The 72,089-nt window shown below is 34.7% G+C and overlaps 4 protein-coding genes and 1 long non-coding RNA gene across 5 annotated transcripts; 1 reads left to right on the forward strand and 4 right to left on the reverse strand.

Moving 5' to 3' along the window:
* Window positions 1-2,471: 2,471 nt before the first annotated feature.
* LOC136798935 (isopenicillin N synthase-like) lies at window positions 2,472-7,047 on the reverse strand. Its single transcript, XM_067055615.1, has 5 exons — window positions 6,753-7,047; window positions 6,115-6,397; window positions 5,142-5,296; window positions 4,057-4,200; window positions 2,472-3,388 (listed from the first exon to the last, which is right to left on the reverse strand). The coding sequence occupies exons 1-5, from the start codon at window positions 7,003-7,005 to the stop codon at window positions 3,009-3,011; spliced, it is 1,215 nt and encodes a 404-aa protein (XP_066911716.1). The 5' UTR covers window positions 7,006-7,047; the 3' UTR covers window positions 2,472-3,008.
* A 6,469-nt stretch (window positions 7,048-13,516) lies between these two features.
* On the forward strand, window positions 13,517-30,451 carry LOC136798936 (uncharacterized). Its single transcript, XM_067055616.1, has 18 exons — window positions 13,517-13,603; window positions 14,164-14,235; window positions 14,633-14,754; window positions 15,383-15,429; window positions 15,950-15,985; window positions 16,993-17,154; window positions 17,318-17,389; window positions 18,204-18,263; window positions 18,970-19,031; window positions 20,553-20,691; window positions 20,958-21,089; window positions 21,453-21,596; window positions 22,238-22,372; window positions 23,253-23,387; window positions 23,928-24,194; window positions 27,971-28,267; window positions 28,916-29,080; window positions 30,022-30,451. Exons 1-18 carry the CDS (start codon window positions 13,547-13,549, stop codon window positions 30,024-30,026), a joined length of 2,109 nt encoding a protein of 702 aa, XP_066911717.1. The 5' UTR covers window positions 13,517-13,546; the 3' UTR covers window positions 30,027-30,451.
* Window positions 30,452-53,683: 23,232 nt separating this feature from the next.
* On the reverse strand, window positions 53,684-55,854 carry LOC136798866 (solute carrier family 35 member G1-like). The gene is made up of 2 exons (XM_067055535.1): window positions 55,825-55,854; window positions 53,684-55,364 (listed from the first exon to the last, which is right to left on the reverse strand). Exon 2 carries the CDS (start codon window positions 55,011-55,013, stop codon window positions 53,874-53,876), a length of 1,140 nt encoding a protein of 379 aa, XP_066911636.1. The 5' UTR covers window positions 55,014-55,364; window positions 55,825-55,854; the 3' UTR covers window positions 53,684-53,873.
* Window positions 55,855-58,468: 2,614 nt separating this feature from the next.
* Window positions 58,469-60,808, reverse strand: LOC136798938 (prolargin-like). Its single transcript, XM_067055617.1, has 2 exons — window positions 60,741-60,808; window positions 58,469-60,141 (listed from the first exon to the last, which is right to left on the reverse strand). Exon 2 carries the CDS (start codon window positions 60,025-60,027, stop codon window positions 58,636-58,638), a length of 1,392 nt encoding a protein of 463 aa, XP_066911718.1. The 5' UTR covers window positions 60,028-60,141; window positions 60,741-60,808; the 3' UTR covers window positions 58,469-58,635.
* Window positions 60,809-68,168: 7,360 nt separating this feature from the next.
* Window positions 68,169-69,086, reverse strand: LOC136798939 (uncharacterized). Its single transcript, XR_010845460.1, has 3 exons — window positions 69,033-69,086; window positions 68,768-68,813; window positions 68,169-68,424 (listed from the first exon to the last, which is right to left on the reverse strand). It is a non-coding gene; the product is annotated as an uncharacterized lncRNA (long non-coding RNA).
* Window positions 69,087-72,089: the final 3,003 nt, after the last annotated feature.

A 72,089-nucleotide genomic window follows, 5' to 3' on the forward strand; every position in this document is an offset into this window, starting at 1 on the left:
TGGGACTGTGACTTCGAGGAGAACGAGTACGCAAGTAGCAAACGTGTGTGGATGGGAGCTTCTTGGATTGGTTGTCATCAGTCAGCAATGTTTATTGTTTTGAAGAAATTCAGCAGTAGAGTAGCCAACAGCAATCATAGAGTGTAAGGTAAGGACCAGAAGTACAAACATCCATCGAGAGTTCTTGATTTATTTAATTAACTATCCGGACTTTTCTTTGACACTTGAAAACATGGTCTTGGAAGCTTAACTTGCAGATGAAGAGATGAGCTCAGGGCGAACACATCCTTGGAATAAATATACGGGAACTCAGCTAACCGGCAGCCGAGGAATACCTAATCCTAACCTTTTCCGTAACCCGATGTAACTCAGTCGACTGGGAATTAACCTTAGCTAAAGATTAGCTCCAATTACATTCTCTGGGATAAGGTTATCAGGTTTAACTTGTATATACCCATAGAAAAAAGCAGTGATCTGTTACCCAATGAATGTGAGCATATTAACATATTGAACATTCCCTGCAAAAAGTATCCTGCATATAGTCATGGAATCTCAGCTGTGTCATAATGTCATAAATATTGCAATTGTACTAGAGATTTACCAGCGTATCAAGCCAACAAAATTTAAAAGATTCCAGTGTTAAAACATGTCATGAATGTTTATAACCATACATAATCAAAAAATCTTTCAATCACAACAATCATATGAAAAAGCAAAAAGTGAAAGTATAATCCATATATGAGTTTGTTTGTTTTTGTGAATAAATCAACGTCCCAAGCAAGCCAGAAACAATGTATGAATAAAGTATCTCAGATATATAATGCCAAGACAGTTTAACTCTGTGTTTATAAACATTTAAAAGCATTAAAAAACTTCTCTTCTCAGTTTAGCAAAAAAGTTGGAGAAGTCCTCGCCACGTTTTTCTGTTTTTGTGTTTATAATTTTTTTCTCATCCATAACTCCGAGAAACTCAAATATTGCGATGAGAATAGAAGAAAAAATAAGCCGTGTCCATTCATTTTATCTTCCCTCTTTTTCGAGGGAACGTTGCCTGAGATTAGATTGAAGCCAAATCCCGTATTGCACCACTTGGAACTAGTCTGTCTTTCCAATCCACTCTCCCGCGGCAATTTCTATTTTTTATAAGAACTCTTTATTATTATAAGCACTATTTCCGCGTTCCTGTGTCCTAGGAAAGACAGACGCTTGCTAGTCTAGATTCCAGTCCAATATCTATGCGTGAAACTATGAGAGCCTCCTCGTCGCTACGCTCCTGCGGGGGCAATGAAATATTAATCACCGTAGAGTTTTGGTCTTTTATTTTTACACCCGCTGGTTTTAAAAATCCCACCGTGTCTGTGAGAAGGGGGTGTGAATATCGACGCATTTTTCTTAGATCCACACTCTCAACTCTTGTTGTCTCAACAGAATAGTTTTTTCTTGGCTGATTTATAAGCTATTATAAATTTTATGCAATTCTTTCTAATATCTAGTCTCGTTAATAATTACAAAACTATAAATATTTAAGAAATAATAAAAGATTATACACCTTTACTTTTACTTTTAACACGAGACAGAACTTGTTACTGTAAGTATAAATCCTGCACTGCGAAGACAGCTTTCTACTCAGCGCGCATTCAGCAAATACAAAAGTTACCATGCAATCATGAAGATTGTACCTACCCAGCTGGCACACAACATTGTTTTAACGTTCATATAACGTTATATGGATATGGATGTTGTGAACGTTAGATAAACGTTGAAACAACGTTGTGTGCCAGCTGGGTACATCAATCAGTAAAGTGGCCAAAATGGGCTCTGAGTACAAGATTGTACCATCTTCACATCTTTTAAACTGGTAATGTGATTGAAACATTTGCAATAAAATTCTTATAGTCTTTCTCCACAGGTTAAATTTCAGAGAAAGCTAACTAAACTTTGGCACTCTTACGTTCTAAATAAACGGCCCACTCGCTAGTTAATTGTTCAAAAATTCTTTAACCCCCTGGACCTTATTAGGACCCCCCTGTTTATTAATTTTTAAGAATATTTTCAGCTGTCAAAGAGAATGTCCCTTTTTTTGCTCTAAATAGCCTGATTTTCACCTATATTTACCTCATTTTGGGTTTTCAGAAGTACAATTGCCAACACCCCCGGTAATTAAAGTTAATATAAGTCGAAATTATTGGTTCCTACAAATAAGCGTCCATGTTTTAACCCTATTCGGCCTATGGGTGGGGGGGGGTCTTTCTGTTCGGAGGTCAAACTATTGGTAATAGCTCCTGAAATAATAGAGCTTTTGACGTGAAATTTTCTGTAAATTCCTAACTTTTATTTAGCTTCAAAATAAAAAAAGATTTGACACTTAAAAAATTTCACACCTTGAGCATGATGACATTTCTGACAATAAGGTGTCACAAAAATTGACACTTTTCCAATAAAACTTTATTTCTAATGTCAGATACATCGTTTAAACCGTAATTTATTGAATATTTAGGATAAAATAAGCATTTTCAACTCAGGCAACTTTTTTCTAAAGCCTTTGTTAGAATACAATAGCTATTTATAAGAACAAAGGAAATTTTCGGTTTTTGCTCACTTTGGGCTGAGTGACGTCATCAAAAAAAATTTTGGTCAAAAATTACCTTACGTGAAAAGGATCTTGTGTTCCAAATTTTATCCAAAAAGACCCACTAGATCAAAAGTTAAGGGGTGGTACAGGAAAAGCCCCCCTAGTTCTGAACCGCCCCTAAAAGCCTAAGTTGAATAGGGCTAAAGGAAATAATCAATTATTAATGTATATACAATTAATTGCGAGTTTATCTATAGGAGGATAACGAGGGGGATGGTAAGGACGGGACGGCTCTATATCACCTTTGCTCATTTTTTGATGTTTTTACTATCGTCCAGCAAAGTGGATGGCGATTCTTGCGACACATTAACTCTGTTTTATACCGTCTCCTTTGATTTCTCTCTAATACATAAGCTCGCTGCTAGGTAAAACAATATTAGTCAATATATCCCCAATCAATAGACGCATATTCTGCAAACATTCTCGTTCGATTTGTCATATACCGACCAAATGTTGTAAACTCTCCGACACTTTTTAACTTATTACCGAAAATAGTTTTCGATAGATCTCCATCGTAACGTGGTTCTAAAAAGAATGGGACTGAGTACCGAGAGATTCCAATATCTACGACTCGATGATTCGTTGCCACTAGACGATTTTCAACCATATCTGCTAAGAGGTTACCAATGTTAATCACCAAATGATCTTTTCTTGCAGGAACGTCTATCCATTTTGAGTAACCATTAGGTTTGATTTGTAAACCAGCATTTTCGAAGGTTGCAAGGATGGTTAAGATTCCAGTATCAAAATGTTCACCTAAAATTTTGATGGAATAGAAAAAAGTTTAAATTTCAACATCTAAGATTCCCAAATTCTCAATTTGCACTCAGTTGACTCTCAATAACCCACCTGTTCAACCCAAACAAGCTTAAACATGAGTAATTAATGTCTCTTAAAGGTTTTGTTTTTAAATAAGAGTGAGAATGTTTGCTTATTCACATTGAATTGACACATATGTGATGCAAGATTAGTCAGAAAGAGGAAAAGAAAAACATTTTTTTGCTTATGTAAGCATAATATAACAATAGCAAGACACTGTCCTGATATGAAGTATGTGTCTGATATGAAACGGAAGCACTTATGTAAAAATAAAACCTTTAATCTCATGCCCTTTAAGTATTTTTGAATACATGTTTTTTTACAAAGATCAAACTTTATAAGAGCACAAGGCTTCAATAACCAAAATATCTAGGGCAAATTAAGAACATTTTATGACTTCATAAACCATAAAACACCTTATTTAGGAAATTGCACAAAAACACAGAATCGTGAAAATAAACAATATTTCAAGCTTAAAACTCAAAAAGTTCAGGACATCCAAAAGTTTCAAAAATTTCGGAAGTTCTTACAAAAAAGATGTGTAAGCTTTGGATCATGCAGCTTTAAACTGAAAAAAAAATCCATTTACTTATTTGACCACTCACCGGTGACAATAGCTTGATCTCCATCCCAAGCTTCTTTTGGAATCGAGGCTGGATCACCAAGTCGAGATGGATAGTGAATCAAACGATGCGTAGAAAGATGTTTTGGTCCAAACAATAAACCATCGAAAAAGTTTCTTTCGAACCCTAAAATAGCAGAAGATGAAGAAAAATCCGATAAGAAAAATCATTTTTTACCTACCCAGCTGGCACAGAACGTTGTTTCAACGTTCATAACGTTCATCTAGTGTTATATGGACGTTTTAGACGTTGAAACAACGTTGTATGTCAGTTGGTCGGCTCTTACAGTCGATGAATCTACTTATTTTCCCAAATCCCTGAGATTACGTGCTATAGAAATCCTACAAAAACAAACAAGCCCATCAAGTATAACACGGCTAGCATTAAAGCATATAAGTCCGTTATTTCCTTCTTCAATTTTTATTTCATTTTCCAATTTATACACCTTTTTGACCGTAGCCACTAATTGCCAGGCGGGCATTTTTTTGTCTGCTTTATCCCACTAAAACCGTCCCAGTCCTTTTTTCACACCTATGGACAATAGAAAAATGTGTAAAAGCAGGATTGGATCGAGTTTAGGGAGATAATCATATAATTAAGTGGCACGCACCTGACCGTGCGACGGGTCGAAAATGTGTATTATCGTAGTGCAATGAATTATATTTTTAAAGGTGTATAGCATCGCTAACGGATGTTGTTAACTGGTAAACAAAGCAATAAATTATTATAAGTTTAGGAGTTTCTTATAGGCCTTATTTGAAGTAATACCGAGTTTATGTCTGTGACGGAGATGCGGTAAGGTTCTAAATTGACTAGATCTTGACTAACTGAGGACAATGGTAAACCAGCATGCATTTAAGGCCGGTCTTTTTTTCGAACGTGCGCTACATTTTTATGACGTAATCTATTTTCCAAGCAAAAAGGATTGAAGCCAAAAGGGCGATCTTAGCGCGGAAGTGGAGACCGGCCTTTTGAGCTATGGATTATTCCGAATTGCGCTAGTCACCTTACCGTCCTCAAAGCTGCAATTACATAAACTCGCTATTAGAATTTGTTTGTTGGTAAACCTAAAGTATTTGCAAGCATCCTCATAATAGTCAGACAGCCATTTTCATAGATTTTATAATTCTTTTGCATGAATATTCGAAATCCATCATCCATTTTCTGATCTTCAGTAATGGGCCATGGGTTCTTCTCTTCCAAAATGTTACGACAATATAATCTACAAGAGAAGAAAATATTGATGGCATTTAACTACTCTTAGGTTCCAAATAAACGGAGGGGGTGGGCTGGAAATTTTTCAAAACTTTAATAAACGGGGAAATTGTAATTACGAAAACCCCAAAATAAGGTAAATATAGGCTAACATCGGGATATTTAGAGTAGAATAAAGGACCCTTTCTTTTTGAAAGCTGAAAAAATTCTTTAAAATTAATAAACGGGGGGGGGGATTTCCTAATAAGGATTGGAGGGTTGGAAAGTATTCGAAAAATTAACAAGCGGGGGGGGGGCGTTGATTTTGGAACCTGAGACTACTTTTAATCACATTGTTGTTCCCGGTAATTTAAATCTTTTCGATAAAAATAATCTTTTTGATGATGAAAGCTACCTAAATTATTGCAATCAATTTTCCATTTTCCTCTGTTGGAAAAAAAACGCAAACATGTGATGCGGGTATATGAAACTTTTTTTGTCTTTCTTAAGCATGTTGTTTAACCCTTGGCAATCTTCAGTATATTTTTTATATCTAGGAGAATTTGAACCTTTTGTGCTGAGACAGGGGTGTGATCGAAAGAAAGGGGTCTATGTAACAAATTCTGCATTACTAAAAATAGACAAAAAGAACGACAAATTTCATAAAGAACGACAAATTTTGTCGTCTACAACCCCGACCGAAATCGACTGAAACACCCCTACGGATTCATTCCTCCTTGTTTAACACGGGAATTAACTACATGTAGTTTAACAGAGCGACAATTTATGCATGCGTGTTACAAAGGCAGGATTTGCAAGACGAACCTACTAAAAGACATCACTTACTTTCCATCCTTCTTAGTTGTGTTTACAAGATCTTCCAAAGTGGCTTTTCTTCTTAATGGCTCCTCCATATCGAAAAGACCTGTTTCTAAAGCTTCCTTATGAGAATGACCTCCAGGAATACTTGGATATAAGCCTCTATACGTGTTCGCATTGTCAGGTTGCCATGTACTTTTGGTCACTGTTTTTTTTACATCGGGTGGCAAATTGAAAAACCATTTTGTCCAGTATAACAGTTCGTCCGGATTGAAATCCTTTAGTTCGACAACATATGCGAATCCAACACCTAAGGAAGTCAAAACTGGAAAGTCAAAATTGGAAAATATCAACACCCCTTTTGTTGACAAAAAGAAAATGGTGAAAATAGGAGTTGAAAATTAGCTGTATTCACCATTGCTCCAGTCTAATGGTAGAAGTGGAGGTAGAAAGGGGGCACCAAAAGACGAGAAGTGTCAAATGTTTCAGTAGATATTGCTTATTTTGCACTCCTTTGCCGGATTTTGCAAGCTTTTTTAGTGAAAAATAGAACGAATCTAAAAATTCCGTGCTCACTACCGTCGCTTAATTGTTCCATCACGATATTGCATCGTCCATTTAACCGACGCAAACTTGGTCTTAGTGTACCGAAAACTGATCTTTACCTTTAAAAGCATCGTATAGTATTTTGGAGACTTCTTGAAAGCCTTCTTCATTCTCCTCGGCTCTTGTTAAATTTATCTTTGCAAGTTCGAAAATATCTTCTTCCCGTAGCTTGTTAATCCAAGTCGGGTCCTTGAAAAAACTTTTTAAATGTTCTTCGTAAAGCTGAACGCTGATTTTTTTAATATGCACTCTGTTTTGAAAAACTATACAACTTAAAGCAACTATGAAAAAACTCTTAAGAAAAGTGTCCATGTTCTTATTTGACACATACAAGTCTTGTCTACCATTCTCCAAACTGCAATAAATGTCAGTTATATGTCTCTGAAATGGAATATAATCGATTGAGGTTTGAGTTTGTTATGTTAAAGATTTATGAGTACCAATTTTTTATAAGAATTTCGAAAACAGAAGATTATAGTTTGAAATTCAAACCTTTGAGATATTGGCAATAATTTGACCGGCGCAGGCAAGCAAAGGTAACCTTACTGTAAAAAAAACAGCAAAAAATAACATGTTTGGCCTTTTCAAAGTCTTGTCTATTAGAATATAAACTTTTCCTACAAAAAGTAATCAAATGATTTGTGATTATGCAATATGAGGTTCAGCTGTAACCTGAGATGAGTCAGCTTATCGGAAGTATCAGCTTATAGTAGAGGGCATTTTGTAAAATTGCTCGATTGTTTCGGTCAAAGCACTTGTTATACATTTTTGGAAAGCTATGGGATAGGAGAATCAAAATAAACTTAGATTCCAATTTTTATCGGGCACTTTGGTGTGATTTTCGGACAAATATGACGGTCTCAGGCATGAAAATTTTCATGAAAATTTTAGCTTGAAAGAACGGAGACCTGTTGTATATTTTAAGAAAGCTCTCAAAAATTAAGATTAGAGATATATTGCAAGTATAGGTGATTTCTGTATCCAACTCAAGATATTAACCCTTAAAAACAGTGTTGTTCAGACAGAAAAAGCTGTTTTGTCCAGTTTTTGCGCTTTTTGAAGCTCAATATCTCGAGTTAGCTACTGCAGTCAAACTACACTGTAAGGGTTAGAAATGTTTTTTAAATGCACTGTAGTGTAAGGGTCAAGGGTCCGATTTTGAAAAAGTTTTTGGCGGCTCATGCCGTCGTTTAGAAACCGAGTCGCAAAAGTCTTCATTTTCTTCTTCATCAAATTTTTTCAATGCAATCTTTAAATTTTCAGATTCAGGAACAGTTTGTCTAACAGAAAATGTATAACATGTCATAGTTTTGTTGGTTACATCAGTCAGAAAATACATTTTAAACACGGAAATTATGAAAAATTCACTATGGTCAGAGCCCTTAAATCATATTCTATGCTTGGAACAAATGAAATCTGACGTTTTGTCTTTGAATTACGTAATCTTACGCGTTCGAAAAGCAGACAATGCCAGGGTATTATCTAGCCGTCTAGCATCAGTAAGCATAAAAAAGCTGATAATACGCAGGGAACGAGGTTGGGCTGAGTTATTCAAATTTTAATTTTCTGAAGAAAAAAATGCAGATCGACTTTCCTGTTAAGATATCTGTTCTTATACCAACTGAAAGTATTTTCAATCCTACTGATCCTAGAACAGATCAGAAATATTACTTTCTTTGAAGTTATCTGTTCTTATTCATTTGCATGCCAGCTAGTTAAATTTCAAGCTGGAAACATTCAGAGATTTTTAAAAAAAGCTAATCACTTCAGAACAGATGACACTTTCTTCTTTGAGTTGGGATCTTTTTCTATTCATACGACGAAATGTAGAAAATAAATTAAGGTTTCTTTAAAATTCCTGATCAAAAAATGGAAATATCTCGATTTGCACGTTAATTACATGTCATGAGGAATAGCGCACCGCGCTGAACCTAAAAATAGATTTTATTTTTGACATAATCATTACTCTCGATGTGTTTGTACGAGTTCCAATCCCATCAACCTTTGCGCTAATCTCTTTTGCACGTTTATTGCATCGTTTGACAAAAGATATATAACAGCTTGCACGTATCTTTAATTGAGCTGCGTTGAATTGTGGGATTGCAACTCGTACAAATGTCAAAAAAAGTGAAAAGTAATAATTATGACGTATGTGTTGCGGAGCGCTATTGATGATATCAAAGATTTTGGAGCTAAAATCAAATCGTGTTATTTATGACCATTTCATCAGCCATTTTCACTCGCCGATTTTTTCACATTCACCAATTTCCTTCATCCGACTCTATCTCAGATTCTATGTCTATGAGTTGGTTGATAAAGTATTGCTTGATTCATCAGACTTCTTGAAAAAGTAGAGAAGGTCGTTTGTTACGTCGGTTCCCGGGGGGGGGGGGGCAGCTGGGCAAAAGAACCGACGGGTATGTGCGGGTCCTAAGGGTACCTTTTCCAATATGTTTAAAATGCACTATAAGGGTCGGAAAAACTAGAGATGCACTGTAAGGGTAGAAATTTCAGAAAAGTCTTGAAAAATCTAGATATTTTGACCAAAAGTGCTAGAATTTTGACCATTTTTTGCACGAAAGGGATCGAAAATTAGGGGGGAAATGCACTCTAAGGGTATGATTTTCACTGATTTTTGCTGCACTGTAAGGGTGCAATTTTAAAAGCCAATTTTTGGCCCGCACATACTGTCAGTCCGCAAACCCAGTGCCGGGCGTCACAGATAGAAAGAAAGGAAATTTTTATATTATTCAATATTATGCATTGAGATTTATTTATTAAGAAAAAAACTTTCAATAATAATAGCTCGTTTTGATTGTCTTGTTCTAAATTTTCTAAATGTAGCAAAAAATGTGTGGTAAAAATTCGGGCTGACGTCCCCATCATTTTCCAAAAAAAATTTTCGCTGTCGTCAGCTCAGCAGCATCATAAATCAGCAACAAAATACAAAACTTCAAAAATTCTTTTTTTCAAAATGATCCTTTTAATGATGGCTACGTGCCATGCGTGGAGTATCAGTCGCTGTTTGGAGATTAGGAATTCCTAGAAGAAGACGGGCGAATTAAAATTTACTAGCTTAGCACTTTCCTGATCAAGTAGGACGCTCTTTGATCGAGAGGCGTCCAACGGGAAAGCAAAAACCTTGGAAAAACAGGTTTGGAGCTACACCGTTTCTCGATTGACGGACGATAGTTTAAGTTTTTGGCTCGGTTAAATAGTACTAGACTGTTACCTTGTACAGAGAGGTACCTCCTCATCAGTAATCACTGATCACATGGTACATATAAACAACAATGTCAATTGAATACCTATATTCTAGTGACTATAATGCAAACAAGAAGGAGGGTGAGGTCATCTTCCAAATTTTAGAGGATGTTTTTTGAAGAGCTTTATTTGATTTTTGTATTTGTCTATAAAGAAATGAAAGGATACAAGAGCAGCCACCGGCTAGGAAGTATGAAATATCTGTTCTTGAGGTCCCTTTCTCCTAGAAAAAACTATCTGTTTTGTATCCTGGGCTCTCCTGGATTATATCATCTGTTCTGGGGAAAAATGGGACTCCTGGAAAATGTATATCTGTTCTATAGAAGTATTATGCTCTTGGAAAAATATAACAGCTATTCTCTAAGAAGTTAAAATGCTCCTAGAAAATGAGACGTTTTAAGAAAATTATGAAGCTGCCTGGAAAAAAAATCTGGCATCTGGTTGTGTTTTTCACAATGTAGGCCAATGTAGCTCCTGGATTTTTTGAACAGATTGTCCGCTGGAAAATTGTATGTGTTTTTCCTTAAAATGTGCTCCTGGATTTTAAGAACAGATGTCTTTAAGGCGACCCCTGGATTTTACCTGGGTGTTTTTAGGAAAGTCTCTCCTAGATTTATCCATAAAATTTACTCTCCTGGAAAAAAAGAACAGTTATTTAAAAAAAATCTGCCGGCGGCTGCTCTTGAGGATATCATCCATTAAATCATCAAATGATTGGTTTTTTTTTTACTTGTCATGCTATCTAAACTGTACCTATCCAGACCTATTACCTCTCAGCAGCCGGCGGAGAGTCTTATCTTCTAGCAGATTACATGTTATGAACTTCAATTTTCTTATACAAATGAACATATGAGTTCTGATCTCTAGGAAACCTTTATCGCACTATTTTGTTTCCCTAGTTACTGTGAAGTCGTGTAACCCAGTCTGTCAGTGCCAGTGGAGGCTAACATGCATAGCCCTCAAATGAATGACCTGCTGGTCAGTAAAATACAAAGTTAAATGTAGTTAAATCAAAACAAAATGGTATAGAGCAGAGCTGCAAAAGCGGAGCTGCATAGTTTTTTATTTGTTTTGATATTTTGCTGCATTGATTGGTCATTGCATTGGTCAGTCATTTGATGGCTATGCAAGTTAGCCTCCATTGATGCAAGTTACCCGGCTTCACGGTATACTTGTAAGATATTTGTTTTTTTTTCCACAAAAGATGTGTTCTGCTGAAGCTTTCTAGGGTTACCTAAACGACTAGCTGGTGCCGTGGTATAGTGGTCATCAACTTCGATTCCTACACAGGTGATAGAGGTTCGATTCCCACTCACGACAGTTCACTTGGCAAGTGAACGAACCTTCGCCCGGGTCAACCCATGCCATATGATGTGTGAGGGGAATTGGGTATATAGTCAGTCCAACATGTCCAAGGTGCTGACGGGACACTAACTTAGTGCCTATAGTTGCGAAAATAGGCTTCTCAGCCTCCTGTAACTCAACCACATTGAAATAGAAATAGCTGGGAGACCCTTCTACTATGTTCCATGTGGTTTCGATAGAAATAACAGAGTAGCCGGGTATTTTTGTAGATGCCAAATCTGTCTGCAGAATTCTAGTGGCTGTGTGTTAAACAATTGTTGAAACCAGGTGATATTATTGTTTTGATTGGAAGTGCGCAAACCTGATTGGCTAACCTTATCAATGGCTTTTTTGGCACAAAATTCAAACCAAATATAAACAAATTCAAACTGGGTCATAAATACCATATATACTCTCATTATGAGTAGCTTTTGATGGGATAGACCTTTTTTCAAAGAGGACGTCCTGTTGAATAATTATGTAGTCCAGCCATAAAAACAATGATAGAGCCATGCATAATTACTGTATCATACATATTGTAATAATTATGCATGGTTTTATCATTGTTTTTCTGCTGGACTACATAATTATTCAACAGGGTGGCCTCTTTGAAAAAAGGTCTATTTTTGCTTATGTGTTGTAAGTTTGAATAGAGAGTATGGATCTCCAGACTACTAAACAACAAGAACACAGTAGATGACCTTGATTATACCCCTGTCACCTGTCTCATCATAACACATCATTATTTCTAGTTAATTAATTTTCGAAGTTCTGATCAGCAACAGATCAAAATTTCTAGCTAAAATATGCTCTCAGCAGAACACATCGGAAAAGAAGGTCGCCTTGCCGGCTGCTATCGCTAATCAATTGTCAAAGAGCACAGACAGTTGGCCAGTGAAAATACTAAAAATTGAGCGAAAAGCTATGTTTAACCGCCATTTTAGGGCCTGGCCTTAAGTGTCACATGGAAATTTTAACTGAAAGTTTAAGATGACCATAAAGACTTCAGAAATATACAAAAATATCAATGTGACACTTTGTGGTCAAGCCAGCTAATTGCTCTCAAAATCTATTCAAAATTAGAAATGTTGTGATTTCAGGCAATGATTTCTAGCCATGGGGTCAGAAAAATTTTCTCAAAATGCCACTTTTTCAAAGTACCAATGGATTTCTTCCAGGAAAATATGTTTTGAAACAAATCTTAAGCTTGATCATGTCTAAAATTGCTCTTGAAGTCAAAGATTTATCAAAAGTGCACTTTTTTGGGAGAATTGGCCCAAATTTTAAAGGCCCATATCTTGGGAACAAAAAAAGATTTTTCAAAACTATTTTCACAGGATGTTATTTTCATGTATATATTTGAGCAAAATATCCAAAAATTGGCAAAATCTGAGGATATCACTTCCTCGACCTGCCTGATTCTGTCTGATTTTTACAGAAAATGGCTCTTAATGCACTTAATGTAGTGAGTAAAATATTCTCTTGGCCTCATATAATTATAAAACAAAAGGCAATTATCATAGTTTTTTCTTTTTCTAAACCTACTCCCTCTTATGACTCTTATTATAAGAACACACAATAATGTCTAAAGAACTATTTCAGGGCTCTGGAATATATAAAAAAGGGGTCAATCTCTATTTATTCTGTCCTACAGTGTCCTATTGTATGATTTGCATAATATTGAAAGGTGCCAAAATACTCCTTGTAATTGGTTTGGGAAGCTTATATAGTCAATAGTTTGGTTCAAAAGGGTCGTTTTGTCAATAAAATGTCAAGACCATGTCAAAGGGTTCTCGGCCACCTATTCCAGCAAGCAGGGGTCTACTTTTGGAGTATTTCAACTTTTTAGATTTATCGATTCTTATAAATAAAACTGCCATAAATAAATAAGCTATTGTGCAAAGGAAATATTTTTTTCTTCTACAAAGAAGTGTCTCAAAAAATGTAGTCTGTAAACTTTTTAGAATCTAGTTAAGAATGTTGAATTTAAAAATTGATACCAATGTTCCATATTTTACATTGTTTTTGATCAGCATACATTTTCTTATATGTATAAATTGGCTTTTAATCACCATTGTTTGAACCATATAGCTTTATGTCTGCCGTTATGAAATACATATTAGTAAAAATTGGCACAGTGAAATAATATCCAAAATTATATCTGAGATAATGTTATTATTATTATTATTATAACTCAATAAATATTTACAGAGACCAAAATCAAATTTTCGAAAAAGAAGACAAGATGAACAGATTGTTCAGTGGCAATTACAAAATAAATCTAGTAAAACCACCACCAGCTGTAAGAGTGTTATTTTCAAATACAGTATTAAAAATTATGTATGCTACTAGAAATATACACCTTTTCGACCGTAATCGCGTGGTCAGGCGCATGCCACTTAATTATTTAATCATCCCTCTAAACTCGATCCATTCCTTTTTTGACACATTTTTCTATTGTATATAGACGCGAAAGAAGGACTGGGACGGTTTTAGGGGGGTAAAACAGACAAAAAAATACCTGCACGGCAATTGGCAGCTACGGTCAAAAGGGTATATTCCTACTTAGGCAGGTTTCATCTATTTTTCGATGATCGTGATGTCTCAAAGCTCATACAGTCATAGATTCAAAGAACCTGGATGTTGTTGTTGTTGTTGTTGTGCAATTTTACTGTGCACTCACTTTATAACTCCTTGATAATAGGTTTTCTGGTTTACTTACAAAGAAACTTGGCCTTTCAACGCCTTAGGTTGAACTGAATAAATATGATATTGAACTATACTAAATTATAAGGGTCAGTAAATATTAAGAATAATATATAAGGAAACACAAAGAACCTTATTTTATTCTCTGGTTTTTAGGCAATGAGAATTCGCTATGAATCAGAAGTTGTAAAAGGTGACCATAAAAGTGAATTTCCTATGAAATTGGAGGTATGTGTGTTTATACAGCTATCTTCTTTCAGGATATTGAATGGTAGAGCAGATGTATGAATTTCCTTATTGGGATTCATCATAGCACTGTGTAATGCACCCTGGCTAGGCAGATCTAATTGTCAAGCATCTCACGCCATAAAACTAATTGTGGCGCAGACTTAAAGAAGAAGTGAAACTCCCTAAAAAATGTATTTTATATCAACTACTTTTTTTGCCAGCTTTTAAAAGAATGCTCTAATTTCTAAGCACTTTACACTTTTTAGCTTGAGATGAGTACCTTATTAATATTTTTTCCTATGTATCTTCTTCAAACGAGATCAACAATGTCCGTTACAGAAGGTCTTACAAAGTATTTTTCACCGAGAGCAAGAAAATTCGTCTGGTTTTCTTATAGATTAAAGATCGTAACTTTCCTGTTTTGGTAATTGTTCAAACAAAGAATGAACTGTTTACAACAATGGTTAACAAGAAGAGAGGGATACACTGTCAGACTTTCAAAGAAGATGATCCTCTTTAGTAAGAATTGTTCTACTATGTATTTCTGTTTATAATACCATGCCATGCCATCTTGCTAAACTGTTGCTGCATATCTTAATAACCCATTAAGTGCCACTGATCTGTAACTGAAAATAGGTTGAATGCAAAAAATTTGGGATGAAAAATCGAGCTCAAAATTTAAGTTTTCTTTTATAAACCCATTAAGTGCCACCACTTCATAGGTTCAAATTTTAAAAATATTTTTTGATTTTTAAACTCCCAAACTATAAGTAAGGCTTATTATTTAAGAAAATCATCAAAGTGGAACTCACCGACTCTGGTTTTGTGTGATTTTCACTAATCAGAAATATAATGTCTTCTCGATAAGTCAATTTATTTATGTAGTGTAATCCCCCCTACTGTTTTTAAGTTATTGTAAAATGAGGCCTCACAAATAAAATAAATCCTTCAAGGAGGAATGTATTCTTATTCTGTTGAGGGGAAGTGCACTTGACAAATTGAATCGAAGAAAACAAAAAGGGCGCAAAGAATACTGCAGACTTAAAAGATTGTTAGCAGTCATGCTTGATACAAAAATTATTGTATTGGGGAGGGGATCTCGGATATATACGTACAATAATATAGCATAGTTGATATTCTCTTCTAGCTGGAATACCTGCCTTGTTAAAAAAAGCAAAGATGCTGAAAAAGAAGGTGAATATTCTGATAATTTTTGAATATACTCTTAGGTTCCAAATAAACAAGGGGTTGGAGGTTGGGAAATTTTCGAGACTTTAATAAACAGGGGGGGGGACCTAATTGCCGGGGTTTATTTATTGCTATTTAGAGCAAAATAAGGGGCCTCCTCTTTTGATAGCTGAAAATATTCTTAAAAATTAATAAACGGGGGGGGGTCCTAATAAGGTCCGTTGGGGTTGGAAAATTTTCAAAAAATTAACAGGGGGGAGGAGCGTTTATTTGGAACCTGAAAGTACATGATAGTGGAAGCATTAAGAAATGATATAATAGGGGTTATTTCCCCATAATGCTATCATGCTTGACTGAACATAACTGTTTGCACTATTTTTTCCTTGTTTTCATTTATTGAAAAGAATTATAATTTCTATTTTTGTTTTAAATCATTAGTAATCATTGTTAAGTTATAATCATTTTGTTGTTACTTGATTGGTTGATTTGGTTTTTATTTTATTTTTCTAATTAATTTGGTTTTTAGGAACACAAAAAAAGTCAACAGAGGAATCAAAAACAGGTAATATTTTTCTCTCTTTGAACGTGATTTCTCGAGGTTCTATAAATTTTACAAGAACGAATTCTTGTACATTGAAAAGAAGAAGGATAAACTTAAATTTTGAAGGGTCCTTTCATTAAATTTGTTTTATTAGAATAAAAGTTATACTCCATTGAATAAAAAATTTACTTTCAAAAAGTGCTTGAAAATCGTTGAAGAACGGCCATCAAACTTTAATTTTAAAATTTGCAGTCGTAATAACTTTCGCACGGATAAGAGCATTTCTTTGTAGTACATAAATTTTGAAACGTAAGCCTAGAAATGGTTTAAAATCCTCATCAAAATCATTTCCATTTGTTTTTGCCCAGTTTATCTTCAGACTTTTCTCCAACCCCATATTTGATTGGTTTTTATGAGTCTCTTAACCATATTTTTTGGCATTTTCTGACAAATTTTCTTCCTTTTTTAATTGAAATTCAACTTTCTTTTATAAAAACAAAGGTAACTTTGACAGCTTATTATAATTTTTAATGACTAAAACAACAATACTAATGTATCAAGGCTGATTTTGAATGTTTTCGAGCACTTTTTGAAAGTAACTTTTTTATTCAATGGCATAGAATGCAGAGGGAACCAGCTCCCAGCTCCCAGCTTTTTTCAGGGGGAGGGTAAGGCTAAGGAAAATAGCCCCCCCTGGCTAAATTTTGATAAGGTAGTCCCCACCTTCACAAAGCAAAATATTGAAGAAATTTTTAATGCAAATTGTCAATAAATAGATATCACTTTTGATCTAATGAACCAAATTTAAAAAAATGACTGCTCAAAATTCAAGTTAGTCATTCTTCTTTTCAATAGAAAAGGAATTCTTCTTTAAAAATTTTTAGATCTCAAGAAAATTCGCGTGAAAGAAAGAAACTTTTTTGTGGCACTTTTTGAGACAGGGAAAGTGACAGGTACAATATACTTTTTTCTACTTCACATTACAACATTCCCAGTTCAACTCATAACCTTATGCTTTATATTTTCAGAGAAAAACAATGACCTCCGGATATACAACGCAGAAGTTGATGTACAAGTGTTTAAGCTAAGCGATGAACTTTTAGACACTGATATTACCAAACTGATGGAAAAACTTAACGATTTCGAAAAAATTGGACAATGGCAAACCAGAATCAGAAATCAAAAATATGGTTAGTTTTAAAGGAATACTCAAGCTATTTTTTGCTTTTTTATAATAATTTTTAAAATACAAGTTTAACTTTAAAAAAAGCTGAATGCTTACAGAAAATTAAAGTAGACCTGATTTCTAATAATGATGAATTAAAATAATAACATTTGGAACTTTTGATTTAGATATCAAGCTCCAGTCAAATGATAGCTCAAAACGGAGTGGTGATATCGTCGAGTTGAAAATGAGCGGAGAAAGTATGCTTGATTCTTTCAGGTCCCTAATAAACGGGGTGGGCTTTTTGCAAACATTTTCAAATTGTACTAAAGAAGAGCAAAAATTTTTGTGCAGTTTTTATTGACCAGAGGGTTGGAAATTGTACTTTAGAAAAAAAAATGAATAACTTTTCTTTAGACCCCTTAAATCAGGACAAATTTCTAAAAATATGCTCAATACAGTGTAGAATTAACAAAAACAATTGTCTATCGAATCTCCTGCAGCTTTCAAGCAAATGGATTTTTAGAGCTTTACAAACTATTTTATCGAAGTTTGAAAATCAAATTTTTGATGCCACCAACGGATTCAGCGCAAAAAAAAATAGATAAAGGAAATGGGGTTACTTGTTTTAAGTTTCGGCTACCTGGCGCCAAGAAATTGCATTTTTAAGGCCAAAAATCGACGGTGGGGATGACATCCAGCATTTTGCTGGGAGCATTTTCAGAAAAAATCAACCTCAAAGCTGGATAACCCTGAACCATAAGTAGTATCTAAAAATAGTATGAATTGTGTTTTTACTAACTTTCGATGTCTAGACCTCGAGATTATTTTATTGCTTCTATTGCTGAGTCAGCAGTTTCTTAGCATATTTAGCCAACTTAAAATAAATCTAGTGATCTAGATACCTAAACTTAACAAACCATACCTTTTTTGGATTCTACTAGCTCAGAGAATGATTTTTTTCTGAAAATGCTCCCATCAAAATGCTGAAGTCATCGGAAAACGTTTAAAAAAAGGAATTTCTTTAATATTCAAAATAATCAAGTAACTAATGACTGTCTTTTACACTTTCAGGTATAAAAAATCGAACTGAGAATTTACAATTGGTGTTCTCTTATAACCAAAAAGAATTACGTAAGATTATGATTTACCGTCCTTCCCACAGTTGACTCTAAAACTAATTCAAACTCGAAATGAGAAATCTAATTTGTTTCAATTTATAAATATTCATGTTATAGAACAGCATAGTACCAAATTACCAACAGTATAAAAGACCATAGACCATTGTATTAGCTAGGCTGAACGCATCCCCTTTGCTATATTTTGATAAAGGGGATGAATATCGTGTATGAAATTCCTGTTCGAGAGTTACCTGTATCTTCGTGTTTTTGAGTTTTAGAAACTTGATTAGCTTGATTAGTAAGTCTTATATTTATGAGAGATCTTCAAGTTTTATTTATTTAATTTGAATGGTTAAAGGCTAATGCAATTATTGGATTTTTTAACCTTTTTAAGAAAATTGAAACAGGTTTTACCACAAATTTGGGGGTAACTCTCAGACAAGAATTTCATACACAATTAGCATTCCCGTCAAAAGCATATTAGAGAGGATGCGTGCAGCCTAAATATTACCGTTAAAGAAGGTGAAATTAGCAAGCCCAGCTGGCACACAACGTTGTTTAAACGTTAATAGAACGTTATATGGACGTTGTGAACGTTAGATAAACGTTGAAACAACGTTGTGTGCCTCCTGGGAGATCTACTTATTAAACGTTTTTGTTTTTGCTGATAAAAGCACATTCGTTCATCTTATCAAAATATTATTGCTTATTTTTTGCAGGCACATTGAGAAGTGGCGAAATTATAGATGATTCCACGTTCAAACCAGATACAAAATTCAATGTAAGTAGTTGGTCATAGCACCCACAATCAGGGACAAAAGGTTGTAGACTTTTCAAAAATACATGAAAAATTTCAAAATAAGCTTTTGAAAACCAGTGAAAACCCATTTTTACAGAGGCCAATCTTGTTTTTTTTCGATTTGGAGAGTTGGATGACAAGTCTAGAAGCCAAATCCACTCAACATTGAAGGAAATTAGTTTTTGCAAAGTCTTCAGGCCTTTTTTTTGTCTGAGATTGAAGATTGAAGGTTCAATGAGTTTTGCACTTCATCTTTTTCGAGAAGACATCTAATTAGACCATATTCGAGATGGTTTAATCAATTATAAACAACTTTTCAGAGCTCTCTGGTGCACCCACCACCCACCACGGTGGCTGAAGTTCACCCATTTTCAGTCATTTGGAAGTCTAAAATTCACAAGGACTAAAGCCACAAGGACTGCTGGCAAGCCTGTAGGTGTCTTCTGCCAAATAATCGCCTTGTGGTTCATTTGGGGAATTTTCCAAATGCTAAAAGGGCTTTTTTTGGCACTATTGATTAATTTTTTGAAAAGTTTACAGACCTTTTGTCCATGATTGCATGAGCCTGACAACATTTTGCAGATTTGGAATGTTGATTATTTCGAAAGAAGAATTTATATCTCGACCTCTACATAAATCGAATTAACGTAAGAAATGGTTTACATAAAAAATAAAATTCATCAAATTTTTATTTACAAGAATTTTTCCTGTAATATCAGTCTTGTATTTAAAAACTATAAGTCATTATCAAATAAGGTGGTTAATTACATTTGAAAATATAAAGAAAACAAAAAAATGGGCAAGCCAAGGCAGAAATTAACTTCAAATTATAAAAGTTCTAATATGATGCGTCAGGGTCTGACCCCATCTAATTTCCACCCCCTCTAATTTTTGTATACAATTTCTCCTTAATCGCATTAATCATTCTGGAAATATTGAGCAAGATGAGAAACATACTTTTCTACACGTGTTTTTTTAAGAAACTAGTTTTACCAATCAGCCTCAATGTTTCTTAAGAAATCGGCATTTCGGAGCCTTAAATGTTTTTTACATGTTTCTAAACTTTTTGACATAATCAGTATAAAGCATTTGTTTTTATTGGAAGGTTCTTAAAAAAAACGAATTAAAAAATGTTATTTTCTCATTCTCAGCCTCAGCATGTTTCTTAGATGTTTCTTAATTTTTAGGCATTCTAGGCCTCATGTTTCTTAAAAGTGTGTTTCTTAAAAAAAACGTGTACTTGCTATTTATTTTACAGTTGACTCACACTAATTCGAACTGGAGCGAGGAAATGTTATTTGTTCGAATCACAGAGATATTCTAACTATAGAAAGAGTTCTCTTTGACTAGGGACTGGAAACAAGTTCGAGTTGTAGAAAGGTTCAAATGATAGAAGTTCAAATAAGCGAGAATTTTATATCGTGGAAAAAGAATCAAAAGAAATCACTTTTACACTTATACCACAATGCTTAGAATAAATGCCTTGTTTTCTTTTCTTTTCAGAGTCTGACTTTTAAAATGCCTGCATTCAACAATATAGAGGAAGTGGATGTTCATCTACAACTGGTTGAATTCGATCAGAATGGCAACGAATTGAAAAATATTTATCCCAATTCTCTGAAATTGAAATATCTCCCTTCAGGTAAGCATATATGAATGCATGAAAGAACATTTGAGAATTGGGAAAAGATTTCTCTATAAAACTTTTATGTCTTTCAGGAAAAATTGAGTCTAAAAAAAGTTGACATTTTAAATGTACCATGAAGATGAATTTTTGAATACGTATTAGCTCAATCCAGCTAGAGTAGAATATAGATATATTTTCTTGTTTTAATCTATTTATTTGTATTCAAAGAAGTTTTGACTTTGATATTTAGGCATATTAAAATTATTTTTTATTCATCATAGCTCCCTTCAGAGTTTCAGAGAAACAAGAGGGGGAAGAGAGTGAAGATGTACCCGGAACATCAACTTCGACTCAACCAGGAAAATGTCAAAGTAAAGATCAGGAAATCCGCCTATTGAATAATGATAGTGTCTGTAAGTCTTTAGCGAGTTTTTGTCATTCTCAACAGACAAAAAACGTTCATCTAGCTTCCATAACATTACACACTTTTTTATACCAACAAATTTACGAGAACACGAAACTGAAAACTGAACAAAAAGTAAGAACAAATTAAAGAACAATCTGGGTCTCAGATTTCAGAACTTCAGGACTGTTTTTAACAAATTTTAAGTAAAGAAACTAAGCGTGTTAAGAACATCTCAAAGGCCTTTAATGGCCTTTCTTTGAGATGTTGTATCTTAAAATTTACTTGAGAGATCAAGGCGAAATTTTCAGGATTTTATTTTCTTTCCCAAATTTCAGAAACCCTGAAGACTGATTTACTCTTAATTTTTCAGCCAAAGACGGAAACAAAGCCAATGATGAAGATGATAATACTTTTGTGTTACGTGAAATGGTAAATCAAGACAATTCTTTGTCAGAGATGCCCCATTTACCCACTGAAGTCTTCCGTAATAGCGAAGTTACGACTCAATCTAAAGGCAAGTTTAAAGGTTTTATTTTTGCATAACTGTTTCCGTTTTTTTTTAGGTCGCTTGATTTCTTTAGTCAAAGCACTTGTTATACATTTTTGGAAAGCTAAGGGGTAGGGGAATCAAAATAACTTGGGTGCCAATTTTTTTCGGACACATGGGTGTGTTTTTCGGACAACTATGACGGTCTCAGTTAAAAATCATAGCGTCAAAAATTAATGAAAATTTTAGCTTGAGAAAATGGAGACCTGTTGTATATTTTTAGAAAGCTTTAAGAAAAATAACATTTGAGATATATTGCAAGTATAGGTGATTTCTGTACCTAACTCGGGATATTAACCCTTAAAAATAGTGTTTTTTCAGCCAGAAACAGCTGTTTTGTTCAGTTTTTGCGCCTGTTTGCGCTTTTAGAAGCTCTTGCTCCACATCCGTGTCAATCCAATGTGAAAAAGCTTGTAAATTAAAATTGATGAGTAAGCAAACGATATCACTCTTATTTAAAAACAAAACCTTTAACTCCTTACGAGCTTATCACATGTGAATGGAATTATATCGATTTCCTTTTTTTAATTTATTTATTTGTATTCAAAGAAGTGATTTGTTTTGGCTTTGATATTAGGCATCCTAAAATATTTTTTTATTCATCATAGCTCCCTCCACAGTTTCAGAGAAACAAGAGGGGGAAGAGAGTGAAGATGTACCCGGAACATCAACTTCGACTCAACGAGAAAAATGTCAAAGTCAAGATCTGGAAATCCAGCTAGCGAATGAAAATGCTGTCAGTAGTAAGTCTTTAGCGAGTTTATGTCATTCTCAACTGAAAAAAACGTCCATCTAGCGTCCATAACATTACACACTTTTTTATAAGAACAATTTCATAAGAACACGAGGTTGAAAGCTGGCCAAAACCTGAGAACAAATTAAGAACAATCGGAGTCTCTGTTACATTACCACGTATCTAATTATCTCGCTACAACTCAATCTAAAGGCATGTTCTATTTCTTACGAGCTTGTCACATGTGAATGGAATTATTTCATTTTCTTGATTTTTTGCTTCAAACACATGGGTTTCGATTTGGCTCTATGTTTTGATTCCGTGTAAGAAGCAGCAGAAAAAGATATCTTGTAAACAAACACTCTCATCTTATTCGAATAAACGCCCCGGGCGTTTATTAAATTTTTTGGATTTTAGGAGGGGCGTTTAAAAGAGGGGGCGTTTAAAAGAGGGTGTTAATTCAAAGGAATACGTACTTGATATTTTTTTCTTGCAAATTACACAGAATAAAATCAAAAAAAAATTGACAACCCGTGTATTGGCTTCGCTAAAATTATTTATGATGTTTTTTTGTCTCTCAAGGTCTTCGGTCTTTTAAAGTCTGTCTCAATATAATCTGGAAAGGAGAAAAAGGGCTTTTAACTTATAAATACCATGAATATGAATATGAAAATGAATACCAGGTGTTTCAAAAAAAAGTGCACAAGTTTGAATTAAGATTGTGAGAAAACTAATTATGTTATAAATCTGAACTAAGGTACGTATTGGCTCATGCGACATCTAGAATGTAGATGCATTTCCTTTTTTTAAGTTATTTATTTGTATTCAAAGAAGTGATTTGTTTTGACTTTGATATTAGGCATCCTAAAATCATTTTTTATTCATCATAGCTCCCTCCACAGTTTCAGAGAAACAAGAGGTCAAAGAGAGTGAAGATGTACCTGGAACATCAACTTCGACTCAACAAGAAAAATGTCGAAGTCAAGATCTGGAAATCCAGCTATCGAATGATGATGCTGTCTGTAGTAAGTCTTTAGCGAGTTTTTGTCATTCTCAACTGAAAAAAAACGTCCATCTAGCGTCTTAACATTACACAATGTAATGTAAAATAACAAGAACAATTTCATAAGAACACGAGGCTGAAAGCTGACCAAAACCTGAGAACAAATTAAGAACAATATGAGTCTCTGTTACATTACGACGTATCTAATCATCTCGCTGCAACTTTTGCAAATTTTGAGCTATCATGCTTTAAATTTGCTTGACGTGTTCCAAAATTACGCAGAAAAGTAGAAAAAATTCTATTTCGAAAAGGCGTCAATTTTGAGAAAAAAAGTGTGAAGCACCCGGAAGAATAACATTAAAATGACGGTTTTATGATTGTTGAAAAGATAATACGGAGTGGGTTATGAAACAGATAAAGTTTGGAGTATGAAGATGGAAAATGAAGACGACAAATATCAATTATCCTTTAATCGTCTTCTGTGTTGTTTTAGAGCCTCAAAATGGCAATGAAACTTTTACAACAAGCGGTTGATCTTCAAACTATCATTTTTTTTCACTAGTCAATCAAATTATAGATGAGAAGGCTTTAAACCAGCGTAAGATGGACGAACTCTTGGCCGTTTTCCAAAAGCTCTATGACAGAAATGAAAAATTGGATAAAAAGCTGGATTCAGTGTCAGTGAAATATTTGTTACCGAAGCAAAAAATGTCTACTGACCTCAAGTATGGCTTAACGGAATCACAAAGCAAAGTCACGCTGCAAGCCCTATCAAATGAATGTGAGATGGATAACAAGACAGCCACAGATATTGTTACAGGGGAACAAGGTACTCTTCAAGCATTGAATTTTGCTAAGCTAGGTATACACTAGGCTACGTCATATCTTCATATTTCTCGTTTTGAATATTGAATTTCTCACTTTACATTGCATACGCACTGAGGTTTCAATGAAACAATAGAGAGTTTCGAAAGCTAAGTCAATTAGCTGTGTTTTAAATTTCTTTCAAATTATACCTCTATTGATAAACATCTTTTGCTAAAAACTTCCGTTACGTTTAGGCGAATCCTGGGGGGGGGTCACTAGTGGCCGCCTATAGTTATGAAAGCAGCAGGCTCACTGCAAGTGTGTGCCGGCCAACAGGCAGGTAGTGAAGCTGCTGTACATGCTATGAATGAAATTTTTAGTGAAGAAGACAACGACGCCATCCTTCTTGTAGACGCCTCTAACGCTTTTAACACCCTGAAACGAGATGCTTTTCTGCACAACATTAAATTTCTCTGCCCAGCAATCTCAACATACATACTAAACTGTTACAGTAAAAATTCTAGACTCTTTGTCACTGGAGGCTCCGAACTGTCATCAAGTGAAGGAACCACCCAAGGCGATCCAATGGCTATGCCTGCATATGCCCTAGGGTTGGTACCTTTGCTAGATTTATTGAAAGAGGACCCGCAATCGAGGAACGTCAAAGAAGCTGCATTTGCAGATGATCTTGCTGGTGGTGGTAAGCTTGCTAACCTATTGAAATGGTGGTCAGAAATAAACAGACTCGGACCCTACCTTGGTTATCACCCTAAGGCTAGCAAATCTTGGCTGATTGTAAAAGAGAACAAGTACCTTGAAGCATTAGAACTTTTTGAGGGAACCAACATCAATATAACAGCAAATGGTCGGAAATACCTTGGTGGCACTTTAGGAACTGAACATTTCAAATCTGATTACCTTAAGTCTAAAGTATCAGATTGGGTCAAGGAGATTATCGATCTATCAGATATTGCCAAGTCACAGCCTCAGTGTGCCTACAGTGCTTTTGTAGGTGGGTTCATTCACAAATTCACCTATCATATTCGAGTCTTGGATGACATCTCCGATCTACTGAAGCCCCTAGACGACGCAATAGACCAGCATCTTATACCAGCCTTGACAGAGGGACATCACTGCAACCAGATGGAAAGGAAGCTCCTCAGTCTACCGGTGAAGTCGGGGGGTTTGGGTATACCCATCCTATCTGAGATCTCCGATATCGAGCATAGCAACTCAAGAAGAGTCAGCCACCAGCTCAAAACTGACATAGTCAACCAACAAAAGGAGCTCAACTGCAACCCACTAAACGCAACCACCAAATACAAAGTAACACGCGAGAAAGAAGCAAGACAGAAAACACTGTTACAGGACATCAGATCCCAGATGAACCAGGACGAGCTTAGAGCAAACGATCTAGCCCAAGCCCAAGGAGCGTCAAACTGGCTGACAGCATTACCCCTCAAAAATGAGAACTTTGTATTATCGAAGAGAGAGTTTTTTGACGCAATTATAGTACGTTACAGATGGCAATTGAAACACTTGCCTACTCACTGTGCATGTGGTAAAGTTTACACTGTCGAGCATGTCTTATCCTGTGCCAAAGGGGGTTTTGTCTACCAGAGGCATAACGAACTCAGGGACACTATCGCTAAGCTGATCAGTGATGTCAAGAAAGACGTCACAATAGAACCACAACTCGAGCCACTTACAGGGGAGGACCTGCCAACCGGGACAATCACCGAACCCGGAGCAAGAGCTGATATAAGCGCTATGGGGTTCTGGACTAGAGGCCAGAGAGCATTTTTTGATGTCAGGGTATTCAATGCCTACGCTCAACGGTATTCTAGGAAGAGCCTCAAAAGCGCTTTCGAAGCAAATGAAAGAGAGAAGAAAACCCACTATAACCATCGAATCATAAACGTGGAACAAGGATCCTTCACACCCCTAATCTTCACAACCAACGGGGGAACCGCTAGAGAAGCTTCAAATTTCATCAAATCTTTAGCTATCCTGATTTCCGACAAGAGGGATGAACTGTTTAATCAGACTTTAAACTGGATAAGAACAAAACTTGCTTTTGCTCTGATTAGATCCACAGTCTTATGTTTACGTGGGTCTCGTGTGCTCAAAAAGCAGAAAACTGAAAACTTGGATGATATTATTATTACTGAAGCTACTGCTTATATAAACTAGTTTTTTTCTTTTACTATTTTCTAACCCTTTGTTTTTTCTATGTTTTAATATTTCAACCTGTACTTATACATATAATGTATGTTACGTTTTTAGACCCAGTCAACTGAGGCTCTGGGAAATATAAATAAAAAAAAAAAAAGTGGCCGCCTATAGTAGTGCCTATAAACCAAGAGTAATGTCTAAAAGCCTGGAGCTGTCTATCATGTAGACTATTAAGTATACACCCTGAAAAAAAGGTTTATCGTGAATTTGTTTTTCGTGGATAATTCTGTTTGGAATTAGAAATCCATTGTTGTATTTGCCATGGCCCCCCCCCCACTTTTTTGCAAAGCAAAATAAAAAATTTCTCTTCACCTAATTACTTTTTTCTTTTCTGTGCGAGTGCCAATAAAAACGTTAGAACCTTTCTAAAAGAGGACAGATGGACACTTAAATAATAGTAGGGGGAAATTTGTAAAATCGCTCGATTTTTTTACTTAAAGCACTTGTTATACATTTTTGGAAAGCTAAGGGGTAGGGGAATCAAAATAACTTGGGTGCCAATTTTTTTTCGGACACTTTGGTTTGATTTTCAGACAAATACGACGGTCTCAGGCCAAAATCATAGGATGAAAACTTAATGAAAATTTTAGCTGGAGAAAACGGAGACCTGTTGTATATTTTTGGAAAGCTCTCAAAAAATTAAGATTAGTGATATATTGCGAGTATAAGTGATTTCAGTACCTAACTCGAGATATTGAGCTTCCGAAAGCGCAAAAACTGGACAAACAGCTGTTTCTGGCTGAAAAACACTGAAAAACACTGTTTTTAAGGATTAATATCTCGAGTTAGGTAAAGAAATCACCTATACTCGCAATATATCACTAATCTTGATTTTTTGAGAGCTTTCCAAAAATAAACAACAGGTCTCCGTTTTCTCAAGCTAAAATTTTCATTAATTTTTCACCCTACGATTTTTGCCTGAGACCGTCGTATTTGTCCGAAAATCACACCAAAGTGTCCGAAAAAAAATTGGCACCCAAATTATTTTGATTCCCCTACCCCTTAGCTTTCCAAAAATGTATAACAAGTGCTTTGACTAAAAAAGTCGAGCGACCTAAAAAAAACGAACAAATTTCCCCCTACTATAAGTCTAATTATACTCTTTTGTTTTAAACAAACAAACTTACAGTTTTCTTTCAGAAAATCAGAACAAAAAGGAAGCTGTTTTAGCCAAATAAGATAGGTCAAAATCGAAAAATTTCCAGCCCTTCTGCGCAAACCATGGTTGCGCCTCCTTAGTCACTATATTTTTGTTGGCCCCCTCACTTTCAAAATCGTGGCGCGGGCCCTGTTTTATCTATCAAATTATATAGTAAATAAAAAATAGTAAATGGTATGAATTATTCAAGTTTTCGATAGTGTTTGTGTTTGTATATTTTAACTAACTGCAGAGTCTTGAAAGAAAAAGATTATTTATTTTATTGGCTTTAATAAGCTTATCTTCCCATGCCTCGATGTACAAAGAGAAAAGACGGACTCGTAGTATACTAGAGATTTTGTCAAAGAGTGAAACTTTTTAGGACACTAGAATGTAAACTAACAGAAAGAACTTTGAATTTTCAGTTATGTCATCTTCTGAAACAAACCTTCAGTGTTTCTCTGGTAAAGAAGATCTCGCAAATCATGTTGAAATGAACGAGAACCAAGATCTCCATAATCAGGGTGGAGTACAAGTGGACCCAATTTCAAAGCTTGGTTTTGAATCTGGGGTCCAATCTGATGACTGCTCTACGCTTCAACCATCAAACATGGCGCTATTGTCTTCAACTGCTCCAACCGGCTTGCCAACTGTTATAAACTCATCTTCGCCTTCGTTGAACCACAAGAATGATCCATCGAAAAGTCCTCAAACCCGTCAAGGTTAGTCATTTGTATGTGTGTTGGAAAATACTATTCTTATCTTTATCCGATTAACTTTGATTTGTTTTTATTTGAAACATAGTCGTGAGGGAGTTTTCGGATGAGTACCAAACGTTTGCAATTGAAATCCAGCATCAATTCAAAATTCTTACCTTATTGGTACATATTTTCGCGTGTTACAAATTTTTGCGGGTACTTAATTTCGCGAGTTTTTTGGTCAATTTTCGCGAAATTTAATACTGTCTGAATTTTTCAAATTTACAAAATCGCGAAATTAAATACGCGCGAAAAAATTTTTCTTAGTATTTTGTTAGTATTTTTACATAAAAAACGTTGTGTTTCAAGCAAAACAGTCTTTTTCTTGCTTTATATTCCCACTTTCTGAAAATACCTAGTTTAGTGAATCGCGAAATTTAATACACGCGAAACACGTTTTTTCGAAAAAATTTCGCGATTCGCGAAAATTTGTAACACAGAAAATATATACCAATAAGGTATTCTTCTTTCTTGGGCAATCTGTGAGGTCATAATCGAAGTTCTTTTCTTTCTTTTTTTTTCATATATGAAGAATTCGAAATATTTTCATCACCAAAGTATATTTTTCGAAGTGAGGACTAAGAATTTTCGTTACAAATCTCTTTTTTCTAGCTATTAAGAGGCATTCACAGGAAGAAGGTGGCCCTGAAATCAAACGAAAAAATATTACGGGACCTGTATTTGTAAGAGTTGGTAAAACTAAAAGGAACATGGAAGAGAATACAAAACCTGAGAAGGAACTCGTTGATCAAGGTGTTGCCTATTTATCCTTACTGGGTTAGTATGTTTCTTTTCTCACTTTTCATTTTCTATTTGATGTAAAAGTACTGTAAAAGTACTACCGCCGTCTCTGTCCAGTCAGTAGACAAGAATTCCTTTCCAGCTCTACGTGATGGCAGTTGAGTCCTCGGGCTCCACATGGACCCGTAGCTCAATGGTAGAGCAAATGCCCGCGAATTGCATGGTTTTTAGTCCGAGTCTCGCCGGATCCGTTGGTTTTACAACGGTTCTGGTGGCTAGTCAGAAGACAACACGAGAGTGACTGTACTCACTTCATTATTATAAAAGTGTGGTGAAAATTATTAAGAGAACCGACCTTCATATACCCTGGACACATTTTCCCGATCTTGGCCAAGCAGAATCTTTGATTGGAGTTTTTTGAAAGTGCGGTACCCTGATATCCTGATTTGCAGTCATCTTCAGTTGATTAAGATCTCGTAAACAAATCAAAAGCGGACAGTTATCGTCGCATTAAAAAACACCGATACATACACTCGCCACTAACACAGTCTCACCGTGCTTTAATGGTTTGACGAAAGTAAAACCTGATTAAATGTGGAACTGATAAACTGACTAAAAGTCACGTCATAAGTCCAAATGCTAGGTTTTTATTAATTACCATGTTCAGTTCGGTTCAGTAGTTCTTTATTACAAATTGCTAGTGTTAAAAACTAAATCGAGGGCACACTGATGAACTGACTAGTCCAAATGCTAGGTTTTTAATAATCACCATGTTCAGTTCGGTTCAGTAGTTCTTTATTACAAATTGCTAGTGTTAAAAACTAAATCTTATCTATACATTTAAAACCATTGAGGACACTCTCACTGCCATCTAATTCATGATATCCATGACGTAACGTTTTCTACGGAAAGACCCCGGTTTTAGTCAGTAGTGCCAAATTTAAACTAACTTCTTAAAGTATAATTTAGATTTTCAGAGTGACCCACCTAACGATTGACTTAAACAACTTCATGATGCTTACACTAAAGATGAGTTTTATGACGGAAACTGGTTTTTTGTACGGGTTCAATCGTCTTTGTTACTGCTAGTTTGTTGGAGCACCTTGATTACCTCTCCGAAAGAATTAACACCATAATTATTTAATTGATTTAAATTTTTGTTTTAGATTTATTTGTTTTTATTTTAATATTGCCTTGTTACTGTTGCTGTTTTTTTTTTGCACGATGTATCATTCATAGATTTTTTCACTTTCCTACTCTTTTTATTAAAATTTTAAGAATTTTATTTTGTTTATAATCCAGCAGAATTTGTATTTTGTATTGTGACACACACTTTTACCATAATCACGGCTTTTATATACCATTTTAGACTTTCATTTTAAATGCTAAAAATACTGATCTATTCACTAGGTTTTTTATTCCCTTTTTTCATATACTTTTGATTTCAAATTATTTTTTTGAAAATCCATTCATTTAAGAAAAAGTGAAAATTCTAACCAAATCTAGGAAAACGAAACAACCTGTCAACACAACAAATTCAATAAATTCCAATTTTACTAAGTTTCACTGGTTATTTTTATAAGAAATCTCTCTTTAAGAATCACGAGTTTCTAAATCCCAAGATTTTGTTTAAGATTTGTCACTCACAAATACACGCTTTTTTACAAGAATAGACTTTATAAGAATGTCCATGATGAAAATGGCCAAAAAATTTAGAATAATGCTAAAAATATCACCATCATAGAATTTTGCTACTCAAGCAAAGAATGCCATTTTTAGAGCATTTTCTACTATAAATTGTCAATTACCCCCAAGTAAGGCTCCTAATCTAAGAATGCTGTAAGAATCTTTTAGGATGATTTTCCCAAAAAAGTTAAGAATATCCATGATGAAATGGATTTACACCCATTTACACACAAGTGTGTAGCTTAAATGTCTAGCAATTTTTGATAAACAAGGTTCTACTCTTCTAAAAGATATTTCTATGATTCGTCAAGTTTTATCTAATCCTTTTGACAACCTTTTTAAATTATCTTTTTTCTTAGAATCAAATCACTAAAAGAGGATTGGGAATAAATTTCTCTTGAAAATTGTTCAATCTTGAAAATTTAAGGATCATTGAAGATAATCCAATGGTCAGATCAAGAAAAAGAATCACTGACCTTTATATACCCTGGAACAAGTTTCTCAATCCCGGCAAAGCAAAATCTTTGATCGGAGTTTTTTGAAAAGTGGTACCCTAATGGTGGCACTACTCAATAGTGTAAATGCATCGAGAGCGCTAGGTCTACTTTCCCTCAAATATTTTTGTTGATGTAGCGCCAATATATAAAGGTCAGTGAAAAGAATGAACTATCACTATCATTTTATTCCTACTTTATCCCACATGCGATTCTCATAAATTGAACATTATAATGTTTTTGAAATTTTATTTATCTAGAATATTTTTAATTTTCACGAGGTACTTTATTTTCAAAGTAAATTATTTTTTGTTCTTTAATTTTTGGTACTCTGATTTCAAAAACCTCATAAAAATTATAAGTTGTTCCACCTACAAACTACATGAATTAGAATGGATGGATTAAGTAAGAAAACACTTCCCGCGCACTTATTTTACGAGTTGGTTGTAATTAAAACTCGTTAAGTTGTAATTAATAAGTCATTTTCATTGGTCATTTCGTATATCATGTGGTACATTTTAAATGATAAAATTGCGCTTTTCAAAGGAGTTTTCATTTTACAATTCCGGACCATCTAAAAATAACGTCAAAATAAAAAAAGGATAAATTTTGCCATCCCTTTCCTCCACCATACTACAAGTGACCGTTCTCCCAATATTCTGATTGCTCTTTGTATATTGCGCTAGATAAACTACATATGGTTAAAAAAACGAACAATTACGCATGCGTTTTAAGGCAAATAAACAAACTATTTTTCTTTATAAGAACCAGTAAATTTTTGTTGAAACTCGGCTATTCTTATTATGTTTGTCAGTTTTGGATTGTAACCTTATTGTAACCTTATTGGGCAAAATTGATATTTCTTCAGATTTCTACGTTTCTACGTTGGCTTTTACGTTCGTTTTTATATACAATTAACATTATTTTCTTTCAGAAAAATAACAAAAAATAACAAAATAGAAAATACAAACTTAAAAAAAGTAACAAAATAAAACAATTGAATATTGGTGGTATTCAAGGTATTGAGATTTTATGACTAATCTGGCTAATCAAAATTGAAAATGAAACTGTTCATGTGAACAGACTGATGGAGTATGGCGTGCAACTGAATCTTTCCACATCAAATGACTTGGGTATTCTTTATACAATTAATTTCTATATTTTATAGTATCAAAAATGACTATTTTTAGTTAGAAGCAATATTGTTATACACGCTTTTTAGGACCTACCATTGTCTGTCCGTTTGTCTGTTACAAGCTTTTCTCAAGATTGGCTCATTAGTTTTTGTTAACCCTTTAACTGCCGTGGCATTTTTTTACACCCTCGACCTATTTGCCAATGTCGGCATTCATGGCTTCACCCCCCCCCCCCTGCTCGCAAGGGGGGGTTAAAAGGTCTCAGGGCAACTGGTACCTACAAATAGTCTTTGGCCAGGGGCCACCTACTGAGCTAGGGGGGACCTAATTTTTAAAACTGTTGTATTTAATTACACTTGACAAAAAAGAAAGTTTTTCTAAAAGTATATCTACGATTTCAATTTTTAGCTTTTTTCGATTTTTGAACTTTTAGGGGCCACCTAGAATATTTTTCCAATAGGGACCACCTAAATCCTAGGGGGCACCTAAATTCTTAGGGGGGACCTAGGACCTGCTTATAAGCCATGTCATATGCCGACATGGGCAAAAAGTAGCGATTTTCACTTCATTTTCTGAATAATGTATGAAGTATCAGCCAAGGACTATAATTTTGAGTTGAACATTGTAGAATAGTTATTTTTCAACATAGAAAAGTTTTTAACTATTCATTTTTGGACCTACCCCGGTGGAGGTCCTATAAATTAACCTTTGTCCGTTCGTTCGTTCGTCTGTTCGTTCGTTATAAGCTTTCCTCATGATTGGCTCGTTAGTTTTTTCAAAGATGTGTATTAATATTGGCCAAAACATGGCTAAGTCCGATTTTTGAGAAACATTTTTTGCCGGCCGAAAATGCCGGAAATCGCCGTTTTTCTGGATTTTCATTGGGCTTTTTCCTTATAATTGGTTATTTTTTCATTCAAAAACCTTATCAATAGCAATGCCCACCATCAAGCATGTTTCAATTTTCAATAAAATTGATTTTTGAAGCTGGAACTGTTTTAAAATCGCCGGAAGAAACTTTTTTCGACGGAAAGACAGTATTTCTTGAATTTTTCGAGCTGTACTTTATATTTTTTTATGAAATTTTGCACAGTGATGCAATATAACAATACCTAAAATGTGACGGAGCCCGATTTTCGAAAAACATTTTTTCCGGCCGAAAATGCCGGAAATATGCCGGAAAAAACCGGTTTTGTTACATTTTCTCGAATTTTCATCTTTAGCTTTTTCTGATTTTTTTGCAGAAAGATGCGTATTCGCAATGCTCAAAACATGGCTGAGTTCGATTTTTGAGAAATTTTTTTTTCTGGTTGAAAATGCCGCAAATCGCCGTTTTTGCAGATTTTCATTAGATTTTTTTCCTTGTATTTCTATGTTTTTGACACAAAAACATTATTGATAACAATGCTCACCATCAAGCATGATTCAATTGTCAATAAAACTGATTTTTGCAACCAGAACTTTCTATTTATTTTTTCCCTACAACCCTTCCCTCTCTCCTTATCAACAATCAATGATGAATTTATTGCGTTATGCATTTTCGCTAAACGCTATATTTTCTGACTGATTTTTTTCTCCTCGCATTGCTATCTAACTTTCATCATCAGGTAGGTTCATTCAGCATTTATTCTTTCTTTTGAACTTAAGTTTTCTGCACAGGGTCCCTTTGTAAAAGAGTACGTAGTTTAGACTACAATCTCGGTCAAAATATATTCGGAATTTTGGTTAAGTCCTCGTTTTCAGCAATTTAATGTTCGGGCGAAAAAGCCGCATTTGGGCAAATTGATAAAAGAGGGGTTTATGGACTTCCAGGCTATATTTTGAGCCCTATTGGACCATTCTTTGGGCTTTCAGTTCCTCAGATCCTAAGGTCCTAAGACTTAAGTCTAGCGTGGGAAGATTTCGTGGGAATTTCCCTTTTTTCTCAAATATTATGACATTGATTATAGTAGGCTACTCTGTACCCAGCTGTCACACAACGTTGTTTCAACGTTCATCTAACGTTATATGGACGTTGTGAATATTAAAAAAAACGTTGAAACGACGTTTTGTGCCAGCTGGGTATTAGAGTTCTCACGTTTATTTTAATCGCAGCGGTCGGTTTGAAAAATCTCAAATAAGAAAAGACAATGATAACAGACCCTCCACGGCAATGAATTTTGAAATTAGCCGTAGATATCGGGTCTGTGTACAGCCATGGAGGTTTAAGACTGTCGGTAATTGGTCGTTATAGTCTTTTGATTTCTTTTATGAGATATATCAAATGAAATTCTAAGCTCGCCCGATGAAATAAGGCTATTTTAGTAGAACTAGAGTTCGCTCTGAACATTCTTACTATCAGTATTGAAGATTTCTAGCCTTCTAATATACGAGAATGAAATTTTTTGTCCACTAAACAAGTTTATGTTCAATTTCGTTATCCGTTAAATTTTGTTTTGAAAATATCTTTTCTCAAGCCAGAAAATAAAAAGTTCTTTATAAGTACACACGATTTCAGACTCAATTTGTAGACATAAAGTCGCTGGAGAATGTTGAAGGAAAGTATCAAGCAGAGTTCACCTTGAAGAAAATGTTGATCGAAAGATCTTATCATTTGATGAAGGATTGCCAAGCTTACAGGCCTTTTTTTTAGTCCAAATATTTTCTCACACTGATGTCAGAAACAATGAATCTCGTCTCATCTAATTTCTAAAGCTTAAACGAGCCAATAAGATTTCACCTATAGATAAAAGAGCTAATCGCACGATGGGTTATTTTTTCTTATTTGGCACGCCCTCAAAGAGAGCAATTAATCGTTAATTGCATCCTGTAGAGAGCAATTAATCGTTAATCACACTCTCCAATGCCGCGCCAATGTTTACAAAATTGATTTTAATGTTTTTTCTTACCTTTTTTTTGCATCGAACGTTTTAATTACATTCGAAATTTATTTTGTGAGAAAGAAAATCAATAAACAACAATAAAAGAAAAACATAAAGAGAAGAGAAAAATATAAAACTCTCAGCTGCTCTCAGTGTAATTTCTGTTATTTACTTTCCTAACTGGGGAAAAGTAGTGAAAGCCGAGGTGAAAGCCATTGTGCGATTAGCTCGTAATCACATAATAACTCGTACAATTGGAAAATTGCACTCGTGATTTTTTTGTTTCAAATTTTCCTCGTCCTTTCGGACTCGGAAAATTAATAACAAAAAATTCACTCGTGCAATTATATTCGAATTGCACTCGTTATCATGTGATTACATACTTATGTATAAATGCACGATATATATGAGATTATGAGCATGTATACATTATCGTAACTTTTTGGACCTACCTTGGAGGTCCTATAAATCAACCGATGTCCGTCTGTTCGTTCGTTCGTTCGTCCGTTCGTCCGTCTGTTACCAGCTTTTCTCAGGATTGGCCCATTAGTTTTTTCTAATTTTTGGCACAATGATGCAAAATGGCAATGCCCAAAATGTGACGGAGCCCGATTTTCGAAAATAAAAAATTTTCCGGTTGAAAAGGCCGGAAATATGCCGGAAAAACTGTTTTTTTTTGCATTTTCTCGAGAATTTATCATTAGTTTTTTCTGATTTTTAACAATGCCCAAAACATGGCCCAGTCCGATTTTCCAGAAAAAAATTTTTCTAGCTTAAAATACCGGAAATATGCCGGAAATCGCCGTTTTTCTGGATTTTCATTGGACTTTTTCCTTATAATTGGTTGTTTTTTCATTCAAAAACATTATGAATAGCAATGCCCACCATCAAGCATGTTTTGAATTTCAATAAAATAGATTTTTGAAGCCGGAACTATTTAAAAATCGCCGGAACAACCTATTTTCGCCGGAAAGACAGTATTTCTTGAATTTCTCAAGCTGTACTTTATATTTTTTTATGAAATTTTGCACACTGATGCAAAATGACAATACCGAAAATGTGACGGAGACCGGTTTTCGAAAAACATTTTTTCCGGCCGAAAATGCCGGAAATATGCCGGAAAAACCGGTTTTTTGCCATTTTCTAGAGATAACATCATTAGTTTTTTCTGATTCTTTGCACAAAGATGCGTAATAGCAATGCCCAAAACATGGCCGAGTTCGATTTTTGAGAAAAAATTCTTTTCTGGCCGAAAACGCCAGAAATACTATACCGGAAATCGCCGTTTTTGCAGATTTTCATTGGACTTTTTCCTGATATTTCTTTGTTTTTTCACGCAAAATCATAATTGATAACAATGCCAACCATCAAGTATGGTTCAATTGTCAAAAAACTGATTTTTGATGCCGGGACTTTATAAAAATCGCCGGAACAGACGAATATCGCCGGAAAAACGGTTTTTCTTGAATTTCTCGAGCTGTACTTTATATTTTTTCATGAAATTTTGCAGATTTGAATTGGGCTTTTTCCATATATTTCTGTGTTTTTTTCACTTAAAAAAATTATTGATAACAATGACACCATCAAGCATGATTCAATCGTCAATAAAATTTTGCAATTTTGCAACCGGAACTTTCTATTTCTTTTTTCCCTAAACCCCTCCCCCCCATCAACAATCAATGATGAAATTTAATGCATTTTCGCTAACCGCTATATTTTCTTAATGATTGTTTTCTCCTTATTGCTATCTAAGTTTCATCATCAGGTAGGTCCATTCAGCATATTGCTTGTTAATCGTAGGGCGAGCTTGGTTACAATAGCATACATCTCCTATTTCTTTATACCTCCATGGTACAGGCTACTAGTAGTCTGCATTTTTTTTGTGAATTATATATCTTTTGATATTCTCCTAATCAAAAATATTCAATTAATGGGCTTTTCCAGAAATAGTCTGTGCCCCCCCCTGTTGAGGATATCGGATATCCTGGGGGTTAACGATTTTTGTTCAAAAGTGGATATCCAGGGGACTAAATATCTACAAGAGAGCGGATATCCAGGGGTAAAGTGTCTTTTCAAGTAAAAAATGCGTTATCCAGGGGATAAGCATCTTTATAAGAGAGGATATCCAGTGGGTTGAGCATATTTTTAAGAGTGGATATCCAGGGGGTTCGATATCCTCAACAATGGGGGTAAAAAAATTTTCTGGAAAAGCCAATTGTTTTACCCATGAAAAAATGATTCTTAGTAAAAATGGTGTTTTACATTTTTACAATATTAGACATTATAGACAAGTAAAATATTTTTCTTGCCACAGGATTAAAAGCTTAATATTTTGAGGAAAACACATTGACATAAGCAATATCAAATTCACGATCCTAGAGATAAACAAAGGAATTAGTGAATCGATAAAATAATAATGTCATCGTCTGTTTTTCTTGGGTGTGGTCTACAATTGGCGCCGAATTATTTGACACAAGTGGGGAATTCCATCAAAATTTTAAAATATTGCGAAATATTTCGGCGCTGATTGTAGACGTTTTTTATAAGAACTAGGATACGATGGCTAAAAAATTAAGAACATTTTAAGAACATTTTCACGGACTCTAGAGCACCCATGCAGTATCCATTTGGAAATCGCACAAAATGCTTAAAACTGAAAAAGTTAAGAACATTCCAAGGCTTCAAAAAAGATTATGGATGTTCGTGTATCATTTTGAATTTTTTTGTACATTTAACTTTTACCTCAAAGACTAATGTTTATCTTCTTTGTATCAATGATTCATAGATAGAAAAATTCCACGTCCTAAGCATGTCCTAAGCATGTCCTAAGCATGTCCTAAGCAATCTTTCTTAAGGCCGTGAAACGTCGATTTTATTTCAGATAAAAATTGGGTCGCTTTAAAAGACATTGTTTTCGAAACACGATTCCTAGTTTTGAACTGGTTTTGAAGTTTTTTTATAGATTGTTATCAAGAACCAACTTAGTTAATCAACTCTTGTGGTTGTACCTTAAGTAGATTAGTTTTCGCGGGGATAAGATTTTCAGACCACTTTGTCACTGACCTTTACATACCCTGAACCAAGCTATATCCGCCATCTTTGATCGAAATTTTTTTTAAAGTGGTACTTTAATGGTGACACTACTTACTGTGGATCAACTTATGATTCAATGAAATTTTCCGTTTAAAATTTTCTTTACCCACATTGAGTAGCACTACCATTAGGGTACCACTTTTCAAAAAACTCCGATCAAAGATTTTGCTTTGCCGGAATCGAGAAACTTTGTCCAGGGTATATGAAGGTCAGTGATTTTTGTAACATTTTGTAACATGATTGTTTACTTTCAGGAGATAAATGAAACTGAATGAAAGGCTACTTTAACAAAATTGAAAATTTTGGTTTTAATTACCGATAATACTGTGTTAATTAGACGTCAAAGAAAATTTGTGAGTTATCAACGACATCAATATGACAGAGGTTTGTAACAAAAATTCGAAGTTCAAAATTTGAAAAAAACACTGTCAACCCTTTCTCAACATTCGACTTATTCCATGTGAAAGTATGTAACAAGCAGGATTAAGGCGTATCAAGTGGTATCAAGTTGTAACAAATCGACCAAAAGTTGTAACAAAAATTCCAAGTTCAAAATTTGAAAAAAGCACTGCCTGTCAACCCTTTCTCAACATTCGACTTTCCATGTAAAAAGTATGTAACAAGCAGGATTAAGGCGTATCAAGTGGTATCAAGTTGTAACAAATCGACCAAAATTTGTAACAAAAATTCCAAGTTCAAAATTTGAACAAAGCACTCACAAAAGCGAGTACATGTATGTGTGTGTTTTTTTTTTCGGTGACGGAGACGGTTAGCTTCTGATTTGTCTAGATCTTGATTGACCGACGACGACGGAAAGTCTATATTTTTACTGTCTTCGATTTGCGGGTCAAAACCTATTTTCGGCGTAATTCGCGAAATTAAATTCCGCGAAACACACCAAAATGGCTAAACCGCGAAATCAAATTCCGCGAAACACGAATATTCTCACAATTAAAAAAATCACCCCTAAAATTGGTCTTTTTAGAGCAAAATAGGGCTTTTCGTAGACAAATATTTCCCTACAGTATATGGCCCCCAAAACGGAGACGGCCCCCAAAACGGAGGTTTTCATTAAAATGAAGATTCTGACTTGTAGATTTATCAGAATTAAACGATTTTTGTTTATTTTGAAAGAATGATGGTTATACTTAAAAATGAGCATGTTTTTGCTGGTTTGAGACAGATTCAAAATAACATATTTGCGTCTAAAGGAAATATTTTAACACCAAAATTAGATAAAAATTGCATATAACTCACTCTAGAGGATCACTCCTTGGATATTGAAAATAAGTTATGAAAACGGGGTATAGGAAACTTTCTAAACCTAATGCCGCTCAGAAAATGTAAATACATCTGTGACTTTAGAGGCTGCGTAAAAGATATAGCATCTTGAAGGTCAACCAGTATTTTGGAGCCCTAGAATCAGCATTGACAAAACCGAAAATTCTAAATATGAGAAAAAGAAAAAATCTTGGAATTCTATTCCTATCACCTTGAGTTAATAGTTTATAACAAAAAATTAACATTATATATAAAATTTTTCGCTGAATCAGCAAAAACGGCAAATTCTGTCATTATTTGCAAAATATAGGAGAAAAATATCTTTAAAGCTTAATATTTTCAGTTTCAGTTAAGCTTTTTTTCTAAAATTTTCACAGCTTATTCCATACACGAATGGAACTATTTTCAAAAGAGATTTGTTTTCAAAAACTTGATTAAGACGTTGTTAAATCAAAATTGTCATTTTGAAAACTTCTAAATTTTCAGTTTGGACTTTGCAATATCGAAAATATTGTAATATTTCATAAAAATGATAAATTTTACATCCATTGGGTCGTAAATTTAAGGGAAAGCACAAATATATTCATAGTTTTTCCCCCTATTACCACTGGGATTAATAATTTGATTTTAACTACACCTCCGTTTTGGGGGCCCCAAACCTGCATTTTGACAACCAGGGGTATACTGTAAAAATTTTATCAAATAAATTTATGCCCAAAACCCTCTAAATCATATTTCAAAACTATGGTCAAAATTTTGTATTCATATCTTAAAGATATCTCGAGAAATCGCTAAAATTTCAAACCTCCGTTTTGGGGGCCATTAGAAAAAAGCTACCTATCTTTAAGCGATTGGAAAATATTGTTGAAATTGAAAATTTTGAAAAAGAACTTCCAGGAAATAAAGTAGAGATGTTAAAGGTTTTCATGCAGCAAAAATTTTTGTAAAATCTCTTTTCCTCTAGATTTGAGAGAAATATCAAATTTGATCACCGTTTTGGGGGCCACATACTGTACAACAAATTCTCAAAACGAAATCAACTCAAATGAAAAACTTTCAACAAACAAATCCACACATATTTTTTTTCTCAAGAATTATTTTGAGCAGGAAAAAATTATAATCGCAAATATTGACACTTTTTTTTTGTTTGGAGTTAGTGCACAAAGGTTTCTAGACGACTAAAATTGTTCCATTCATTACTTTTTGCTTTATTTCTACTATGTATAAATTAGTCGTCTAGATTGCTAGACTAGCTCATTCGCGAAATTAAATTCCGCGAAAATTTCTTCCCTTAAGGTATTCTGAGCATATTCTTTTAATTTTTTGGCTAATCTTATCATAAACTCTTATTAAGTATATAATCTTATAAAAGAAAAAGTGCGTATGCTAAGAATATCACCATCATGGAATTTGGCAACAGAACTTAAGAATGCTATTTTCAGAGTATTTTCAACTGTAAGTTGCCAATTAACCCCAAATGTAAAGCTCAAACTTTCAAAAAATGCCATTTTATACTTCAGTTTGGTATTACATGTTGAATTTAGATCTAAACCGTAAAAATATTTCAGAATAATTTTCTCTAAAAAGTTAAGAATATCCATGATAAAATGGAAAAACACCATTCTAATAAAAAATCGTATACTCTTGAACATTTATAAAGCTAATTACAAGATTTAATGAGTTTAAGAAATAAAACAGACGTTTGCATTTTACATTCAGGGATCGATGTATTTTTATTTTTTCAAAACTTTTTTCTAATCTTGTCGCACTTGTTTTTACTACATCAGCGATCATCGGATCTTTCAATCAAAACAAAACCTTTAATATTTATTGATGGATTTGTGCAACAAATTTTTTAAATAGCAGTTTTTATTATAGTATTAGTATAGTCTAGACCAATTTTTCTGTAAAAATCAGTAGTTTTTTTATCGAGCCTTGCCTGTTCTTTTTTTTTGGTACTTTCAGTTTCGTTTTGTTTCTGCCCTGTTTTTATTTTTAGGGGAAAATTGAGGTTAGGCTTCTTACCTGATTTTTAACACCAGCAGAGCAATTCCTTTTGATTTTCTTAAACTTAAAATTTTGATGAATTTGTGACGTATTCAAGAAATTTTAATGAGCCCTTTCATTTCAATAGATCAAGATAAAACTCTAGAGTCTTAGTGCTTAGTGACCTCATAGCTCTTTAGCTTTTCCGAGAGGTCAAAGTCCAAGTCGCATGACTTGGCAATCTATAAAACTTTTTTGAAACCTTCGGATGTTCTTTACATTTGAGTTTTAAGAGCCTGAAAATGTTAAATTTAAGTCTTCTTAATTTCACCATTTTTTAAGTGTTTTATGCATTTTCCTAAGAAATTGGATGTTTTGGAGTTAAAATTAAAACTTAAAATGTTCTTAACTTGTTCTTAACATTTTAGTCGTCGAAGCTTTTTGTTCTTATTGTTTGTTCTTATATAAGGAAAATCGTGTAGTGGGATTTTCAAATATTTCTTTCGAGGCAGATGTTTTTTAAATGAAGAAATAAGTATCGCAGCTTTTTATGAACGTTATAAAAATGTACATCTAATGTCCCAAATCGCCGTTGACAAACCAAAAGGTCCACTCTCAAAATTATTACCTGAGAAAACTAAGAATTTTTCTGTTTGTCTGAGCATAAATTTTGAGAATGACCCTGTTTCATGTAGATGGGACCCTCCTCACTATGCAAACAAAAAAGGCCAATCTCAAATTTAAGGCTGGTTAGACAGAAAAATCTTTGGCGCTTTTGATTTGTCAACGTTGAAATGTACACATAACGTTATAGATGAACGTCAAAAAAACGTTATGTGCCAGCTCTTTACCAGTAACCTGAGATCAGATTGTGAATGTTTTCTGCACACCACGCTGAAGCTCTAAAGGGATGTGTGAAAACAAACAATCTGACGAATATGCAATCTCGAAATCGTAAGGACCGCGTTCGTCTAAAAGGGCTGGGAATGACAACAAAGTTGCGCGATTGTGTTTATGAATAGGGCGCCGTATTAGTTTTTATTTTTCCGGCGCACAACAAGATTCTTGTTGTAGAATTTTCCACGGGAGGACTATTTTCCTCAGATGTATAATTTTCAAGTGCCTTTAGAGGTTTACCGTGCGCGTAATAGTGTGCACCCCCCCCCCAGAATAGTGGGGGGGGTTTTGTTGATTTGGGTCGAAAATTTTCAGGTGGGATTTGGGGTTTTCCAGGTTTTAGGTGGGAGAAACAAGTTAAGGTGGGAGTTAATTTCTTTAGGTGGGACTTTGGGTGTTTTGGAAAAAATTAAAGTAAAATTTCTTATTTTCAGATTTTATGACATATTTTTTTATATATTTCATAAATAATTTTTTACCATGCTAAACTTTTCTTTTTATTATTACAGGTCATTCGATGTGTGAATAAATATCTTTAAGAATGATTTTTTTTACTTTTGCTTACCTTATCACACTTATATAACTACTCTCGGGTACCTAATAGCCGGGGGGGTCGCTAATTAATTTTTCGAAATTTTTTTTTGAAAGTTACCTCTTTTGCCCGGTAATTCTGCTGTATCAGCCTCCTTTTCGAACATTTTCCACCCAGGACATTTTTATTCCAACCCCCCCGCTTATTAAATTTTGAGATTTTTTCCAACCCCCCTGCTTATTCCAAACCCCCCGGCTATTAGGTACCCGAGAGTAGTCAAGTAAAAGTACGCGGTTAAAATGAGTGCGAGAATTTATTAACGCGAAAGGCAGGGTTTTCGAAAATAACCATGGCTCGAATTTTGTTTAAACATTTGTAATTAACGCGAGGTAAGCAATTCGCATTAATAACATGAGTAGTTATATAAGTGTAATAAGGTATTTTGAGAAGCACCAAAATGTAAGAAATGGAACTATACATATACGAATAATTACCACAGTAAAATAATGATAAAAACTAGATTTACATAATGTGAACAATATGCAAGAAATATTTTTGCTCTTATTTTTAACAATCATAATCGTATATTGACGAACAATATATTTCATCTTCATATTACGGTAAAGAAATTTTGTTTTGTTCCTCGAATTAGTATATTTTTTTTCTTTTTAGCTGGGATCTGGGAGTCTGGGCTGAAGGTGGGAATTTTAGGATAAGGTGGGATCTGAATTTTCAGGTGGGACCTGGAACCCCCTTGCACACTATGGTAAGAAAATTATGAACATCTGTTATCAGGTTATTTACCAGCAGATAAGATAAAAGCAATATTTTACATAAGTGTTCCCGTTTCATATCAGACATATGCTTCATATCAGGACAGTGTCTGTATATTGTTATTATAAGCACATCCATGTCAATTCAATGTGAAAAAGCTTGTAAATTAGATGAGTAAGCAAACGTTATCACTCTAATTTAAAAACTAAATCTAGGAGCAAATAAATAAAGGAGGAAATTAAAAGAATTAGATTATAGTAAACAAAGGAAATTAATAAATAAACAACAATAATGGGAAAATAATACTAATTGCTATCCATCGTCACGCGACTGAAAAATTCTTTCATAGGGTATTCATTTGGCTCAAGGTAGTCAATTCTCTTTATTAACATCTCTAAAAACAATCAAGAGCCTGAAATGGTTGAATTTTAAAGGGATTATGAGATCAGATTTTTGATATTTGGCTTGTATGGTCCAAAGCTGAGATATGGGACTTTGAATTTTCAAATTTTTACTTGAAAACGTAAAGACTGTATAATAACTTATTTTTAGAGATTTCAAAGTCAAATTGAAAAATAATTGGGTCAAAAACTTTTGAGGTGATTCTTGGACCATAAAAGGTATCCCTAAGCCAAATATCAAAAATCATCTGATCCCTTTAAGTAAAATTAAGGGTCAAATTTCTCGGGGAATTCTTTTTCAAAATGCTCCTTTTAATGATGTGCAACTTTGGTCCAATTTTCATGTTCATACCATCAGCCAAACTGGAGTTATTTAAAAAACAAGCTTTGCTGACGTCAGCATTTTTTGGGTTTTCCCTAATATCTTTTTTGGGGTAAAAAAATTAATTCGTACTTATCCATATAGTACGTACGTAGTGAAGGGGGGGAGAGGGGGTTTAGCAAAAGCGTACATCTATTGTTCTCTGCGTACAAGGGGGGAAGGGGTATCAAATTTTTGGAAAATCTTATCGTACGTACTATATGGACGGCCCCTTACTAAAACGTGAAACGCCCAGGAAACGAGAGGAAACGAGATGGAAACGACAGGGAAGCTAGGGGAAACGGTTAGAATCTAAGAGGTTGAAGAGCCTCTCTCGCATGTCAGTTGTCTGATATTTCTTTACCTTTATCCCATTGACCATAAACAAGCAAAAAAAACAAAATTGATAGAGACGAAGCCGTTATAGGACTTGATTTGAAACGGATAGAAACAGTAAAAATTACTGCGTGGTCGATGTAACAACGTCAGTATAACCAAATCAGTCTTCTTATGGCTTTGAAAAAATAGCAGTCGATGAAATATTTCGTACCCAACAAATCTCATTCGTTTCTTTCCTATCATAATGCCTTAACGTTTGATACAGATGAAGTGCAGGGAGTGATTAATAAAGCTAAGAAATTGCCTACCCTAAGTATCAGACTTCAAGTTTTCAAAGATAAATTAATAATGAATTTGAGCTGTGGTCCTGTTATATCCTGCAAGATAATTTGCACCCAGAATTAAAAAAAAAAAGTCAAACAATGAAAATAACTGAAGCTACCTCCAGCTGAATGTAATTGTCTTAAGTAACGATCTTTTAAATTGAAAAAGCTATCCAATATTGACAAATCAACATATCCCTTCAATTTCCAGACGGAAAATGACTTACAGTAGTTTCCAATACCTTTCAACTTTGTCTCCCATTTCCCCTCGTTTCCCTCCGTTTCCGCTCGTTTCCCTCCGTTTCCTCTCGTTTCCCCTCGTTTCCAAATCGTTTCCTAGGCGTTTCCATGTCGTTTCCACCCGTTTTTCTGTCGTTTCCTCTCGTTTCCTGGGAGTTTCACGTTTTAGTAAGTACAAATTACGGCACAGCCAATTCAGTGATCTACACTCCAATATGCTTCTTTCGATATGATTTGATATGATAAGTAGGAACGGTGAAAATGGTACGGTAAATTTGGACGTGCCTTAGTTTGCCCATAGTTTGCATGTGTACAAATAATTAAAGTTCCTTTAAAGCTCGTAATCATGCTGACGTAATGTCGATTTCTGATTTGATTAAATCATGTTAGAGCTTCGTTTCCATGCCAAACATTCCGTATTAGTATGTATTATGATGTTTGATAGATGATAATGTAGGCGATGTATGTATACAAAACCGTAGATGAAATCGTGATTTAACAATTTATTTTTATTATGAATAGTTGAGGCGAGATCAATTTAATTTGTTGTTCTACGGACAGATCGTTAGAAAAATATGGGTCGGTCGGTCGTCAAAAATAAGAATAAATTTTTCATTTATCAGGGTTGGTAAGGTACCGAGAAAATTTTCCAAAAAGGATCTGGATCAAAAATTCACTTTGTTTTTTATCTTCGATGAAGATCATAATAAAATTATAGTGTATGGAATGCTTTTTATGATTTTTTAATTTCTTGAATTCATTTTCAGCTTTATTCAAGTTTAATTCTTACAAATAACTAGTGTGTAAAATATATTGTGGTGGAAATTCGATATTACTATTTTTTTGATTTTAGCAAAAATAGGGTCGGTCGGGCCCGTAGAACAACAAATTGAATTGGTATCGCCTGACAGGTTATTCTTACTAAGGCAGTTCAATTTTCTCAAGCATCGAGGATGTACGTTTATTTGCTGGACCTCGAGTATATTTGTATATTGTTTTGATATGGATTTATCATTTTATCATGTTGTAGAGGTACACCACTTAATAAGATCACAGAGTTATTTATGAGCTTTCTTTAATTGATAATGAGTTGGTTTTTGTACTATATATTCAATGTTAATTACAAACAAGAAGGGTAAATAAAACATGTCTGGATTGAGCATGGCCCCCGGCGTGCGCATCGAATTGAGGGGGCCAAAAAAATATGTCGCCCACCATGGTTGGGCGACGAAGAAAATTTTCGCCTTTTTGCCCTTATTTCACCCCTCTAAACGGTATATATAAGATTTTTCAAAGTAAAAAAAAAAACTTTGCAAAATATTGGGGGCCATGTTGAGTTCACCCCCTCATCAAGTATGTTTGGTTTTTTATTTATTTATTTGAAGAATGAGTTTCTTTGAAAAATTGACCCATCTTGATTGCCAGAGTACACGCTTTTTATATAAGAACGTATTTTATATACCGCTGAGGTTCGGAAAATGGACCCTACGTGGGACTCGTTTTTTCAAAACTCTTGCCGAAATTTGTGAAAGAACTTCTTAAACTTTCTACTTTTTTCCACAAATTTTACAAAGAAAGGCACCCAACGAGGGACTGATTTTTCTATTTTGGTGTTTTTGCGACCCTACCTGGGACACGTGGAGGTTAAAAAAGGTACCCTGACCAGCGGCACATCCCCTTAACCCATTACCCTAGTACCCCCCTCCGGGATTCTACCCAAGTTTAAAACAATCGTTATTAAAAGTATATTTAAAATTTTATTACTTTTGACGATCATGAATTATTAGTCCTATTTATACTGAGAGGATTAATTTGTCTGAGACGAGCAATTTAGAAAACGAGCATTATGGAGGAGTGTAATTTCCATTCATGTTTCAATAAATAGGATCTCCTCCACATATCACATCTTACAAACTACTCGTCTCAGACGATTTGTCTCAGTATAAATGGAACTATTCTTTGGAAGTAATCCGGATCTTCGCTCAATAAAAATCCATTGACAGTTGACAGAAAATGTCGTATAAATCTTGATACTTGAGATCCTGATATCTGATTAACAAATAAAAAATAAATTAACGTTTGTATAATAGACAAAAAGTTGTAATTTGTAACTCGTGTCTACTCCTTTGAAGTTATACGTTGTTGTATATTGATAATATGCATACACGTTTTTTTATAAGAACATCCAAAATCTTTGAAGCCTTCAGATGTTCTTAACTTTTTGAGTTTTAAGCCTAAAAATGTTCTTAACATGTTTTTATTTTCACCATTTTGGGAGTATTTTTGTCCATTTCCCTAAGAAAATAGGTGTTTATAGGTTCAAAAAGCCTTAAAATGTTTTTAACTTGTTCTTACAATTTTGCTAATCGAAGCCTTATGTTCTTATATACAGCCAATTCGATTGACTTCCAAATTTGCCATACTCACCAACTTTGCCAAATCTACAATTTCAATGTCACAAGATCACAGCTTCATGGCAAATTTGTACATCGCTACGCCACCATTATGATTTCCGTTTTGTGATGCTTAGTCAGGAGAGAGTTATATCGGATCGCCCAAAGTTACCTTCATTTTTTTTTTTTTTTTTTTTTTTTATCCTCGGATCGCTGATAGTCACCTTTCCGGGGGTTTTGTTGTTTGGAATTGATTAACTAACAGTTAGGTAGGGTCAGGGTTGCTAGTAACGGCTTGTCACTGTGCCGGGTGCATACTCGGCGCCTTGGGCCCCGCAGAGTTGCTAGTAACGGCTCGAATTTCAGTCAGGTTTAAAAAAGGGGTATTTTTACCCATATTATGATAACATTAACCCCGTATTTTGCCAATTCGGTATAATTCGTTATGAATTGCGGCGATGGCTTAAGGGATAGAGCGCTGGCTTCCGAATCTGAAGGTCTTTCTTTGGTGGTGGTTCGAATCCCACTCGGTGCGAAAACTAGACTGGTCGAAATTGATGGACAAATGATTGACAGGTATGAAAACTCAGTCAGAAATAAGGAACTAAGTCTCAGTAACTCAGACAGTCAGAAAAGAGAAAGACAGGATCAGAGATAAGAAAATAAAATAAAAACATGAAGGTAACTTTGGGCGATCCGATGTAACTCTTTCCGCTTAGTCAGCAGTTTTCTGTCGGCGTTTGTAAAGCGAACGATTTTTAACCAATCAAATTGCGGTTCGGCATTATTTTGCTTTAGCATCGGAAAGTCTTCTATTTTTTAAAATCTTTGGCAAAAGTGGCAAAATTGGAGCGAAAAGAACACAGGTCTCGTGGGAACAGTGTTTTGTATGGAGACGTATGGAGGTAAATTCCAAAAACGCCAAGAATGCCAGATTCACCACATCTTTTTTATTTGGCAATTATGGCACTCAAATTTTGCCACATTTGCCAAATTTTTGTCAATCGAATGCAAAATATTTGGTAATCAGGGCAAAAATGGCATATTTTGAAGTCAATCGAATTGGCTGATAGTTTGTTCTTATAAAAAAACGTGTACCCTTTTAGAGTTTAGCCATTATACAGGGGTTATTGTTTAGTTTTTTTGCTTGGTCAGCAAAAATTGGGTTTACTGTTCAGTGGTGTATATCTTACTATACTAAGTTGAGTTTATGAAAACACTTTGTAATGCTAGCCCAGTAACATATTAAGGTTTCTAAAATTTGAACGCCGCGGCTGGAAAACCTATCCACCTTCGATACAAAAAGTCTCGCGCTAAGTTTGACAAGCGTAGAAAACTCGGATAACCTTGAGAGTTTGAAATTCTGCGAGCAGAATCTGTGATTGTAAATATTTTATATAGGGGAAAAATATAACAATATTATATATATATCGGACGGAGGATCGAGACAAAAATACCATTAGATGCTAGAAATTTCCAACATGTTTCGGCCAGGGCCGTTTTCAAGGTATATTTCTAGCTAAAAAAATTCAGTTTTTTTAACAAAAAAAAAATTTTTTTGACGTCAAATAAACGCTTTTTTGTGACGTATATTTATGAGCCGTCTGTAAGTGATCTGGAAAAAATGGACGTGTAAACACAACTTAAGGCGCTATCAAATTGAGTTCTTGGTTTAAACCCTTGGTTTAAGGTTTTTAGTTGTTGATCCAAAGTTCTCTCGTGATAGAATGGTGTTTTCAGCTGCTTTCATTTCCTTCGATTTCTTAGGTTCAATGATCGTAAATTTAGCATCTCTATTGAATTATGTCCTTCTTGTTGAAGTGTTTGCACGCGGGATGGGTCTTCTTCGGATAGTGCATTGTTCTGTGGTTGTTCAAACGGACGTTGAAGGGTTTTTCAGTTTTACCGAGTATGATTGCATTGCCTTCTAGTCGGTCGATGACGTATTTTTTACAGTTGACATTGTGGCATTTTGAATTGCGTTTGTTTGTTGTGACANGTGGTCACACATGATTTAATCAAACTTCAAGTGGTTTGTCAACTTGTCGCAGACCTGTAAGTGTGACCAATATAGATACATTGATTTAAACGAAGTGAAAGGTCTTTCAGATTTTGTTAAATTAGTGTATTTAGCCAAAATCTGACATTATGGAAAGAAAACGTTCCAATTGCTGAAATGTTCATGCATATCAGATGTTTTTGTTTATAATAGCAGCCCAGCTGGCCGTTTCAACGTTCATCTAATGTTCACAACGTCCATATAACGTTGTAACAACGTTGTGTGCCAGCTGGGACAAGTTACGTATTGTTATTAAACGTCACAAATTGAAAAATCTCTATTACAAAAGCATATGTAATTCATCTAAGACATCTAAGGGTATGACTTTTTTCAAAAATTGAGAAAAAAAAATCAAAAAGTCTCTCTAAGGGTCCCCTTTTTCAGCAAAAATCAGTCTCTCTAAGGGTCTGTTTTCGGAGGTCCCGTCTGCATATACCCCTCATTCGCCAACCCTTTTACCCCCCCCCCCTCCGGGTAGGGACCTTAGAAAGCTACGAGCCATGCACCCATAGAGGCGGTTCAATCGGGCATAGATGATCTCTAATCGTGGTTGACAATTTGCTGGAATGGCCCAGTATCGTTTAAGATTAATCAAATCACGTAATTTTATCATCAAGTCTTCGAACATTTATACGGATTTTCTTTCTAGATCTGAAAAAGCGAATTGTCATTATACAGTCGATAATGGCGTCGAATACAAAGGTAATATATTTCTTTCCATTTAATTGCAACATCCTTACCAAAAGAAGAGTGTTCCACGCCCTTTGATGACCCGCCGGGATTAACAACCTCAAAGTGAGGGTCGTGTTACAGATTTGATCGAAAATTTTTAATAAGATATAAAAAATAAAAAAACTAATTAAGGCTTGGGGACATGAGAAGATTTTTTCGCATTGGTGCAATGCAACATGCTCCATCCCACCAACCTGAAACGCGCTTTCTCGTGTCTCCACCCCATTTTTCTTTCTACCAATAAAAGTGATATCTCACTTTTGTCCCTGGGACAATGGAGCAAAATTGATTCATATCAATGTTGCATTGGGCTCTTCCAGAAAAAATCCGTTCATGGGGGGTGGAGGATATATTATTTTTTTCATGAATTACCCCTGGACATTTTGATTTTGAACCCCCTGGACACGGGTTATACCCCTGGACAAACATCAAATCAACCCCGTGGACACATAAAATTACCCCTGGACATTGGAATTTACCCCCTGGACATTGCAATTTTTTCGTATTTTTTCACTACCCCTGGACAATTCATCCTCCACCCCCCATGAACGGATTTTTTCTGGAAGAGCCCATTGCACCAACGCGAAAAAAAGTTCTCGTGTCCCTAAGTCTTTAAACTTGCTAATTTTAATCTCGCATTTCTTCTTTTTTAGCCATTTCACCGGTAGTAACACAATTACGGTTTTTCTTTCCATCGGACGGTTTTTTCTACGGATACTGTCATAAAGCGGAAAATTTTTGCTCATGGAACCATCAAAATGAACGTGTGAAATATTTGGATGAAACGGAATATCTGAGCAAACAAAATGATGTCAACAGTATTGCTGCTTCCGGATTGGATGATATGGCGTTGGGTGGAACGCCTGAGGTTACAGACGATGCTTCAGTCGCCCGTAGGTTTTTCTTTTCTCGCTTTTAATTCCTAAAAACCCTTCTTTGACCAAAATACACGTTTTTTTATAAGAACATCAAAAAATTTTGAAGCCTTGAAATGTTCTTAACTTTTTGGGTTTCTGTTCTTAAAATGTTCTTATTTTCACAATTTTGCGACCTTTTTTATCCATTTTCCTAAGAAAACGAGTGTTATGTTTTCTTAAATTGTTCTTAACATTTTTGCCATCGAAGCCTTATGTTCTTATATAGTTTGTTCTTATAAAAAGCGTGTAGATTGGAAATGAATCACTTAAAATAGTCCTGGATTTTTTTAAGAATTTTGTTGATTTAAGTTAATGAAGTTACACGCTTTTTTTTATAAGAATACACTTTATAAGAATGTCCATGATGAAAATGGCCAAAATATTAGGAATAATGCTAAGAATATCACCATCATGAAATTTTGCTACTCAAGCTAAGAATGCCATTTTTAGAACATTTTCAATTATTAGTAAGGATCATGCCATTTTATGCTTGAGACGTATGTACTAAATGTTAAATCTAGTCTGAATTAGAATCCTAACTTATGAATGCTGTAAGAATATTTTAGGATGATTTCCCCAAAAAAGTTTAGAATATTCATGATGAAATGGATTTACACCATTCTTATAAAAAAAAAGCGTGTATTTGATTTATTTTAATGACTCGATAGATTTCTTCAAATTCGTACCCAGTCCTTTAGTTAGTTCCTTTCTTATGATTTTATTGGGGAAGTGTCCGGACACGTTTTTTTAGAACAAACTATATAAAAACATAAAGTTTCGATGGCCAAAATATTAAGATCAAGTTTAAAAACCCTTTTAAGGCTTCACTGACTCTAAAACACCCAATTTCTTAGAAAATTGCACAAAAAAAACACACATAGTGTCGAGTGGCTTAAAATTCAAAGAGTTTTTAACTCTAAGCCTCTTTTAAAACGAGGCTTATAAAGCTTTTGGATGATATCTTATAAAAAAAACGTGTATTTGAAAAGATGTGGCATGGGTCTTGGATTTCTTTTACACCCCTGTGTCACAGACCCACTGGGACCCCAGTCCCACTGGGAAATTTGGCAGAAATTTCGTCCCTAGTGGGAAAATACCCTATTGGGATATTGATTTTGATTTCATCTACATTAGAAATTCAAAGTTTAAATTGCATTCCAAAACCATCCCCACTGGATTTTTTAACCTTGGAACAATCGAATTTCTATCCCACTGAGGAAAACCGGGGCTGTGAGTCAGGAGTGTTGTTTTTATAATCAATCAGCATAAAACAAAACGAATGGTGTGTTTCAGACTAAAATAATCAAAACTGTGTTTGGTAGTTTCTTTAGGGCGAATGGATGAAAAATATAGATCATCGAATTTATATCTCTTTTTTTGTTTTCAGTAACATCAAGTGGAATATTTCAAGCGACATCTGGAGGAGGATGGGAACAAACTTTCTTTTTCTCAACGTGATTATAAGTGATTACCTGCAACTTACTGACCAAAGGGCCGAAGACGGGGGCCATGCCGAAAGGAAAAAAGGCCGATTAATTTGAGTGACTTATATAACGTACATAACATGCACAAACACACGAAAATTATTAACGGATGTACCAGAAATGATTTACCCTCTTCACCATGAAAATACTCCAGTTCTCTGGAAGTTTTTAAAGAATTAAATCTTTTTAAATCGAAAGGAGGAAATGTTAATTTAAAGGTTTTGTTTTTAAATGAGAGTGGTATCGTTTGCTTACTCATCAATTTTAAGTCACGACCTTTTACACATTGGATTGACACAGTTGTGGAGCAAGATTAGTCAGAAGGATAAAAAATTTTTTTTTGCCTATATCAGCATAATATGACTATATGCAGAAACGGGATATGAAACGGGAACACTTATGTAAAAATAAAACCTTTTAATTTTGATATGTCATTTTTATTAAAATTCGGACCATTAGATCCAATTTAGTTATAAATATCTCCATGAAGTTTCAAAGAAATATGCACTGCACTTGCAATTGTACATAGTTTTTATAAATATTGTTAAAGTATTGAAAAGACCTATAATCTATCATTCAAGCATTCCTATAGTATCTGGTGTTTTATCAACATAAACTTAATTAATCCGTCGTATAAAGAGGCAACTCTCTGATAACATTTTGATTCTTCAAAACAAAGAAAATTATAAAAAATATTTACAGGTTTGAATTTTACAAAAAAGATAATTTGTAGAGGGGTAATATCATTCCACCACTCGTCCATTCGTTCATTCATTTGTTCATTCATTCATCTATTCAGTCATTCGTTCATTTCATTCATTCATTCATTCATTCATTCATTCATTCTGCCTCATCACCACCAATACCACTTTCATCCGATACCATTCTTTTGGTAAAGTATTGTTTTATCACTACAATGGATGTGGCGAAAATGATAATTGTACCTCCAGTTAGATTCCAAAGGTTGGGACTGATATTGAAAATCACATACTGCAATAAAAATGCATACACAACATCCAGATTACGAATCAAATTCACTATTGTTGCATTTTCCAAACTCAATGCTAAAGTTAACAGAACTAATGCAACAATACTGTAGACTCCAATAGATGAACAGATGAAAAAGTCGTTAGCATTCCTTGGTATAAAAACTGGTTCACCAAAAATGAGTATTAGTAGAACAGTCGTTATTGCTCCCAACAAGCTAGGATAGAAAATAGTCATTATAGCTGATAGACCATTGACCTTGATTAATTTACGGACCAGAACAAAGTATAGCGCTAGAAATATAGCACCAAAGGCTGCATACGCGATCCCCATTAGATAGACTGTCTCATTATCTCTGAGAGTAAATTTAGGGTCTGATAATGTGATACGGTAATCTCTGTACTTGCCGAATATAAATGAAGGTCTTGCTACGACTATTACACCAATGAACGAACAGATCCCAGCTAAACAATTGATCCAGTGTAAAGACTCTTTTAAGAATAGCCTTGAGAATAAGTCACAAAAGAAGGGGCTTGTGAACGTCACCAGGAGAGTGTCTGAGATTGGGATTTTCTCCAGCGAACAGTATATCAATATAATATTAGTGAAACCAGCCACACCCATAATCAAACAATAAGGTATATCACTGAGATGCTTATAAAGTTCAATTTTCATAATGTATATGAAGGGGGTCACAAAACAAAGTTGAACAAAACATCTAATAAAGACTAATTCGTATGTTGAAATAGTTACATTGTCTTTAGATGTTTGGGAGATCTCCACGTGAGCCACTTGTACCATAAAATTACTCATTGTAAAAGCAAGTCCAGAAAAAGCTGATAGTAAAATACCGATAAGTCGATATTGTGACATTCTCTTTTGCAGCCGTTTTAGTTTTGAAGAGAAACATTGTGATTCTTGGCAACTACGTTGCGTTGTACATCCAGAACTGTTTTCACTGCTTTCAAAATCGTTATTTGTTTGATATTTCATCTCGTTGATTGACTTGTTTCGTTAATGTCAAGCTGGCAAATACATCAAAGTCTCTTTTGAGGAATGCTTTTTTATTCAAATTGTCTTTAGTTCAATTCCTGAGCTTTTTTGTCGTGTCAGCGTATAATATCTCTGGTAGTTTGTAATACAAAGCAAGCTATGTCCGATTCAAATCTAATTGAGATGGATCAATGATGTGACTTTTGCCCCTTTACCACCGCCATTATGACGTAACTTTCCGATTGATTTGCTTTTCTTCAATGGTTTCTTATGATCAGCATACGAAAGATTTTTGAAGTAATATTTTTCTTTCCCCAAACCAACATCCAACAGTGTTCTTGAATGGTTTTACTGAAAGAGAAAGAAGAAGAAGAAATCATTAGAGAATAGTTCCTGGTCTTATTAATCAATCAACTCAAAGTGGTTCAAAAATTTCAAAGATAGACCAACATTTTGGAATAAAAGGCATCCTGCGACAAAATCTTTCCCTAAAAACACCTCCTTCTCACAGATCCGGTGGGGTTTTTTCAGCCAGTGGGTGGGTCTGTGAGAAGGAGGTGTCTTAAAGGGGCGAATTTATTTTGGCTCGGACATGAACATCTCCTAAGAGTCACCTTTACTAGGGAGAGGGTGAGAAATAGCTTATACTTGAAATTATAAGGCTCTAAACTCTAAAAAAATGACTTGAGAAATTTTTAAAGTTCTCTTGTCTCATCAGATTTTTAGGATCAGTTTTCAAAAAACATTACCCTGAAGTTATAAAATAATGAAAATATCTCACAAAAATGTTATGCAAATTCAAAAACCTTACCTTTTACTGTGATCTTTATCTCTTTTGGAAGAATTATTCACTTTCAATTGAAAATATGAAGATTTTCTCTCATGTTCAGCATTATAATAAACTTTTAAACCATGTTAATAAACTAAGAAAATGTTTGACGAACAAAAGTTTTCATGAGCCCACTCTGCATACTGTAAAAAGTAAACAATTGATACTACCCTTGCTTGTGACTTGGAATGTCCTATATGAAGCGATATTGTCCAGCAAGAAGATTTTTAATGCGTGCTTAGAATTATCTGATATTCCGATGGCGTATTGGCGGCCGCCCACGCTAAAGCTCTAAAGGAGCGGACCAATATACCATCGGAGAGATTTAGTAGTGGCCTTTTTGATGTGCCGACAACAGTTGGGTTCAATGGCTATATCTTCGCTTGCCCAAAGAATTTTTTTGTCCCGACTGAACAAAAATTGAGCATGGAAATGTCTGCTGCGCCGACCGTCAAAAACTACTAATTTTATAGTTTCGGCGCTTCAATGACAAACCAAATTTCGGAAACAAGAAGGGCAAGTAGTGAAGAACTTTTGTTAGATTTTGGTTGTTTATTGGTTGGTTGGTTTTGGTGGATTTTTTTACAATATAAATGTCTTTATACTTTCTTGGTATTACTTTTAGTATTTAGTGTAATTTCTGTAAATGCGTTTTTTACACACAAATGTTGATTCTTTTTTGTTTGTTTTGGTGACTGATTTTTACTGAATTTTCTCAAAACCAAACTCGAAGATCATAAAGAAACAGTAACAGGTATGTTCCTTAATGCTTTTTCAGTAACTTTTATGTTGGTATAATCTTGTGCGGTCCTATCAAAACAACTGTTGACCGCCAGACAACTGAACACAACCGACTGACCGACAACAGTCAAAGCCCGGGGAGGGGGGGTACTTAGGCAAATGGAGGGTAAGGTATGTGCCGCCCTTAAGGGTACCTTTTTTGGACTTCCAAAGTCCCGCTAAGGGTCGGAAAAATCAGAAAATCAAATTTCAGTCCCAGTAAGGGTCGGAAAAAAATTAAAATTTCAACTTTTTATCCCCTGAAAGATCGTAATTTGGTCAAAATTGGTCAAATTATTCCCGCTAAGGGTCGTAAAATTCCCAAAATTTTCCTTTGTTTTCTCCTTTTTAGTCCCGGTAAGGGTCCAAAGTTCGAAAGTCGGGCGGCACCCCCCCGTCAGCTCGCAACCCTAGTACCCCCCCCCCCGGGAGTCAAAGTCAGTCAAAGTCTCTAGCAGCAGTACAAACATGTGTACAAAACAGACAATTTTGTAATCAGAAAGATCTACAGACTTGTTTACCAGACTTCTGTATAGGTAGTTTGTATATCTTATTAACGATTAACTTCACTTTTTGTGTGCCAACAGAACAGCCCAATTTTGTAATTTTACAGAGCACATTGAAAATTCACTTTTGAGGTCCTGAAAACTATGAAGGTCAGTGTAATATTTATCGAGTATGTCTAGGTAAGTAGGAAAAAGCAAGAAATTTATGTTTTAAGTTGTATTTTCATGTAAATGAAGCTAAATTAGGGATTGTTTATGTTTGTTTACATGAGCAATAGCACATGATTCCGAACCAAAGGCGAATATTGTGCTAAAAATATAACAAATTCGATGCGAATTAGATTTGTTATATTTTCTGGCTAGCACCCGCAACCGATTTGGAATTAGATGCTAGCTTGTTGTTGATCGTTTCCAAGCTCCGAGCAAAATTTTTAAACGCGGTCAAGTCAAATCCCGTAATGCAAACCTTCCAGATGTTAAAATATGCCCGACCTTCAGAGCAAAGCGTGTCGTAGCAAATTTCCACATCTGGTACCAGATAATGCCTAAAATAATAATGGCAATCAAAAGCGAAAGGGCTACACGTTTTTTTTTTTAAAGAACAAACTATATAAAAACATACGGCTTCGATGGCCATAATGTTAAAAACATGTTAAGAACAATCTAAGGCTTCGTGGACCCTAAAACACCTATTTTCTTAGGAAAATGGACAAAGATAGTCACAAAATGGTGAAAATAAGGGACATGTTAGGAACATTTTTAGGCTTAAAACTCAAAAAGTTAAGAACATCCGAAGGCTTTAAAGATTTTGGATGTTCTTATAAAAGAAAACGTGTATTTTTTTTCGAATATTTTTGAAAACTTTTAAAGGCTTACTTAGCCGCTACTACTCAAATCTAGTCAAAGGTAGACAAGAAAAGTTATTTGGAAAATTTACGTAGTTACTACTTTAATCGTAGAAATTTTTTTTGGATTTATTTTAGCGAATCACGATTTCAAAAAATTTCGCTTGGATAAATTTTAGCGAATACTCGTATTACATTACTGATTGCTTTCGTTTTCTAGCATTTCTTTGCACTGAAACCCTTCCTATTGATAAAAATGTATCAGGGCAATATAACCAGAAATTTCGCGCGGATAAATTTTAGCGATCTGGTGATTCGGCGTGTTTTAGCGAGATTTATTTTAGCGAAAATAGTGAAAACTCGCCAAAACGCTCAAATTAGTCTCGCTAAAAAATTTCTACGATTAAAGTAGGCAAAAGGCGTAGAATTTCCGATGGTTTTAGTTTTAACAATAATGAAACTATGAATAATTTAATTTCAAAGTGTTTTCCTTGATTATTTATTCTATTAGATACGTTTTAAAAATATACAAAATTTTACGCGCTCTTTGTCTCGAAATAAATATATTAAATTTTTCAAAATAAAAATTTGTAAAAAATAAAAATCAACATTTTAACATATGTACAAAAAAAAATCTAAATTGACGAGGCTTCATGTCACAATCAAACGAAGTATTGTTTCATCCGAACTGGTGTTTGTACCACAACATTGAAACTGTTTTTAGCTTTCAAATTGGTCAATTTTGGTGTCCTTTTATTATCAACTTGCTCATAAATATATTTATTGTCAATTTTGAAGGCTTTTCTTTTCTGCCGACTCTTTATAAACAAGATAACGGCGATTATTAAACATACGACTATAAGGATTGAGATAACTGCCACGATTAAGTAAATATGACTGGAAATTTTCTGCTCATTCGATAAAGAGTGTCTTGAGTTTGTTTCTGATTGATCAACTAAATCGCCAATGTATTTCATACACACGTAGCCATCTTTTTCAGATGCTTCCAAAGTACAGTTTGTCATAAGAGGACACTGGTTCAAATCGCACGCCGTACAGTTTAATGCTTCTACTGTTAAACCCTCAACTGACATTATAGTTTCATAATGAAGCTTACAATCTCCGAAATGAACTTTATCGCTTGATAATTTCAAGTTTTGTCGCGCGTCCGCTACAGCTGTGGCCAGTTGGCAACTACACTGGAAAGGATTATCCAATAAAAAGACGTTTCGTATAATGTCAGTGTTTTTGAATAAATTATTTGGCAATTTCTCGAGTAAATTAAGGTTAAGATACACAGTCTCAAGTGTCAGGCCATCAAAAGCGCCTTCTTCGATCTGTGCTATAAAATTGTCGCTCAAATAGATGATACGTAGTTTGGTCAGTCTGTAAAATAGACCTTTTGGTATGTGAGTGATTTTATTGACTTCAAGATATAACTCTTGTAGTTGAAGTGTTGATTGGAAGACGTCCTCATGGATTGTTTTGATTTTGTTATCACTTAATTGTAACTTGATCAAATTTCTCAGCCCGTTGAAAGTGTTTTGATTGATATCACTAATCTGGTTTTGACCCAGAAGAAGTTCTCGCAAATTCGACATTTTATCGAATGTATTTTCACCGATTACTTTGATTGAGTTTTGATCAAGATTCAGGACTCTTAAGTTATCGTAATTTCTTAAATTTTCAGAAGAAATGGTTTTGATTTGGTTGGCTGTGAGATGTAGAATGCGCAGTCGCGGTAGAAAATGTCCGATTCTGTCCGGTAGCTTTGTTAACTTGTTGAAATTCAGCGATAGATATGTCAATTTTGTCAAATGAGAAAACTCTTCCATATTAACTTGCGTAATTTTATTTCCTCCAAGATATAATTTCTCTGTTGTTTTTGGAATAGTTGGTAAGATATTTACGAGTTCTTCTGATGTGATATCTTGATAAAGACAATATGTGAATGTTTTTGTGCATCGGCATTTCGTAGAACAATTTTGTGAGCTGATGACGTCATCGATAACCAAAGCAACCACGAAAACAAAGGTCCATCTCCAGTGAAACATGTTGTTGATCTCGTTTTGTTGTGTTATTTCATCAAATTTCTCCCTGGTTTCTTTCGATATTTGTTTATCATCAATAATTCTTTCACTCTGATAGTTTGTTGTTCTTAGAAATCTCTAAAAAACAAAAATGACGAGTTAATAATTTAGATATCGACGTTTGAATGTATGACCCGTTTATTAACCGAATGTCCAAAAGAATATATCAAAAATCGCTGACTGATCTACTTTCTGTGTACATTCTTCTTTCCCGGTAGTTAAGTAAGCAAAAAAAAAAAAAATACTAGGTTATGCCTGCTGGCATGAAGATTTAATTTGCAAATTAATTATACTTTTTGACACCAATCGTAAAATAAATGAATTTTCTTCAATTAAAAAGCAATAATGGTTACAACAAATCAACCCATTTGACCATTAATTTCAAATTGAGGTTGACGTCAAAATTAGTGATTTCTAATCAATTACAGCAGACTTTTGAAAGATGGTATCAGAAGCTATTTTTGCTTTCTTCTCCTTTAATTTGATTTTTGAAATCCTATGATTTTGGTAATGCAAATGTGAGTTGCTGGCAGCAGAGATGATAAGATTATCGCACAAAAATTCCTTTGAGTTTGACATCATTTTGTTGGCCATGCTCTCGCATTCACATTACATTACTACCGATTTCTAATCATCATCAACATTGATTCAAGTCATTTTACTACTATGTAACTTACTTTTAGTCTTGTTTATATATACACTTTTTGAATCGGTCTGATTAGCTTACTTGCCATCTTGAAACTGATAGTAGTTGCCCAGCTGGCACACCACGTTGTTTCAACGTTAATCTAACGTTAAATGGACGTTGTGAACGTTAGATAAACGTTGAAACAATGTTGATTACCAGTTGGGTGAGAACCATCTGTATTGAACCATGGTCGAATCTTCAGATCAAACATTTCAACATCATCACATTCCAAAACCAGTCAAAGAATCAAAATTAAGCTGAAAGAATTCACCTAATTCATATCTACCTCGTAACTATCAACTGTGCTATCGCCATGAAATGTTGACCTTTCAACATCCAATCACAATCTGAACTCAAATACTTCACACAACTTTTCATAAAACCATCTTAAACCCAAAGAATTTCGCATCCCCTTCAAGGCGATAATCTGGTGAACTACAAGAGGTCTTTAATCGCTAACAAATGGAACAGTATTCATAGCGCGGAACACTTTTTTTTCTTCTTGTCTATATCTAACTAACAACAATCATAATTTACATCGAATTGTTACTTTTTGTTTTGTTTGCTTGATGATGTCACATTTAAAGAATGTCATCTTTCTTCGATGATGTTGAACAAACGATCTCCCCCTCTCTCTCGCTCTTGTCATTCTTTTTTTGAAGAGGGTTGACTCTTGTCATCACTTACATAAACAAATTTCACGTTTTAGGACTTTTAGAATCAGAGTAACAACCAGCGTTGCTAACTGCCGTCATTATCAAAACAACAACGCGATATACTACAATTCTCTGAAAACAGCTCAATATTTTTTATATTTCATGAAAAAAAGATTCCCGTATATTTAATCACATGAAGAGAAAATAATAAAACGAAATAAAAAATCAATATTTGACCGTGTTGTACAACAACCTGTTCGAATTGAGAAAATTATCACATTTCGGCTCTAAAAGGAATCATATCACCTTCGTACCGCGCGCTAGTAGACGTGCTATAATAATATACGTGCTACGGCTGAATAGATGAAAAGCGACTGTTTACAATTTATGTCTCAATGTACAACATTTAGAAACGAGTATCTCATAATATCCGTATATCTCCTTATATGGTATAAGATAATATTTATTCAATTAACATTCACACGGTAGTATACAGAGAGATTGTAATCTCAAATCCTAAATTTGTTGATGTTTTTGTGGGTTCTCAAAGTTTTGTACACCGAGAGATAAGAAAACCTTCTAGTTATTGATCTTACCCAATTTATGGTTTCTCGCTTTTAAGTCATTTTGTTCTTAAAGAAATATGAAAATTATTCAAACTTGTTTCTTTCATACGAAATCCTCTTATCCTCGTTCGATCGCCTTGAGATAACAAATTAACATATTTCTGCAAATTATTTCCGGATAAAGTAAATTACTTCCCTCTAAGATGAACAGTGAAATTTACGCTAACTCGTCACAAAAAGTCTACGGAAAGGACACGGTATTGCGAATCATACCCGGTGAAATGACACGCTTTCCCGTTAACGCTCTCATTTACTTTTTATTTACTTCATTTTTGACTACACGTTTTTTTTATAAGAGCAAACTATATAAGAACATAAGGCTTCGAGGCCCAAAAGTTTAAAAACATTCTAAGAATATTCTAAGGCTTTGGAGACTTAAAAACATGCATTTTCTTAAGAAATTACATCAAAATGCTCAAAAAATGCTGAAAATAAGAACATTTTAAGAACATTTTTAGGCTTCAAATCCAAAAAACTAAGAACATCCGAAGGCTTCGAAATTTTTTGACGTTCTTATAAAAAAAAACGTGTAGTTTCATCCTTTCGTCAAGTTTTTCAACTCTTTTAATATTTATCACTGGTTAGACCGACCCCAGACCAACTCATCTAGACACGACAGGTCACACTTCGAACCTTATTAATCGTACCTGCTGGTCTTTTTGATAAAAACCTATCATTTGTCGTTACCTCGGAGAACTTGTTTCATTGTTTTCCTGAATAAATTATCTTCAGCGACTAGGCTAGGTTTCTACTACTTAGCTTACGATCTTGTGTCTAACTGAAACATAATTTCTTATTTTTCTTCTAATTTAAACGGAGAATCTTGACCCAGAATAAGTAGAATGTCATCTCAAGCACAATATCCAAAACTAATCAATCATCTAAACGTATTTTCCTTGTTAGATATTGACCAACGATAATGATCAAACCGTGTGAACGAAAATCGAAAAATGAAGCAGATTTCGTTTCTCTGTAATTAGCTTCATTATAATCATCATTACCTAACTATCAATTTACTGAAAATTACTTTCGGCATTCGTCGTTCAATTCAGATTGAAACACTATTCATCAGAGTCAGGAAATCCTTTACGTTTCAATCCATAATGAACTACTTAAAGATATACTGTATAAGGTGATGGTTTTTGGAAATAATCAGAAAAATACACCATGCTTTCTCTCCATATCTTGAGCCTGTGTGTTTTGTCTGTGTGTCTTGTCTGTGCCAGCTGTGATTCTGCGGATATTTTGCTGCCAAATCTTTCTAATATGTTTAATATAACAAAAAAACATTTCGGGGGTTTCGCACAGCGTATTGAAATTTCGAAATTTTTACTGCCGTAGTACGAGACGAGCGATAAATTAAGTGTCGATAGTACAGATCTGCTTTTCGTATTGTTCTGAATAACAGTAAAACTTCTTGCTCCTTTGAAAGCGTGCGATCAAATTATCTGGCACCCAAATTTGGAAGGATTGTCGAATCTAACTTCAAAATTTTCAGTGTTTATAGATAGAGCTGTTAAATCCCACTGGGGATATTTTCATATCAAGCCAATTACCATTACACTCCGATAGGAAAAAGCCATCTTCGATTGTATCAGATAAACACGAGTGCATTGGAACTGGAAGGTGTTGACGCGAGCGTTCAATGAAAATTGAGAAACTGTTGAAACATTTTATTGAGCGAAAATGCAAATAGTGATAACATGAAATTGATGAAAGGTTGTATATCAAGTGACATCCCTATGACATTATACTTATATAAGTTTGACGTACAACCCAAACGCAAGTTTTTCTTTTGACCTAGTTAACGAAAGTGCGAGAGCTGCTGTATCTAAATCTGCTAAGACGAAATTTCATGGAGTTCTCTGCTACCAAGTGTAAATTGCAAGAAATACCTTTGCCATAAGGTCTGCTGGTTAATCGTATAGCCAAAAAAATTCTTGTTATTAAAGGTTATTTATTTAGGTGTTAGTCACAGTCAGGTTAGTCACAGGAAAGACAAAATACCTATAAATTTAATCCCCATTAAAAAAATACAATAAACTCTCATGACCAGATGATATGATCCCAACCAAAAATGACACTCAAAGTTTTGAAAATCCCTATTAGGTTTTTGCAAGGTATACACAATAGAATTTGAAATTTGCACCCAATAAATACAAGCAGATATTTTCCATCCTTTCCAACCTGCAGCTTTTTAATTTTGTCATCACTGATCAAAGAATTCTCGGTATGTCACTGAAACAGGGTCCTCATAGAGGTAAGGCTTTGACCTCTTATTGTGCAGTTTTCTCTCTTGCAACTCCGCTGCTTAATAGTAACTCCCACGTTTTGACTTTCTTAGTCATTATTCAATGACATACGACATCGTGGTATAAGAAAATTTGAGTGGAAGTATTCAGATTGTCTACTGTTTAAGTGGTTCTTTGTACTCTCGTTTATTCATTTACCCTTCTCATTAATTTTAGTATTACAGTTTTATTCAAAACACATAGAATCAAAGACTTTAGTATAATAACACGTTTTTTTTATAAGAACAAACTATATAAGATCATAAGACTTCGCTGGCCAAAATGTTAAGAACAAGTGAAGAACAATTTAAGGCTTATGGACTCAAAAACACCCTATTTCTTAGGAATTGACCATCTTCCAAATATTCACAAAATGGTCAAAATAAGAACATGTTAAGAACATTTTTAGGCTTAAAACTCAAAAGGTTAAGAACATCCGAAGGCTTCGAAAATTTTGGATGTTCTTATAAAAAAACGTGTAGCTTTTTTCAATATATGGCCCCCTAAAATACATACATATCATCAGAGTGTTAATTTTCTTGTATGATGATAAATCTTTACACTTTGACGTCATAAGGTTTTAACGCTCATTTGCAAACGGTCACGCTTCAAGCTTAGCATGGATTTTCGTTTGATTAATTTCCAATCCGTTACAATGATTTCCTGCTCAAGATGGAGAAAGATTTTCGTGCAATTTGACTCGTGCAACTTTTTTGACAAAGAGAGTTGTCAACAATTTAACGAGGTGTCAAGATCTTAAGCCCCTCTTTATGTAAGATTTGATCTGCTCATTTACTCTCCTGCCCTTAAAAATCCCCTTCATCGTTGTCGTAATTCTACAACACCCCTGTCTCACAGCCCCCGGTGAGATTTTTCCCACAACGGGGATAAAAATCTCTATTGTATTGAAATCCCAATGGGGATAAATTATATTGCTCCAAGATTCCAGTGGCTGGGATGATTTTGGAGTGCATTTTTTTAACATTGAAATTCGAATGGTGATGAAATAAAAGTCAACAAAAGTCAATATTGTAATTGTAGTGTATTTTTCCCACCAGGGACGAAAATTTGACCTCATTACCAAGTGGGTTTGGGGCCTGCATGGTCTGTGACACAGAGTGGTGTTCTACACCTTTTTCATGAGAACAAACTATAAAACAAATATTAAGAACAAGCTAAGAATATTTTAAGGCTTTATGGACTCCAAAATAGGGAATTCCACAAAAAAATTAAAAACATTTTATGAATAATTTAAAAAAAACTTAAAGGCTTCAAAAATTAGGATGTTCTTATAAAAACATTGTATATTCTGATACAACAAAGAGTCTTGTAACTGAAAGTCATACATCTAAAATTCCTTCCTTTAAAGGCCCTCCATAATCGCTGTAATATGAGTCATCACTAAGTTAGGTAATTTTTTGCAAGCTTTACAAGGCGTCGGAAATGAGAAGAGACGACTTAGACAAATTTGTTTATATTTCTGACGGAAGTGGTGATTTGTCTACCTTAAGCCAAACTCAAGCTCAAAATTGTTTAGAATTTATTATTGGTTGACTTAGAAACGTATGATATCATCTTTTTTAATTTTGGATGAGTCAGAAAAGTGTATCTATAGACCCATCTGGCACACGACGTTGTTACAACGTTCATCTAACGTTAAAACAACGTTGCGTGCCAGCTGGGGAGCTGAATTATTTTTTATATCTGTAGCTTCAAGCTGTCTACAGAATATTCACAAGGGTGTACAGAAGTATGGCATCGATTACGGCAATAAGCAAACCCAATATACTCCAATGAGTTCATTTTGAGGGAACGTGTTGTGTCGATTTCCCTTCTATCTCCTGGAGGAAGTTCTTGGGTACTTTTGTTTGGATACATTAGATAAAATAGCATCTCCATATCGTTTGATGTTGGTGGATTTTCATATTGACCTTTTTTCTAACATGAAAATGTATAAGATTAATGTATAATCGTGTTGGTTAGTCCCTGAATTAACGTTTCAATGATGTTTGTAAATAAATGCTTTTCATGAGATTCATATGTATGATAAGAAGATTTCCGTTTACTGTTGAAGTGGTATTCTCTCTTTTGGAAATAAAAGACGAAGGAAAACATACACACATTACAAATTACATCTATGCGTACATGGTTAAGTTCTTTGCTAAATTTACAACCTTTTTGTACCTTCGAGGGTCTGTTTTGGATATTTTCTCTCTCTCTCTCTCTCATTTTCCAGTCGAGTGCTTTTCTCAAACGTTAAAGTCTATAGGCCATTTCACGGTCGCGGTGCATCTTGGGTAATCAGGACCAAAGTTTGAATTTGCCGCCCCGACGATTCGAAAAAAAATCAAAACATAACAAAAAAAAATCAATAAATAAATTTTGTGAAGTTGCTGACGACGGCTAAAAACTTGTAAACAAACTCTTTTTGCAAAGTTAGGAAAATGGTGGCTTCTACTGTTAGCTGTCTTCCAGCCTTTTTGAATATTTAGTTAACTTTAACACCTTCACAGTGCATTTTGATTGCACAGGTGTTTCGATGTTTTTATGGTTGAAATTGCATCAGTTCTATCAAGTTGCAATTCATTTTATTTACCCTACACCCTTATTATTATTCCAGGATGTGAACACTTTGAAAATATATGATTTGCTTTATATTTTTAGATTCAAAAATTCAAGACATCATGTCAGCTTTACAACTTAAAGATTTTCTTGAAATGACCAATGGACAGTTGGAAGCTTACTTGAAAAGACGTGGCTTGAGCAGCACTGGAAATCATGATACCCTTGCTTCACGAGCCTTGAATGCACACGACCCTGCCGGTGCACCCGACAGTCGGGTGCTGTTGTCGGGTGTTCGAAGTTAGAAATTTCAACACCCGACAGTCGGGTGCACTTTGTCGGGTGCTACATCTTGGGCGCTCTTAACAACACCCGACATGTAACGGGCGGGTGGCGATTTCCCGAGGGCGAAAAAACGGGTTCTTTTTGCTACCGCCCGACGCCCCGCCTGTAGTTGGGTGCGCGGCATTTTTGACGAAATACTCTAATTACTCTCTCAAGGCCAGTCTCCACTTCCGCGCGCTGCGATCGCATATTTTTTGGCTTCAATCCTTTTGGCTTGGAAAAAAGATTACGTCATAAAAATGTAACGCGCACTCGAAAAAGTGCGATCGAGAAACGCATGCAAGTGGAGACCGACCTTTCTCGTCAAACCAATTCTTTGGTGGGTCAAACAATGTGTGTTCCGGTTCTCGGGCTTTGATATTCTTGGGAGAAGTTAACGGATTAACGCTTTTCTTTTCTTTTTATTTATGGGTGATAAACGACGGTAAAACGACGAAACGACGAAGACAAACGTTTCATCAATGATTCATTATCAACGCAAACTTCACTAAGGTAGGCTTTCAAAGTGCCCAGTAAAAAACTTTTCTGCTCTAAGTAGTTTTCCCAATTTTACCTACCTGAAAATCGTGTGTCTTTAAATTTTTAAGTAACGTTCAATTTGTGTGAGCTGAGTGAGTAACTTTGTCAACTGGACGCTATATATTACCTGGGTTTTCGTTTTGTAACGACACACTATATGCCGAATTTTTTGTTCAATCTATTTAGTGTACCACCACCATTCTTGTACAAGTAACCATTGCGTACATACAAAATGTTTGGATGGCTGGAGACAACGTGCGTGTTGCTCAAAAGAAGAAACTGGAACAACCTTTTTTATTGATTAACAATAATTTAGACCATGTTCAAACCAGTTCAGACGTTACAGTTTCATGTCATATCGTTCCAGTATAGTTTCCGTTACGGATCGAGAGTGTTCATATTGAAACGGAGAAAAACGGAGCAGTTCCGTTCCGATGAAAATAGTGGAACAAAACCGTTTCGATCTGTTTTGCTTTGTATGTAACTCTTCAAATTTTGGCGTTCACACGTTCACACAGAACCGTTTCTTTTCGAAACAATACGGAACCGTAACGTCTGAACATGGTCTTACAAACAATCTTTGAAATACATACAATTAAAAATATGTAAAATTATAAATTATAAGGCCATTTGATCATCAATAGATCCAACAATGCATTTCCTCTGTTTTCTTCCTGAGAAGGAGATAGAAAGTAGAAAGATTGACTAATAGACTTCCGCCCTCTATTTTAAATCTCTTGTCTATCCACAGCTTTAGCATCCATTATGTCTGAGATTATAAAATCCCGATAAAATATTCTTAAAAGTATCCTTAGATTAACCAATTTGAAAAAAGTCATTCCTGTCTCCACGCACTTACGTACGTCGTTAGTAAACTTACAACTAGCTTTTAATGCAGAATCACGTATCTACACAGACCATTTAGAACGCCATAGAAATTACGTCATCATGAAACTAAATATCAGATGAGATTGCGCCATTTATATTATGATATTAAAGGTAATATATACGTCTTACCTGGATAAACCAATACGTCAGCGTGTTTTGTCATCAGAATGTAAGACTAAAACGAAAAAAAGAAGAGAGAAAAAGCGAGCGGAATGTCATGCCTCAAACCTAAACACGGAGAAATAGATTGACCATCGAGTGCAGGCTCGAATTTAAGAATATCGAAACATTGATATGATCAAAGTACAGAATCGAAAGAAAGACACGACAAATCTTTTACGATAACGGCTAATTACAGTTCACCACACTAAAATATAAATATCTAATTGATTACCTGTTTCGCTATTTGATTCATTCTCTGTTTGTGACTCTAAATAAAAAGAATGATGATAGAATTTTAGTTGACATGAGAGGTTGGCTCCTGAAGGTATAGGGTTAATGTCAGGTGAATGGCGTTTCTATCGATCAGTAACGTAAAAAAACCTAGGATACACGGGACGAGGTTGCGCCCAAACTCGTTCCCAGAGTCACATGCATTCGCACTATTTAACTTTACTGATGGACACGATACAATTGCTTCATGGATAAGAGAACTCCCAGAATCACAAATCGTCTGCTAAAGTCAACCCAACTTCTAAAAAAAACCCAGATAGTTCCGATCGCTGATCCGATTTACGCCGGCCTCTTTACGCCAGCAGTGACAAAAACATAGCGCCTATAAGGGCCGATGAGGTACATATAATTTGACTGACGCCCACCACGGCATCGGCGAAGATGGCGGTAAACAGTATCGGGCGTTAAAGCCGCCAAAAATGTAAATCAGGCGGTGTCGGGTGTTGATCGTCGGGTGTTCTCACTAAGTTAAGAATTTAAGCACCCGACTGTCGGGTGCACTAATTGTCGGGTGTTTTCGCAAATTTAGAAATTTCAGCACCCGACAAAACACCCGACAGCACCCGACTGTCGGGTGCACCGGCAGGGTCGTGAATGCACATGATCAAAATATTCCTGTGAAACAGCTACCTGAAAACTACCCTGTCATACTGAAGAAACACAACATCGAAGACCCATTTACAAGTGAGAATTTTGCTGACGACCATGAACTTTTACCACCTACAAACATCGGACACGTCTTTTCGTACATTTTAATGAAAAAGGCCTTTGAAGCAGAATACATAGGGCAGTATAAAGCACGAAAAGCATATTCATTTTATAAATCTGGTTTCGTTGATAAATTATATTTGTTGAAAGCTTCATCAGACCGAGTAATTGTAAAATCAAGATGCATTCCATCACAAAGGGTGACAGAATCTAAACATAAACTTTGGTTTGTTATAAATTTTGCTTCTGGAGAGGTTTTGTCATCCTATTGTACATGCACGGCTGGTCTTGGTGAAAGCTGTAATCATGTCATTGCAGCTCTTTATAAACTTGAGTTTGCTAATGAATACATTAATTCGTTACCGTCAACAAGCCTTCCTTGTGGTTGGAACACACCAGCACGCACAGACTTCACCCCACAAAAAGTTATAAATATTGATTTTGTAAAACACCATACTGACAATAAAACCCCAAAACATAAATTGAATAATGACCGTGTACTTTATGATCCAAGACCCATCAAATATCGAGAGGTATCTGACGACAGAAAGGAATTTTATATCAATACCATTAGAAAAGAATTCCCAATGGCTGTGATCAACAATTGTTTCACTCCTCCACCTAACCTTGACATGCCACCTCCACTTCCAGTCATTGCAGAAAAAATTGTGAGTTCACATCATGATCATGACTTTTTATCATACAAGAATTCAACTCAAAATTATCTTTCAACGACTCTCAATTAAATGAATTAGAAAAAGCAACACGATCCCAATCAAATTCTAACTGCTGGTGGGAACAGCGTAAAGGAAGGATTACAGCATCCAAATTTTACGAAATTAATTCAAAAATAAAATCGATGGCAAGGTCAAAAACAACGAAAATGAGTAATATGGTTCTGTCCCTTTGTGAACCTAAAAAAGTTAGTGCAAAACCACTAACTTGGGGCAGAACTAAAGAGAAAATTGCTTTAGAGGCATTCATGAAAGTTGAGGGTATTAAACATAAACATGGTAAACTTCTTTCTTCTGGTTTACACGTTTACAAAAGCATCCGTATCTTGGTGCCACTCCAGACGGCATATTTACATGCAAATGTAAGGATTGCGATGTTCGTGTATGCGTGGAAGTGAAATGTCCATACAGTCTTAGAGAGAAATCCATCAGTGAAGGTGAAACTTATAGAGAACTAGGTTATTTAGAATTGAATGGCAATGAACTAAGACTGAAGAAGAACCATTCTTACTATGCCCAAGTGAATGGTCAAATGGCAATAACTGGTACACAATATTCGTTTTTTGTGGTATGGACACCAAAAGGACCACCTCTCATTCTCAAAGTTGCTTTTGACCAAGAGTATTGGTATGATATGCTACCCAACTTGAGTTTATTCTTTAAATCGTATATTTGTCCATATTTGTTATGCATCAAAAAGATTTTTCATTGTCCTGTGTGCTCAGATATTTGTCTTAGTGAAGAGGAAACTGAAAAAGAAGATGATAAATGTTTTGAATGTGAACAATGTTATTTGTGGTTTCACAACAAATGCTGTATTGAGAGAGAAAATAAAATTTGTATTTTTTGCTATGTTAATGAGGAATAATCCAGTGTACTTTTTGTATGATAATTCTTTACCGAAATAGAAAATAACCAAGACAATAATTTAGTAATATCTTGAATAGGGAAAGAAATAATGTAGTGCCATTTTGATTCCATTTACCGTATGAATCATCATTTTTTTAACCTTAGTAAGAAACTAAAAATTTGAGAGCATAAATTTTTACATGATAACAACTATGGTAAGACAAATCCTTGATATATTTGAAAGCAATGAATATTCTTCAATAGATAAATAAAAAAACAATATTTTTTTTAATAAATATTATCATAGCTACTTTATATTGTTATAATAATCTTGGAACAAAGCTTAATTATTTATTTGCGAAGAATGCTTTAATTTAATTATCCAAATTTCATATATAGCGAATTGTATGATTATTTTGGTTTTGCGGATAGCGGCCATAAAATACTCAAAATAATTTTTGAGATTACACATTTTATTATCGGGCCTTTATGATCATTCAGAATATTTCTTTATAGCATTAAAAAAATTTGAGATATTTGAAATTACATATATGAAAATTTTAGAAAGTCATATATTTATTGAATAAAGTTTATTAATTTAATTAGTTCAAAATGAATTATTTATTAAAGAATTATTTATATTATTTATTGTTATTAGGGTTGGACTGTTGAGAAATTATTGGCCCAGCGCGCTTGCGAAGGGGCCT

Source organism: Clytia hemisphaerica, unplaced genomic scaffold, assembly GCF_902728285.1.
Source record: "Clytia hemisphaerica strain Z4C2 unplaced genomic scaffold, Clytia hemisphaerica genome assembly, whole genome shotgun sequence".
Classification (NCBI taxonomy): domain Eukaryota; kingdom Metazoa; phylum Cnidaria; class Hydrozoa; order Leptothecata; family Clytiidae; genus Clytia; species Clytia hemisphaerica.

Coding starts and splice junctions, on each gene's coding strand:
- LOC136798866 (XM_067055535.1), bottom strand. CDS start 55,013: ATGAAATATCAAACAAATAACGATTTTGAAAGCAGTGAAAACAGTTCT.
- LOC136798936 (XM_067055616.1), top strand. CDS start 13,547: ATGAACAGATTGTTCAGTGGCAATTACAAAATAAATCTAGTAAAACCA. Junction 14,755..15,382: donor AAAGAAGATGATCCTCTTTA/GTAAGAATTGTT, acceptor ATTCTCTTCTAG/CTGGAATACCTGCCTTGTTA. Junction 18,264..18,969: donor TTATAACCAAAAAGAATTAC/GTAAGATTATGA, acceptor TATTTTTTGCAG/GCACATTGAGAAGTGGCGAA.
- LOC136798935 (XM_067055615.1), bottom strand. CDS start 7,005: ATGGACACTTTTCTTAAGAGTTTTTTCATAGTTGCTTTAAGTTGTATA. Junction 5,297..6,114: donor ACAACTAAGAAGGATGGAAA/GTAAGTGATGTC, acceptor CTTCTCTTGTAG/ATTATATTGTCGTAACATTT. Junction 4,201..5,141: donor GATGCTTGCAAATACTTTAG/GTTTACCAACAA, acceptor CTGCTATTTTAG/GGTTCGAAAGAAACTTTTTC.
- LOC136798938 (XM_067055617.1), bottom strand. CDS start 60,027: ATGTTTCACTGGAGATGGACCTTTGTTTTCGTGGTTGCTTTGGTTATC.